A 72089-nucleotide genomic window follows, 5' to 3' on the forward strand; every position below is an offset into this window, starting at 1 on the left:
TCCATAATCTTATATACCTCATAAACAAAGTCTTGGTAATCCTCATCCCTTTCCGAACCATGGAACTCGGGAGGGTTCATCCTTGTAAAGTCTCTAACTCTTGAAGCCGATGTAATCATATTTGGAGGAGCCATTACTCCTTAGTTGGCCACTATGCGAGCTAGCATAGTGATATCAGTTCAAAACTCCTCATTAGTTACTTGATCGGGAAGAGGACCATTTGCTTGAGGGATTTTTCTTATTGGAGACATGTTCTGAAAATCATGAAGAAAATTTGATAGGAGGGAAAGTCTTAAAGTACCACTCTATCACACGATATAGATCATAAAAGAAGTAAGGATTTTCCTAAGATGCCTCATAGCCTCCTATTTATATGTGTGGCGCGCTTCTCGGGATAATCAAGTTCTTTTAAAGTACTTCTTTTACTCATAGCTTTGAAATACTCTTAATTTAACTAAAATAATGCATAATCTGAAGAATGTAAAACCTTCAGCAACTCAATTATGATTCATATGGAAAATGAGAATGAACAAAAATTCAAAAACTAGAATCATATATGGAATCATAAGTTCGACGATAAAGATTTGCATTGAAATAACAAGGAATAATTAGAACCCAAAATTCAAGAAAGGATTGGGTTAAAACCCTAGCTTAAATTCGTACTGATTGAATTTATATGTCGGGCATGAGGGTGAACTTAGTCCAACACTGTGAGTAGCCTTACATACCTAGAAGAATGAAGTTCTTGAAGAAGCTTTGAAGAAACACTCGAAACTCTAGATTTCTCCTCTTGAATATTGATCAAAGACTTGGGAAAGTTTTTAAGAGTAATGAGGTCGAACAGTAATGCTTAGGACCTTTGTTAGGGTTCAAAATCGATGGGGTTTAGGCGAAGAAAGGGTGGTAAAAGACCAAACTAATCCTTATTAACACATTGTCAAAGTCATATATAGAGACATCTACCATCCATATAAGCTTCTATGGTCTGTAGAGGCCAGCCATAGATTCTTGACTAGAATTTGGGGTTCTGGACTTTATGCTATGGGCCCAAACTATGGTTTGTAGGTGCTCCTAGGACTCTGTCACCACCCGACCTGGGGCCTAATCGTAACATGATGATCGAAACACCGAAGGAGCTCCAACCAAGCCTCTTATACATATTATAAGTATACATAAGGTAAAGTAAAAGAAACAATATCATAAGAGATTCTAAACCATGAAAAGTAAATGAAGAATGTCACATGACAACATAGACTCGAAAACATTTGTCCAACTAGATGCCTCTACTCATGAACATTGACGGGGGCTAAGACATGTCCCTAGCTCACCCTCAATATGAAACTTAACAATGGTCCTTCAAAACATTAACCAAATCAATGACTAGTCCCCGATAAATGAGGACTCACCACTAAAACCACCGGATAGGAAAGCTTAACTAGCCATGTGGACGAATATGATCTTCAACCTCAACCCCTACATTATGAGACAATGTAGGAGAAAAGTATGCATTAGTACATTAGAATTTACTAAGTATGAGGGAATTACATGCAACATAAATCATGGGATGCAATGGTCAAGTAAAACACATGATAAGATGAGATAAGTTAAGATATGAGAAGCTCATAATGAGCAAAGCATTTAAAAACATAATTGAGATCATAAAAATACATATGAGGTCGTACATATATGGGATTGGAACCATAACCGACAATAAAACCATGCGAGCTATAACATGGAATCCCAATATTTCCCCTACATTAGAAGAAAGGAAAATCTACTTGCCAAGGTAGACTCTACCCTGCTAGGCGGGTCATACATACACTATATGTGGATCCAATATCTAGGCCATGAAGGCAACCTATGGTGGCACATAGTTATGCTACATAAGACTTTATATAAGGACATATATTTCGAGCCCCCACCTCAAGTCCACATTTGATACTAAGTCAAATCCCATAGAATACATACATAATATAAAATCATAATTTCATATATCATAGTCACCATCATACGTTTGAAATCATAGAGTAGCTCATTTTCATAACATAAGTGCAATGCGGGAATTGTCCTTCCATATTACAAATCATACATTCATAGACATAATTCATACTTGGAAATTCATGATCATAACTTAAACTTGAAATTAGAGTAAGACATGAAAGCATGATTAATTGACTTGAAAATTATGAAATTGACTTGAAAACATTCATGATCATATACTTTCTATCAGCCCATACATAATTAATAAAGATAATATCATTTGGAAGTAGAATTAAAAATACTCATAATTAATATCATGAACCCTAGAGATCAATGTAGGAGAATTAATAGAAAAACTCTTCAATTTAATGCAATAACCTTCAATTTATATTAAAATAGACTCATAATCATAATTTGAATCATAATTCATGCAATTGGAATAGAGATCATAAAACCCATAAAACACCATACTTTAATTTGATAAACAACTTGAGAAATTGATTGGGCTTCATGGATGAAATAATCCATGAATCAATACCCACATACCTTAAGTGAGAAAATAAAATAATTTGGAAGAACTTGAGAGTTTTGGTGGAGAGTTTGAGTGAATTTACATGAAGTATTCAATAGAGTCCTTGAAAGTCTTTTGTAGAGAGAGAAATATTTGAGCAGGTGAATAGTAAAAGAATGAATAAAATTAGAGGTTTAGGTTAATTTATAGGAAAGAATTAGGTCCTAAAAATGTCTAGGTTTATTAGCTAACAATTAGAAAAAAGTCTAAAGTGCCCTTACTAAAAACTAAATTCGGCTAGATCACCATCGCCAGGTCCGCAACGCGGAGGCAAGCAAGTCCACGACTTGAGAGTTTATCTTACTCAAACTCTAAAAATAATATGCATAAAGATTAATAATGAAAAAACCTCATAATTAAGTAATGCACTCAGGATACTCACGTTTATTTAAATCTCTTTTTTACTCATAGCTTTGAAGTACTCTTACTTTAACTAAAATAATGCATAATTTGAAGTAATGTAAAACCTTCAGAAACTAAATTATGGTTCATATAGAAAATAAGCATGAACAAAAATTCAAAAACTTGATTCATATAAGGAATCATAAGTTTGAAAATAAAGATTTCTATTCAAAAATCTCATAATTAAGTAATGCACTTGGGACTCTCAAGTTCCTTTAAATCTATTTTTTAGTCATAACTTTGAAATACTCTTACTTTAACTAAAACAGTGCATAATATGAAACAATGTAAAACCTTTAACAACTCAATTATGGTTCATATGGAAAATAAGCATGAACAAAAGTTCAAAAACTAGAATCATATAAGGAATCATAAGTTCGATGAGGAAGATTTGCATTCAAATAATAAGGAATAATTAGAACTTAAAATTCAAGAAAGGATGGAGTTAAAATTCCATCTTAAACTCTTACCGACTGAATTTAGATATAGGATGTGAGGATGAACTTAGTCGAACACTGTGACTAACCTTACATACATGGAATAATGAAGTTCCTGAAGAATATTTGTAGAGACACTCGAAACTCTACCTTTTCTCCTGTTGAATATTTCTCTAAGACTTGGTAAAGTTTTTAAGAGTAATGAGGTCGAATAGTAATGCTAAGGACCTATGATATGTGCAAAACCGTCGGGATTTACACCTAGAAAGGGTGGAAAAAGACCAAACTTATCCTTATTAAAACACTGTCAAAGTTATCTATGGAGCCCTCTACAGTCCATAGAAGCTTCTATAGGCCGTAGAAGCCAACCGTAGAAACTTGGCTACAATTTGGGATTCTGAACTTTATTCTACGGGCCCAAACTACGGTCTATAGGTTCCATACAACCTATAGTTGAGTCTGTAGGAATTGGACACATAAAAATGAATTTTAGAACTTTTTCCATGACTGAACTCTATGGGTCGTACCTCGACCTAAAAACTGTGGGCTACGTCCGCAACTACTGATCCTGAAAACTTTAATTTAGCAGTCTCTAGTAAAATAGTCATAACTTTTTACTTTGAACTCCAAATGAAAAAAACTTTGTGGCTTGAAAAGAGGATGCATAACTCTTAATATAAATAGTATTGGTATTTAAAACATCAGAATAAATAAATTATAATGACTCACTCACTTTGACTATCTATGAAACCTTTACTAACTGAAGATAGGTGCCGAAAAAAGACCTATAACTACCTGATAATAAATCAAAATAAACTGACTAATAAAATAATTGAACTTAAACAATTAAACTGGAGCCCTCTGAAATTAAGGAGGTGTCGTCAATTGTTGATTGGAAGAGATCTTACTAAAGTATCTTAAATCGTGAGTACCTAAATTTGTATTATAAAATGATGCATTGTCAAATGACGCCAGCACATAGAATATACGGTATGTAATAAAGCTGAATGAAAATATTGAACTGAAGTAAAAATTCATGCTAAGCAAAATATTGAAAATACCCTGACCGAAAGTAAAAAATACAAATGTAATGAAAAACCCCCAAAGTTTTATAACTGAAACATATGCAACAATATTAAGTACTGAAAATAATATAACTTTACTATTCTTGGGGAGTTTCTCTTACCAACAATATTCACAATGAGACTCGTGATGATACAATATTGCTAGAGCCAACAATTACCTTTCTAGGATAAGGGGCGCAAACTCAACTCATAGATCCATATAAAAGTTTGTATTGGAGACTGAAGTGAGAGATCTCCCAAACCAACAATATAATCCTATCCTACGCTGGCAACGTAGTTTATAGGAATTTTGAGTTGTCTGAACTCTTCCCTAAATCATTGCTCAATTCTAATGCCAACACATGCAATAATGCTCATATAAACTCTATGAGTAAATACTTCTCTTAAGTCTCAATAAAATTTACTCAATTGTCTGAAAACTCTTCTAAGACTACTTATGTTTTCTTTTAAAATAGTCATGCTTTTCTGAAAAAATCTTACTATGCTTTCTGAACTCTGGGATATGCTTTATTTTAAATAAACATGATCTTCTAAATAAAAAATGCTGCAACTGGAACTATTAGAATTCCATCAAAACTCGTTCTCAAGATAGCAACTGGAACTATTAGAATTCCATCAAAACTCGTTCTCAAGATAATAATGCATACCACTTTGTCTTATTTAAACTCTAAAAAATATTATGCATAATGATTAGTGTTGAAAAAACTTCATAATGAAGTAATGCACTCGGGATACTCAAGTTCCTTTAAATATCTTCGTTTACTCATAGCTTTGAAATACTCTTACTTTAACTAAAACAATGCCTAATCTGAAGCAATGTAAAACCTTCAGCAACTCAATTATGATTCATGTGGACAACAAGCATGAATAAAAATTCAAAAAGTAGAATCATATAAGGAATCATAAGTTCGACGATAAAGATTTGTATTCAATAACAAGGAATAATTAGAACTCAAAATTTAAGAAAGGATTTGTTAAAACCCTAGCTGAAATTCTTGCTGAATGAATTTAGATAAAGGGTGTGTGGATGACTTAATCCAACACTGTGAATAGCCTTACATACCTACAAGAATGAATTTCTTGAAGAAGCTTTGAAGAGACACTCTAAACTCTAGCTTTTCTTCTCTTGAATATTACTCTAAGACTTGGGAAAGTTTTTAAGAGTAATGAGGTCAAATAGTAATACTTAGGACCTTAGTTAGGTGCAAAATTATCGGGGTTTAGCCTAGAAAGGGTGGAAAGAGACCAAACTAATCCTTATTAAAACACTATCAAAGTTGTTTATAGATCTTTCTACGATCCATAGAAGCTTCTGTGGGCCGTAGAAGCCAACTGTAGAAACTTGGCTAGAATTTGGGGTTTTGGACTTCATTCTACGGGCCTAAACTATGGTCCGTAAGTGCTCCTATGACCCGTAGTTGGGTCCATAGGAATTGAACACATAAAAGTGACTTTCAGGACATTTTCCAAGATTGAACTCTACAAGACGTACCACAACCTAAAAACTATAGGTCAGGTCCGTAGCTACTAATTCTAAAAACTCTGATCTAACAGTCCCTAGTAAAATGGTCATAACATTTTATACTGAACTCCAAATGAGGCAAACTTTATTACATTAAAAAAAGAACGCGTAGACCCTTTAATTGATAATCCCAATAATTCATTATGTGCAGAGATATATGATCATTTGAAGTTAATCTTTGCATGAACTAATTCAGAAAAGTTAGCCAATAGGAAGGTTTTGAACTCGACTAAGTACTAGTGGTATCTTATGACCCTAAACCATTTCCAATACACTTCCCTCACATAGGAATGAACCTCAACACATAAGGAAAAGTAGGATGTCACTAGATTCAAGCTTATGTACTTATGATGGAATATTTAGATTCTAAGAATAAAGTTGGAGGGTGTTACATATATGGCGATCTATGTGTCCTATTGCTTGTGTTGTCAGCATGTGAAGTCCAAGCACTTCAGTCCTGGTGGTGGGCTTCAGATGTTACCCATTTTAGGGTCAAAGTGGGAGCCTATCACCATAGATTTTATTTTAGGGTTGCATTATACTCCTAGAGGTGTTTAAAATATTTGGGTCATTGTAGATCTATTGAACAAGTCAGCACATTTCTTATCCGTTCAAACTTCCTTCAATATCGAGAGATTAGCTCATTTCTACATTTGAGGGGTGGTTCATCTTCATGGTATACTTATATCCATTATCCCACATCGACGTTCATAGTTCACTTCTAGCTTTTGGAGGATATTTCAGGAAGGGTTGGGCACCTGTGTTGACCTTAGCACAATATTTCACCCACAGACTGATGATTAGTCATAGCATACTATTCAGGTTCTTGAGGATATATTGTAGGCCTTTACGACTTTGGAGGTTAGTGAGATTAGTTCTTTCCTTTAATGGAGTTTGAATACAACAACTACCACTCAGTATTCATATAGCCCTATTTAAGGCCTTATATGGTAGGTGTTGTCACTCTCTAGTTGGTTAGTTTAAGTCTATAGAGCCTAGGTCACATGGTACCTATTTGATTAAAGATAGACTTAGGATGACTCAGTGTAGAAATCATAGTTATACAAATCGTAGGCACCAATGTTTGAGATTTGCAGCTAGTGATAGTGTATATTTTTTAGTACCACCCATAAAGGACATGATGAGATTTGAGAGGTAGGGCAAGCTTAGCCCTAGGTATATCGGGACTTTTGAGATCTTGAGGACAGTTGAAGATATCACTTATGAGTTTGCCCTACCTCAAGCATTTTTAGCTATCTATCTGGTGTTCCATGTCTCGATCCTGCATCGGTATATTCTATGATAAGTCTCATGTGTTTTGGTTTGATTTGGTTGCGTTGGCTGATCGGCTAACCTTTGTGGAGGAGCTAGTTTCTATTCTATCCAAAGATGTGATACAGTTGTACTCTAGAGACATTTCATATGTTAAGGTCCATTGGATGCAACATCCAGTCAAGTAGTCTATAAAGACACTACGCAGGAGATGCGGAAGTAGTTCCCCATCTTATTTGAACCTTCAGGTACTTCTTGATTCTCTCTTTTGCGGAAGAAAGTTATTTTTAGTTGTGAATGTTGTAATGACCCTCCAAGCCATTTTTGTGTAAGTGCCTCATTTTCATTATTTAGAGCATTTCTATAATGATAACAAGTCATTTATGAGTTGTTGGCACTAACTGTTCGATTGTATGGTCGTTTGTTCGAGATTTATGACCGTTTCTGTGTTTTAGAGCTTTTTGAACTTGAATAGTTGACTTTGTTCAAAATGTTAGGTAAACAGCCTTAGAATGGAATTCTAGTAGTTTCATCAACTCCAAAAGGGTCATTTTGTCTTGTGGCATGGTTAGCTTGAGTCCTGAGGCCTTTAGTTCGAGTTTGAACCATTAGTCATTTTAGCTTTGAAACCTTGGCCTAAGTTTGACCTCGATCAATATTTTAGGAAAACATTCTCGAATGAGAATTTCTCTAGCATGGTTAGCTCTGGAGTATCGTGTTTGTTCTAGAACGACCCTTCATGTGATTTTCAAGGCTTCTGATATAATTTTAAGGCCCTTGTTGAAATTGGCTAAAAATGGTCCTTTGGTGTAGGAACGACTTTTTTCCAAAATGACTTGGTAAGAAATTTTAATTGCATCATTGAGTCCAGAATATTGAATTTTATGGGGTAGTACAGTTTATTTTTGCACACGGGGTTCCAAATGAATCCCTAGCACCCTATCGGAGAATTGAACTTGGCCAAACTAGCTAATGCAATTCAATTGGTGTAGGCCATGTTTGTTCTCAGCATTCATTGAGATAACATATGTATTTACAGAGCCTTATAAGTGGCCCATCTGTGTTTGAGTTGCCCAAGCCGTGTTCACGGAGTTATGGCAGTCCTTTCTCAGCTATTGCAAGTCAAGCATTGCGTTCGTGGAAATATAGCTTCTGACACTCCACGTTCGCATTCTCCTAAGGTCACGTTCATGGAGGTCAATTGGGTTTGGTCATTTATTTATAACATACGCATTTTAGATTTTGAAATAAACTTTAAAATATTTTTCTCCCTCATCTTACCTCTATTTTTAGTGATTCAAAGGTTGGGGAGTTAAGAATTTTCTTGGCTACGTGTTGGATTGTTTCAAAATTGTTGGGTGGCCTTTATTTGAAGTACTTTTAGGCTTAAAGCTTCTACCAAGCCTCTTTTTTTCCTTAGTTTTTGATGATTTTATGCATGTTGGGTTTGCAGGCTATTTTGACCCCCGAATTGTGTCCTGTTTTGGGATACATGTTTAGGTATAGGACCTTTTACGAAGTCAATTCTAGAATTTCTGGTATGGGTCCCACATATCCATTTAAGGCTCCAGAACAGTTCCATCTTTATTTAAGTATTTTTTAGTGTCTAAACAACCGTATTAATATTGTGATTCTATTTATGATAGAATCACACTGTTTAGAGGCCATTCAGAAGGGAAAAGCTCATAAAAAGTGATTTGAAGTGCGCACGATCGACCTTAAGGTAGGCTATAACTTCTCAACTTTTAGATTGGGCTTGAATATGTAAATGTATGTTGGTTTGTGTGATGGTTGGGGTGGGTATCTAGTTGATCATGTCTCTCTATTATGAAAAAGAGACTTTCATTTCCAGTCTCCTATTTATTTATTTTATTTATTGAATTTTTGATTTTCTAAAAGAAAAAATATTGGGTAATTCAAGACTGCTGACATTTTGTCTTCTTTATTTTTGATCATCCATGGTATGAGTTGTTTATAGTTTGTTATTTATGTTAGAGTTTGCTTGGGCTTAGTCTAGCTTAGACTATTGTTTGCCATAAACTTTCGTGATTTGGAGCCGTTAGGCCACAGAATCTCTTTGATGTCGCTTCATACAACTTAGCTCCTTGTAGAAAGATATAACAGACTTGAGTCTAATAGTATGAGCTTTAGAAGGGCAGTAACCCAGCACTTGAGATGTTATATCCATAATTCCCTCTTTTCACTAGCTTCTATATTCGTGTGTTTATCTGAAGGCTACTCGTCGACTCAGGTTTGATTTGGTTCACGCTTGGAGTGATTTATTGATAGAACACATTTTGGGGTTCTCCCCTTGACGCTCGTCTAGACACTAATCCTAATTCTACCCAACTCATCTCTATTCTCGGTTAAAGTCCCTGATTCATTCCATCGGGATATAGTTAAAGTCCTGCCTCAACTCATCTTCAGCCTTGGTTAGAGTTCTTGGCTTATCCTTCCTCTCTGTTAGAGCCTCTGGTGTTTCCTTCGCATTGCTTCATTAGAGTCCTTGGCATATCTTTTTCCTTGGTTAGAATCCTTTGCATCTCTTTCACGTTGTTTTGAGTCTCTAGTGTATATGTCTACTTGCTTAGAGTCATCTGCTCATTCTTTACTTTATTTCAAGTCCTTAGCTCCTATACTGCCGTGGTTGAAGTCCCTGACACTCAGTTGACTTAGTGTATGTCTGTGGAAGATCGTGTTAGTATTGGAAATACCTTTAGATTCTCTTTGTGGTTCTTAAATCTTCTGTGCACCTATCATGCTTATCAGGATTTGTTTGGGCTTTACTTAAACTTGTGCATGAGTGTACCCTCTAGGCTTATGGGGGCTTAGTAGGGTTTAGTTAGATATACCTTCTTTCTTCCTGTTCTTAGTACACTCATGCACATTCTGTTAGTTTCTCGCCCTTGATTTCTGTTGTGCTTAAATTCTAGTATTTCACATTACTTTTACTTTTCCTTCTCAGTCGTCATATGATGCCTAATGAGTACTTGTGTTTTTGGTACTCATAATACACTCTACATCTATTTTTGTGATTCAGGTCTGAGCACCAACTACTAGTGCTAAGATCAAGCCTGCAGCAGTTTGATTTAAAGACGATGGTGAGCCTATAGCATTCTGGACTTTACCTGTCTCCTTTAGTATATAGTGATGAGTCTTTTGCTTTTTGAGATGAGTCTTTATTTCTGTAGTTGACTTTTGGGACTTTTATCCGTATTACAGTAGCTCTGTACATGTGACTTCCAAGTTCTGAGAGGAATTTATTTGTATATATATATATATATATATATATATATATATATATATTGGCTTGTTTCTGCTATTCTCCTGAAATTTCTTTAAAATGATTCTTCTAGTTTATTTTCAACCCTTCATCTCGTTACTTTCTTAGAATATAGGATGGCTTACCTACTGGTGGTTATAATAGGTGCCATCATGAATCGAGAAATTGGGTCGTGACATAATAAGAACTTTACTATTTCAAGTATCTCAAAGATGAGGCATAGTTAGAGGAGTTAGAGCAACACATGAATTTGTATGAGTTTCTTAGGGGATAGCTCTATTACACAATCTAAATACGAAAGAAGGAAAACTTTTCTTAAATGTTTATAGTCTCTCATTTATAGAAGTGGGGCCCTCACAACCATAAATAAAATCCCACTAACATGGCTTCATAGACCCTATGACACTACAACTCTGTTCTCTGATAACAAGTTTGTCATGCCCCAAGCCTACACCTTGGACGTGGCTGTCACTCCAAATTATTGCTGGTCCCAAGTGAGCCATTGGCCTGGCTTACTACTATACTGAAGGCTATAACACATATGCAGAAGCTTCTAAAAGATGAGCAGGCTAGAACATTAGAAATAAACTTAAATACTTTATTTGAATATCTGAAAATTTTAATTATATATATATATATATATATATATGTGTGTGTGTGTGTATGTGTGTGTGTGTGTGTGTGTTTGTAATATAATGCTGAAAGTTATAACTAGATTGACTCGTCTATGAATCCTCTAACATACTAAAGATAGGTTACCGGGACAAGACCTTCATCTACTTGAATACTCTACTAGCAATATATATCAACTACTAATACTCAACATGAATTGAAGCCCTCCAAAAGCAAGGAGTCCTTATTAAAGCTGGATGAAAGAAGTCTTCATGCATGTACTTTTACGTGTTCTTGAATTTGCATTATAAAATGAGGCATCACTGAATGGCGTCAGTACATGGAATGTACAATATGTAAAATAACTAAGGGGAACAACTTTCTAAAATAGAACATACTTAGTTGAATAAGTAAATCTGAAATGTAGACTGAAACAATGTCAACTGAATAGTAAAACATGCATGTTTGCGTTAACAATAAAACTTAAAAACTAAATATATGCGAAATAACAAATATTGGAAATAATATAACTATGCTTTTCTTGGGGAGTTTCTCTAACCGACAACCATCATTATGAGCCTCATGATGATATAATATCTTGCCCATGTTTCTAGATCCATCTAATACTTTGGTAGGGTAAAGGATGAACTTAACTAATGGATCCATATCTAAGTCCATATCAGGGGCTGGGTGAGGGATTCCCCAAACAAATGGCATGGTCCTATCTATGTTGGTGGTGTAGTTTATGGGTTTGATTTATCTAAATTCGTATCCAAATCAATGCTCAATACAACTCTCAAAATATGCACTCGTCTCAATAACTATAATATCCCATTTTAGGGGAAAATTGAAAATATGATAATTTGAGTCTATGCTCATTAATATTTCTTTAAAAACTAAACTGAATTGAACTTTAAAAACTAGACTATGGTTTTCTAAAAATCTTACTATGCTTTCTCAAATCTGAGATATGCTTTAAAGATGAACATTCTATCTTTTGTAAACTGTGTATACTTTACAACAACAACAATAACATACCCAGTGAAATCTCACTAGTGGGGTATGGAGAAGGTAAAGTATATGCATATCTTACCACTAACGCATAGAGGTAGAGAGGCTATTTTCAAAACACCCTCGACTCAAATGTATCAGCCCCAAGTGAGAGGAAAACAATAAATATAGCTTAACAGATAAGAGGAAGAGAAAAGTAAATTCTACACAACAAAAAAAAATTACAGTAGCAAAATATTGTGGTAATCGACAAGCAACAACAACGGCAACTAAAACATAACTATGAAGGCACAATTAGTCATCTGACCAATTATAAACATTCCTAACCCTACTAGGCTTCTACCCTAATACGCGACCTCCACACCTATCTATCTAAAGTCATGTGCTAGGTGATATAAAGCAGCGCCATATACTTTCTAATCACCTCCTCCAATACTTTTTAGGTCTACCCCTACCCCTCCGTGTAACCCCTACATCCAACCACTCACACCTTCTTATTGGGGCATCAACATAACTCCTCTACGCGTGTTCAAACTATCTCACTCTCGCTTTTGTTATCCTGTCTGCCATAGAGGCCACTCCCACCTTCTCCCAAATAACATTATTTCTAATCTTGTCACTTCTAGTATGGCCACACATCTATCTCAGCATCCTCATCTCCACAACATGCACCTTCTGAATATGTAAATTTTTGATTATCCAACACTCCACCCCCATGTAATAGAAATGGTATAACCACCATTCTGTATATTGTACCTTTAAGTTTAGGTGGCACCTTCTTATCACATGACACTTCAGAGACAAGCCTTCATTTCATCCATGGCGCTCTAATACGATGTGTGACATCATCGTCGATTTCTCTACTACTCTGGATGAAGGACCCAAGATATTTAAAACTTTCTCTCTTGGGAATAGGATGAGAGGCAAGATTTACTTCTGTGCCTTCTTCATCCATCGCAACACTGAATTTGTACTCTAAGTATTCTATTTTGGTTCTGGTCATTTTAAACCCTTTGGACTTCAGAGTTTGTCTCCAAATCTCCAACCTATCATTAATTCTATAACAACTCACATCAACCAGTACTATGTTATTCATACAAATAATACACCATGGAACCTCCTCATGAATAGACTGTGTCAGCTAATTTATCTCTAAGGCAAAAAGAAATAGGCTTAGCACAGATCCCTGATGAATTTCCCATCTCAACAGAAAAATACTATAAGTCTCCTCCCACCATTCTAACCAGAGTCGTGGCTCTACCGTACATTTCTTTAATCACCCTAATATACACCATCAAGACCCCTTTAGCCTCCAGGAACCTCTAGAGGATATCCCTCAAAACTTTTTCATAAGCCTTTTGAAGATCAATGAACACTATATGAAGATCCTCTTGCATTGTCTATATTTCTCCACCAGTCTCCGCATCAGATGGATTGCTTCAGTTGTCGATTACCCCGGCATAAATCCGAACTGGTTCTCTGATATGGACACTCTTCTACTCAACTTACCTCTACCACTCTCTCACCCAAAGCTTTATAGTGTAGCTCAACAATTTGATACCCTTGTAATTATTTCAATTTTGGATATCACCCTTGTTCTTGTACAATGGAACCATTGTACTCTACCTCCATTCATCGGGCATCTTAGCTTTCTTAAAAATAACATTAAATAACCTAGTCAACCATTCTATACCTGCCTTGTCAATGCTCTTCCAAAAATCTATTGGAATCTCATTAGGACCAGTCCCTCTCCCTTGCACTTCCTACTAATAGCAAGTCTAACCTTTTCAACCCTAAAGCACTTGCAGTATCCAAATTCCTGAAGACTATGAGAGAACACCAAATCACCCAGAACAATGTCTCTGTGACCTTTTTCATTTATGAGTTTGTGGAAGTAAGCTTCTCACCTTTTATTAATAGAGGTCTCATTTAGTAGCACCTCACCATCCTCATCCTTGATATACATAACTTGATCCAAGTCGCGATGTTTTCTCTCTCTCTCTCTTTTGCGAGCCTATACAATACCTTATCCCACCTTTATCCCCTAGATTGACATATAAGCGTTCAAATTGTTTATACTTTCTTTTTAGAAATATGTACCTTGATGCAAAATATATTTTCTTGAAACTCTTATAAAATAATGCAATTAAATTAAAATATACATTTTGAAACTCTTCTAAAATAATAGAATTAAAGCAAAACTATATTTTCTTAAAATGCTTCTAAAATAATGCATTTAATGCAAAATATACTTTCTTGAAACTCTTCTCAAATAATGCAATTAAAGAAAAATATACTTTCTTGAAGATCTTCCAAAATAATGCAATTAAAGTAAAATATACTTTCTTGAAATTCTTTTAAAATAGTCCATTTAATGAAAAATATACTTTGTTTAAACTCTTCTGAAATACGCAATTAAAGAAAGGTATACTTTCTTGAAGCTCTTCTAAAATAACACAATTAAAGTAAAATATACTATTTTGAAAATCTTCTAAATAATGCAATTAAAGCAAAATATATTTTCTTGAAACTCTTCTAAAATGATGCAATTAAAGCAAAATATACTTTCTTGAAATTCTTCTAAAAGAATGCATTTAAAGCGAAACATACTTTCTTGAAATAATTTTTAAAAACTTAAAACTTACTTCCCTCATGAAAACAATACATATGAAATACTATGACATGATTTTGAGATAACTCTAGAAAAAAGGTCCATAAAGTAGTCTAAGCATGAACCAACAATCAAGAATCATCCAGCAATATGAAATACCATAATGGTGATAATAAATAAAAATTCAAGAATCAAAGATAGCAGATAGGGAGAATCCAAAAATTATGATTTTTGGGTATAAACCCTAGCTTTGATCTTTCTAACTGAAATTATAGATGTAGGGTGTAAGGAAAAACTTAGTCCCTCACTATGACAACCTTACATACCTTAAATACTCCATAAATCTTGAAGAAGAACCCTAGCTTGAAGAATAACGATCAAAAAATCCTTTCTTGAGATTCTTGAATTAGTTTTTTGAAAATCCTTGAAGAAGAATCTTGAAAAAGATTTGAAAAACACTTTCTTAGAAGTTCTACGCTTGATTATCCTTAGAGTTTTGCCTTGAGGTTTGAGTGAGAGAAGAAGGGGGATTAAGAGATGGAAATCTAATTGCTTAGGGCATTTTAGTGTTTAAGTAATTGGTTTAGGATTCTTCTAGGGGTATAAAGAGAAAACAACCCTTTTTAGTGTTTTCCCCTTGGCTAAAACATTACTGCACTACATCAGGTTAGTAGAATGATCATAATTTTTTACTCCAAACTCTAATTGACTCAAATTGGGTGGCGTTGGAAAGACGACTCATAGACCTTTAATTTTATAGTTATGAGCCAGCTAACTTTTCCTATTCTAGGAGATATTATTATTTGAAGTTGACCCAAGTAAAATCTTATATCAAAACTCATTCAGTAAGAAAGCTTTGAATTCAACTTTGTGCTAGAGGATTCTTATGACCTTAATTAAACTCCAAATCTATACCCACACCAAATAATTTATCTTAACATGTACACAAATTAAGAATCACCTTGTATGACTATATACACATATAAAGAATGATTTGGGTCTTAGCATAGAAATGTTTGGGCGTGTTACAGTTTGTCACGATCGAAGCTACACCCTAGACATGACATGGAATAGGATCATAAAGGACCCTAAACAAGCCTCTTTGTAAAAGATGTCTTAAAACAACACATAATCAACATAAGAATGAAATTCGGAAGGTAAGTAAAAAACAATCTCAACATGAGGAGAATCTAGATATAAGATTCGATAACATCAACATGCTAAGTATGGCATAGCCTCTACTAACGTAGATGGGGAATAAGACAAGCCCTAGCTCACCAAAATAATCTGAAATGGAAATAGATTTGAAAAGAAAGACAAAGAAAATAGTAACACCATTGTGTCCTCAAAGCATAAGGTCTCACCAAAGTAGTGCGATGTTGATGAGAGCTGTTACAAATGGCTATCCAGATGGGAAGCATTGTGACCTATATTATAGATGTATGCAAAAGAAGTATGCGGTCAGTTCTATAGAATATACCGAGTATAAAGAATGTCCAATGCATAACATAAAATATGATAATGCAATGACCAAGCTAAAACATAATAAAATTCCGTAGAACATCATAAGAAACATGAGACATGGTCAATGCAAAACTTGAAAGAAAATCATAAGTCAAAGTGTAACATAGTGAGAGAAACTGTTAATCGACATAAACCATGTAACCTATAACATTGAGTCCGGTGTTACACCTCCTACACCAAAAAGCGATTTTCCTACATGCCAAGGTAAGGACCATAAACATGAGATATTGTGCATCCACTAGCTAGAGTCAATTAAGACTAAGTCCTATAGAGGCACGTAATTATGCGATAAGGGGATTTCTACTAGCCACCTGATTTCTAATAGCAGGAGAGCCTCTATCTCAATATCTGCTCGGTTTTGGATAAACTGTCAAAAAGAATAGTCATAATTATAGCATAGTCATCGAAAATGGTAATAAGCTTAAGACCAAATTCATCATATATACTTGAAAATCAAAAGAATAGATCCTTTAACAAATCATGATATCATAGCATGTTAATAGAGATACTTATCTAAGCATCACCAATCATGATAAGCTCATTCATAGAAAAATCATGGAAATCTATCATGATAAGAATTCTTTGCTTTGAAGCAACCTTTGTCTTCATAAAGATCGTATTGATACTTTATCTAAAAACATCCTTGAAGTCATAGCTTATAAATTCAAGATGTATGCAAAATTCTTAAACGTTGTTCATAATCATAAAATAGGCATAATGCATGGTTCATTAGAAATTTATTAAAAATACAAAATTAAGATCAAATCATGCATAATAAGCTCAATACCAGTGAAATAAACCATAATTAATTGAACTCAATGAAAGATCATCAAAATTCTATGTTTTTTGCAGAAATCAAAAGTAAAAGTGGAGATATTTGGAACTCCGTGGATGGAAAACGATTCATGGATTAAATTCCTTTATACCTCAATAAATTCTAGACTTGGAATTGAAGAGGAGACTTGTGTTCATGAAACCCTAGCTTTACTTGTAAAAGAAGACTTTCAAAGAAAATCCTTGAGTGCCTTAGATAATTTTAGGTGAATGAGAGGGAATGGGGGAAATTTGAAAGGTTTGGGTAGATATAGATTGTGGAAAATGGCCCAAAATGATGTAGCTTAGGTATTAAAATAATGGAAACTATCTAAAGTATGCTTGGAATAAATATGCCAAAGTGACCTTACGGAACCTTTCTACTGGTCGTAGGTCCTCCTATAGACCATCTTGTTGGTTCATAGGTTGATATACTGAAAGCCTAAGTTACAAGACAAAAGCTACGAACACTCTCTATGATCTATAGAATTCTCTACGAACCTTAGGACCCAACTATAGAACCATTGCTCCTAAATAATTTACTATGTCTCAGACTCCACCTATGAACCGGCTCCAACGGGTCGTACATGGGTCTATGTTCCGTAGACCTCACTCATCCTGCCAAACCTAATTTCCCAATATTCTAAACCTCATCTGCAACCTCACCTATGGGTCGTAGGTCCATCAACAGACTGTCCTGTGGGTCCGTATAAAATATTCTGAGACTTGACAATTTCCAACCTTCTAAACCCTTCCTACGATCCCTTTTGATAGACCATAGGACCTTTTACTATCCATACGTTGTTTCATGGGAGATAAAACCAGATGTTTCTCTATAACTTTTTCTTCCAATCACACCTTCCAACCTCCGAGGTGTTATAATATCTCTCCCTTGAGAGCATTTGTCCTTGAATGGGACTCAAGCTAGCATGAAAAAGTAGGGAAACAAATCTAACATCCCAACATGAATGCAAAACACATCAAAATGTATAAAACCAAGGAGTAATCACCTCAAGCTAAAACATGAATTTAAAATTTTTTATCAAAATGAATGCATATTGACATATGAGAGTAATTGAGATGCATGCATCCAAAAAAGTAAACGTGAGGAACTAATAACTCAAGTTGAAACTAGAGCAAAGGGAAAAATATGAGGATAATGAGACATCATATCATCTTTGGTCTCCCAAGTATCACCCTTAACTAATTGATTCCTTAAGAAGTTTAACGGAAGCTACTTCTTTATTTCTTGATGATCAAGAATCTCAACTAGAACTTCGTTATAGGAAAGACTTTCTTTCACACCAACACTTTCCAATGGCACAATTGATGTCGGATCACCAATACACTATTTCAAAAAAGAGACATAAAATGCCGTATGCACCGATCAATAACAAAGACAAATCCAACTTATAAGCAACCTTACCAACCTTAAACCACCCAATATGAGATCTACACCTCTTACCAGAAAGAGCCTCGAATGCAGCTATTTGAATACTCGAGTGATAGTTATTATTAGATGAAAACTCAATCAAAGGCAAATAGTCATACCAATTACCTTTGAAATCAATCACACAGGCTCTCAACATATCCTCAAATGTCTGAAATTATGGACAATGGAACACCATGCAACTTAACAAACTCTCGAATGTAAAACCTAGCATAATCCTTGGCTGAATAAGAAGAGTTAACTAGAAGAAAATGCACCAACTTTTTCATTCGATCTAAAAGAACCCAAATCGAATCATATCGGCGATGCGTACAAGGTAAACCCGTAATGAAGTCCATTTCAAGTCTTCCCACGTTTAAGAAGGAATCTCAATATCTTGAGCCAAACCTCTTAGATTTTGATGCTCAACCTTCACTTGTTGGCAATTTGGATACTTAGCCAGAAACTCTGCATTATCCCTCTTCATGTCATTCATCCAATAAAATTCCCTCAAATCTTGATACATCTTTGTGGATCACGGTTGAATATAATACCTATAATATCTCAAGTTTTTAAAGGTTGAAATATGATATTATAAGGTTAAGCATTCCAAATAGGTTTTGAAGGTTGAAATATATGATCATGCATGTTTTCAAGTCAGTTGATCATGATTTTCAAGTCAATTGATCATGCATTCATGTTGTCACCTTATTTTCAAAGTATAAGTCTTAATAATGAATTTCAAGGGATTTTCAATGAATGATTATGAACAACTCATGAAAGGTTTTTAAAGTTGTTTCAATGATGTTTTAAACATGTTCTATGAGATAGGATGGCTTAAGACCCTAATGATATTTCTGTGAAAAGGATTCGTAATGATGGAAGGCCTACAACCACATTACATGAATAACATGATAATGAGTCAATGGCTCATGAAAAGTAATGAATAATGATGAATGAGCTATTTCTATGATATGTTTACCATTATGATATGACATGCATGACATCCCGATATTCCATCAATGCTTAATTTTTTTAAAAGTGGGTCCCGATTAGTATGGTACTCGGAATACCATCAATGATCGTGGATTAATTTTCCTATAATCCAAACTTCATTATTAGTATGGAAACTGGTTATGGCATCCATGATGATATACGATATTAAAAGATTTCTATTTCTTATAAAACTACATCATGATTATGATATGTATTCCATGGGATGTTAAATTAGCACCGAGAGGACTTTGAGGTGGGTGCCTTACAAAAACCCTAGTAACAACCTCTAGTCCCTTAATTATGTTCCACTATAGGATTTTTGCCAATATGGCCTCTTACTAATGTTCATGTTATATGGTGTTTACCTTGACAAGTAGCCTCCCCTTTCTCGGTGTGGGTATCATCAAATTCCATGTTATGGCTACATTGTCTTAGTGTTAGTTATGGTTATATCCCACATATGTATGGTCCGTAAAGGGTTTTAAATGACTAATCCTCTATTTATTATATGATACTTTTATGTTTTATTATGCATTGGTCCTTTTTATAACTTCTTATGATTTTTACTACTATCATCCTATTTAAAATGGTCATTTGCACAAATATGGTTTTACTATGCATTGCATTGCCTACAAACTTAGTACATTCAAATATATTAACACATGCTTCATTTGCCTAGATTATATCACAATGTAGGGACTAACACTGTCATGACTCGATTTCTAAAGTCATGATGATACCTACTATCAAACTAGTAGTAGGTAAGCCTAACCCCACAGTCCGAAACCACAGGCAATAGACCATCACAAGGAGAAGAAAAGAAATGAATAATGATAATATTAATAATATGAAAAAAAGAATGAGAACAAAATAAAAAGATAACCCCCAAGACCCGGTATCAGTCGGTAGTTGGGCTATTAAACCAAATAAGGAAGTACAAGGTTTATACAAATACAATGATAATAATAGTAATACAGACTATCTCTAACTATAAAATAAAGACTAGTTCAAGCCAAAACAGAGGGAGACGTGCAAATCTGAACGCCAAGAGTTCATCCAAGTCTCCAAAATCAAAGAGCGTCTCGTCAAGAAATCCAAATCAGCAAAGAAAACCCATACTATGATCTGCAGGGTGAAGAAGTTTAGTATGAGTACCAACAAGTGGCACTCAGTAGGCATCGACCGACTGAGCTCCAAAGATAAAGCAAGTAGAAAGAATATGTAAGCAAGGAGTATATGTATATATATATATATATATATATATATATCACAAGTAACTAACAGGAATAATACGGAAGCCTAAAGTAAGAAATAATTGATACAAGCAAGGGAGAAGATAGGAAACAAGCAAGGGACCAAAGGACGTACAAAGTGGCACCCGACCAGAACCAAAACTCGATAATACACTATAAAGGAGGAAAACTAAGTTACAACCTACTAATAGAAATAAACACAGATATCACATAAAGTCCCAAAGGACCGTATCAACTAAATTCCTGCACAAAAAGGTTCGACAACTAAGAACAAGGGCAATAACTACATTCCAAAAAGAGACCGCCCTTTATACCGCCACAAGTTTGCAAATAGTCAGACAATACCTCCCGAGCCCCTATGTGCCAGGAGGTTCACTCACAAACAGGTAAACTCACACGACATCCCATGATATCGATAGGTACAAATAACTATGCTAGTGATTGGAGATGCATATATGAATGCAATTCATGCAATAAAACCAGTAGTACCATCAGTGCCAAGTGCCTCATACCAAGATATATACACCTACTTCAATTCCTGGCTAGAAAGTAGGGCCCATGCACCTCTTTGGGATCGCCATTGGGAGGCTCAGGAACTCCCCTATATACCATGCCTAGTCCCAATCCAGGTCTTATATCAATTTAAATATGCATTAATTTGTATGTCTGATCATCTCAAATATTCTCTGTCACGCTGATCAGAGATAAAAAGTTAAAACAATATATAAAGGATCAGGAACTCTCTCTGACTGAATTGAAATAATAAAATGAGCGCATCCTCGATGCCTTCAATCCACTAAAAATAATAGTAATAAAGGTAGTATGACCCTCATTCAAAAATCAGTATAAAATGGTGGGTTACAACCCAACTTTCTCAAATCAATGCCAAGAACCAATGAACTAATGCATGCACCAGGGTCGACTACATCTGTGAGAAAACAAGGATCCAATTCAATACATGCCATCACAGGAACCCAAACAACACACACAATCACATACAATAATGACACCACAAGCACCTTACCCTCTAGAGTATAGAAAAAGGACTAGCACATGCAACTGACCTCTAACAAGGTCCTAGGGCTCAAATCTACTCCTTTAATTCAACAACAAAGCCCAAAAGGGAACTCATCCCTAACTGGGTAACAAGGACGAGGAAATGAGGAAACAGGTGCTCAGCTAGTCAATCAATACCTCTAGATCCAACTGGGAATACAACCTTCAGATTACAAACACAGCTAGCCCCGCTAAACGACAAAAGAAAACATACAGGATTCTAGCTTTAAATCTAGAAATGGGATCTAACAGTAATTCACAAGCCTAACTGGGTGGTAACCACTACACCAAGGCTCCAAATTAGGTGCTATAGTAGAGAAGGACACTAAGTCTCAAAAATCACTGTCAACAACGGGTACACATATTAAGGATCAACCTAAACTCAATTCTAAGGCATAATTCCACCAACCACCATAAACATCGCACAAGTCACCTAAAATAAGCTAATCAAGGCCAAACTAAGGCATAATCAATAATCTTACCAACTAGACTAGAAGTCTTATAAAGGTAATCTAACCTAAGGCTCACACCGGGACAAACAACCAAGAAACTAGAAATTGAACCTAACCCATAACATACAACCCAAACCTCAGGTAATTTATACTATACAATACCTCATAAAGCTCAATCAAAAGAAAGAAGACTATAGCCTACCTCGATGCCAAACACGCACGCTCCAAGTCCACTTTCTGTTAGCTTTTTCCTCCAAAAACAACTCCAATTTCCTCCTAGTTATCCAAATGTTGTTCACCTCGTCAATACAAATGTTTTAAAATTAAAATTGTATTTTTTGGAGACGGACCAAAAATTGGGTCAAAAAGCAAATTATGGGACCCTTAATGGGAATCTCAAAATCGACTCCGTGAAAAGGTTCTATATGTATTATTGAGCTTGCACCCCAAAATAGGGCATAAATCGATGCTCAAAATGAAGGAAAATAGCCCAACATAATAAATCGCCATTAAAGCTTAAACCAAAGGTAGGGCATCCCTTTTGGGGGGGAACTTCCCTCAAACCATCGCCTTGCACACTTCCCCTAGCATACCAACACATACCCATGAATAATACGAACCTACCGAACTTGGAATTTCTCAAAATAGAGCTCTCTAGCTCCCAAAATTGAAGAAAAGGAAATGGGGGACAAGTTGTTCACGTCTGTCTTTTAACTTAACTTAAAGACCATATTATATTGGCCTTCGCTATTGCAGATCCCAAGTCTCGCGATCGCGACCCACAAGTTCTTGGACCATCATGATCTCAAATAGCAACTTACGAATGCAAAGGGCCAATAGGCCTGCCCATCGGGATTGAGGACAAAGCCTCACAATCATGTAGGTCTGGATGGCGGGGCTCCACGAACGCGACCCTCAAGGCTCGAAAACGCGAAGGGTAATGATGCTTGCAACAAATGTGCTGTAATAGCTCAAATTTGAGCTTTGGATAGCTCCGATAGGGTTCTCGGGATTCATTTAGAATCCCATGCGCGTAAATGGACAAAGCTACCCCATCAAATTTGACGTTCCAAACTCAATAGCATACTTGAAATTTCTATCTGACGTTATCTCGATAAAAATTGGGTCCCACTCCCAATCACCAAATTAAACTAAAATCTATAAAAGGTCTTAAATGAGATTGAAACCCTCAGGACACATAAGAAAGGTTTTTTCAGACAAAACTCAACATTCTGGAGCTAACCGCGCTAACACAATTTCAATCTGAGCGTGTTTCCCAGAAATATTGACCTAAGTCAACCTTAGACTAAATCATGAAGGTTAAAATGCCTAATGGCTCAAACATGCACCGAAAGTCTCAGAACTCAATCTAACCATACTACTAGCCTAAATTTTCCATTACAGAGCTAATGGAACAATCAGAATTTGATTATGAGGTCATCTTCCTTGAGTTTTGACCGAAGTTAATCATTCCAACTCCAAGAGCTTCAAAATAGGGAACCGAGCATAAAACCCAACCGAATGACCAGGTACCCGTAATATTAGTGCTAGCAAGTCATAAATGCCTTGGGGTTGTTATAGGAAAGCTCTAAACACTTAAAAGACCGAAGAACGAGAAAAATAACCTAGAGGGTCATAACAACATTCACTACTAAAAAGACTTTTGTCCTTCAAAGTCAAAGGATCAAAAAGAATCCAAGGACACAAAAGATTAGAAATCTAGGCCCATAAGCTCTGCCATACCTACAAATATCTTCCTGGGTAGGGCAATGCCAACCCATAACATAAGCCAAGGGAAAACTCTCAAATTCACTTTTCTCCTTCATAGCTTAACCCAGCTTCCAATTCCTCTCTTTTGATACTGACTTCCATCAAACAAGGACAAACTCAACTGAATGCAATAGACTAACCCGAGATAAACCAAAACCAGAAAGATTATTTCAAATTAGGTGACCAACAGATAAGAGGATATGCTAAATAACTCCCAAATCAAATTCTTTCCTTTATGCTCTAAACTCAAGACTCTTTAGTCATCATGGGTATACTACCCATACTAAACCACCGAATCAATTCCCAACACTATCTAAACACTATTGAAATAACCACGTGAGCAAAAATTATGAAGGGAAAGCAAGCACCACCCGGACCTAGACAAGCAATAAGAGCTAAAAATAATCAACTAAACCCAGGGCACCAACCCAAAGTTCTAACACATTGACTCCCAAAACCAATAATTTGAGTCTAAAATCTATCTTTTAATATTGAATAGACTGCTCCAAGGGACAACCAAACCCACAATTGGAGGAATCATACTAAGTCCAACTCTAATGTCATTCTGCTGCCAATGGAACTTCTAAAATGCTAAAACAATATAAAAATCTAATGCAATAGCAATAAAAATTGATGCCATGAGTCCATGTACCCGTCCATGAGTGCAAATCTGAGTAAACCACCATAATTTAACTAAAACTGAGCCTTTAGATAGCGAACAAGCTATAAACCCCTTTTTTCAAGAGTGACCACAAATCAAACTGAACCACCATAAGGAACACCGCCAGCTAACCACAATGACAAATATGAACATCGCACCTACAAGAAATCAGTAGATGATTCCACAAACTATGTTGATCCCATCCTTAGGTTGAGCCTTCTAAGAGAAATTCCATTCACCCAAGGAAGTCAAGGTCAGATTTAGCCAAAGCACACCACAACAGAAGACCCAAATCAACAATATGCTCTTTGAACCATCGACACCCACTGTAATTTACTAGTAGAACCAAGGTACAATATAGAATCACCAAGATTGAAGGTAGTCCTAGTTGTAAGGTAAAACAAGCTAGTGACTGAAATTTCATAGACGTAGTGAATAACCACCTAAAAGTACATAATCACAAGACCATACCAAGGCATTCTGATAAACCACAACTCATCAATATGAACTCTATCATTCCACAATCACCCCTTTTTAGCTAATCGCTACTCGGTCATAACTGTATTATTGTATATCTTCCATGAATCCCAATAGAACCCTTTTTATATGGAGCTTCAAGATAAAACATTACCATACTTAGAATAACTAGAGAAAATTCCATTTCTAGCCTTCCCAACTCAAACATAGCCATTTGACACCACATCACACAACTAGCTGAACTAATAACTTATCCACCAAACTTACGGAAGATAAACACATACACATAATTTCAAGTAAAGTTGTCATGGCAAATACTAGGCAAGTAATCAGGCTAAGTAATCACACCCACATAAGTCTAAGTAAAGTAATTACCAAAATCACAGGATGGATCTAATAATTCAAGTAATCACCCATGGGTACAAAGACCCCAACACCCAAGCACTACAAGTAAGGAAGGTCATAGAAACAAAATCACACAAATACGACTGATACTTAGAATCTCATCCTTTTTCTGGATAATAGAAGCATAGGATGGAATGTGTCTAACCCCTAACTAAACATCCATACCACTAACAACAACACTCGGGGCACCAAATCTAACTGACTATCCCTTAGCCCTACGAACCCAATCCTATCACATGCGATGTATGACTATAGGATAATCCTTAGAAAAATGTCCTGACTCACTGCGTGTGTAACACCTTCTACTAAATGCAATCCATTGAGATGGTTTAACTGTCATAGAATGAACACCAGAACATGGATGCTTAAAAGGCACACACTGAGAAGTCTTCCATGAACTCTGTCCACCATGGGTAACATAACTTATCACAAGACTACTTAGAACTTGAGGTGCTCCCTTCATGGTTACGATAGGACAAAGATAAGGGTAACCCTCCCAAGGATGTTGCCTACCTTAAACCGAGGTGATACCTCTTCTGTGCTGATAGTGTGATCTCCTATCTCCTCTTTTGTAAGTCTCCAAACATACATGTTTGTCACTACCCGACCCGACCTAGGGCCTCGTTGTAATACGAGGATCAAAACCCTGAAGGACTCTAACTAAGCCACTTAATATATCATAAATCATACATAAGTTAATGTAAGTGCGGAAAATAACATAAGAATGAGTCTAAATCATGAATCATAAAGAGTATAAGAATTTGACAATATAGACTATAAACATATGTCCAACAAATGCCTCTAATACTTGAAAATAGCGGGGGATAAGATATATCCCTAGCTCAGCCTCATCATAAAAGAAATAAGCATTTTTGAAAGAAGAAACAATTTATAACTAGTCCCGGTAGATGAGGAATCACCAAGTATTTTGCCAATAAGGAACTCTACTAACCATATGTGATAAGAACGTGATCCTAAACCTCTACATTATGAGACAATGTAGGCAAAAAATATGCGTTAGTACTTTAGAATGTACTAAGTATGAGTGCATGACATGCAATATAAATCTTAAGATGCAATCGCCAATCTTTAAAATATGATAAAGAGGATAAGTGAAATCATGAGAAAACCATAATGATCAAAGCATAAAAAGACAACTATGAAATCATGATTAACCATAAGAGAACATACATATGTGGGATATAACCATAATAAAAAATAAGACCATGTGAGTTATAACATGGTAACTCGATGTCTCCCCATACAACGGAAGAAAGGGGAGTCTACTTGCAAAGGTAGACTCTACCCCGCTAGATGGGTCATATACGTATGCTATATGTGGATCCACTAGTAGGACATGAAGACAACCTGTGGTGGAATATAGTTTAAGAGACTTGAGGTTGCTATTAAGGCTTTTGGTAGGCCTCCACATCAAAGTCCACTCGGTACTAAGCCAAATCCCACGAAATACATAACATAGTAAACATACTTAACATATATCATAACTTATTTATAAACTTCATAATTCATAGAATATATTATTTCATAATATAATTGTAATGTAAGTATTTTTTTTTTAGAGAAAAGACCTTACCAAGGGATCTCACCCCTCGTGGCGGTCAGGGGTTGAGCCGCACACCCCCAAGCCTTATTATAGATAAAAAATAGAAAAATACAGGAGGGGGACATAAAACTTACCTCCATTCTTAAGTTAATTCATAAGTCAGCTATCCTACTAAGGTCGACTAACTCATTCCCATTACAATAAAGTGCCTCCTAAATATAAGAAGAGAGTAAGACCCTTTGAGAGGACTCCTCTCAATTTAAATTATCTAGAAAAGCAATAAACGAGGGAGACTCACCCTTTTACAAAATAGTCCTAACTACAAGATCTTCAAATTAGCTATAACTAACTAGTAGAGAGAGCCAATGTGAAGAAACAACAGCACATTAAGTATGGGGAGCTTATTATTTAAGGAGCATCTACAAGATGACCATTGCGACTTTAAGGAAACAAGTCTAAAGTACAATGAGTCTTGTTTGATCTTTTTCAGATTTGTTCTTCTAATGCTTTTCATCTCTTGTTTTTCCAACTCAACGTAACTTAAGTTATGTGTGCTCAAGTATATAGTAGTACTTAGATGACTTGAAGTAGCCTCTATGGATTGATCAGCTGTTGTAGCTTGCTGCAGCTCTACATATTGCTTCATGTGGTTACATCTATAAATACTTATTTGGATTGGGAGAACTCTAAGTGTTGGATAAGGTTGTTTCTCTACAGTGTACCTACACAAAGGAAGAAAAGATAGGGACCTGTACTATGTTGCTGAATGCTAGTTTGGCAACCTGCAGCAGAAGTGCACAATTATGTAGGTGATTGGCATAGTTGGTTGATGTAGTTGAAGGTATGATCTTCTCCACATCTGTTGCAAGTGGTTGCTAAGTGCTTCTCCTAGGTGTCTTACTGTGCATCATGCAGGGCTATTAACAATATCACAATATAGCTTCTTATAGGTCTTTAAAGTACCAACACAAGAGAAGAAAATAGAGTAAAAAGGTCCCTAGGTAACTAAACACCCATGAGACAAAAAGAAAATCTCTCTATCTGTGTGATGAGATAGGAGAGGCTCTAAATAGATATGGTCTACTCCAAAGCAAGCTGGTGGAAGTTGTGGCTAAATGCTTCTCCTTCCCAACAAACTGCAGCTTCAATTTATGTAGCAAATTAGATGCTACAGCTTTGCATTGTACCTAAACAAGAGTAGAGAATAGAATACCATGGCCCTTAGGTAATTATGCACATATGAGAGGACTCCTCTCGATACAGAATATCTAGGAAAACAATAAATGAGGGAAACTCTAAAGTAATATCTATTCAAAAAAGCTATGACTAAACTATAAATAATTATCCAAATTGAATAGGAACAAACAACAAAAAGGAATAAAAGGTCTATCTATATCTAAGCTTAGACATGTCCCTCAAGGGGTTGTTTGATCCTTTTTATTTTCTTTCTCCTAAAGCTTGCCATGTAAACTTTGTCCATTTTAAAGTACCCATTAGTCTCTATTGGGAGTTGTGATAGTTGTAGTAGTGTTGTGTATGAGCAACAATATGGATTTGTTTTGAAAGTGTATCTGCAAGGGAGTTAGATTCCCTAAAGGTGTGTCTACAATAAAATAACTCCATTAGCTTGACCAATACCTGTAGCTCTGTGATATAGCTTTGAATTCTCCATGGAGGTTGTATCTCTAATTTGAGCTATTTGACTAATAGCTCTGAGTCTACTTCTAGGATCACCCTGCTGTAGCCATGTTGTAGACACCAAGTAATGCCAAAGGTTGCTGCCTGAATCTCATCTTGATTGTTGGATCCAATGCCTAAAGGAGCGGTAAATGCATAAATCAAAGAACCTATATGATCTCTAAGAGTTCCTCCTTCTCCTATTCTTCCAAGATTATCTATAGTACTTCCATCTGTATTCCGTTTAACAATGGAAGGAGGGGTCTGATGCATTGGACTTTGATTACCCTTATTTCATGCTTGCACTTTTCTATCATAGTAACTAATTCTTTCCAGTTCCTAGGCCAAGCCACATAAGGATATATAGTAGAAACTAGCGTATATAAGTCTTTTATAGTTGAGAAGAGCACTCTAGTAGTGTTTGACTTCTTTCCCCCATATTTGCTAGCATATCTATTCTTCCAAACATTCCAATATATAAGTATGGGAGCAACTTATAGGATAAGTTGGTGAGCAGAGTTGTTAGGCTTAATGGTCCACCATTTCATTAGAATGCTTCTAAGAGGGCTTTCAACATGTAGGATCCTAAACCAGCTAGAAAATAACTACCAAAGGTGTTTAACAAAGGTTCCAAATGCAAAAATATGATCAATATTATCTAGGCTAGGTTTGTAGCAACAAGAGCATGTTGCATGTTCTCTCCCAAAATTAGTAGTTTTATCATTTGTGGGAAGTTTGTGCTTGATAGTTCTTCATAAAAGAAAGGAGACCTTAAAGGGTATGTTGGTATGCCATGTAAGAGAATCAGTCAGAGTTTTATTCTTCTTTCTCCTGACCCATTCCCAAACTGATGTGCAAGTAAAGTAGCCATGAGAGTTTAATTTCCAACAAGCCTGATCAAGGGCACTCTACTGAAAATTAATCTTAATGTTTAAGATTTTGTGCACCAAGTGATAAGGTGCATGATGCATCACCTTTTCTTCATTCCAAACTCCATTTACTAGGAACTCAGAGACACTACTGTTGTTCAATTATTTAGCTAGGGGTCCAACCCACAGCTAATCATCCCACCAAAAGCTGCAGTCTCCAAAATTAAGAAACCACTATATGTGAGGATCTATCTCTGTTTTATTCTTCATCATATGCTTCCAAATGAGAGATTGTCCAGTGCCCCACTTTTTAATGAAAAGAAAGGCCCTTTGACAATATTTGTCTTTGAGAAACTCACCCCATAATGTCCTCTTAGTCCTGAAATTCCACCATTATTTATATTGGAGAGCAAGACATACATATTCCAAAATTTTTACACCAATACCATATTTTTCATAGGGTAACTAAGTGTTTCCCAGGAGGCCCAATGGTACTTCTTTTTCTCTTTCTCCCATCCCAGAAAAAATCAGCAATTAGGCATTTGATCTGTTTAAGAGTAGTGTTGGTAGGGGTAATTGCATACAGTAAATAAATTGGGAGGGATTGTAGGACTGAATTGATCAAAGTAGCTCTTCCTTCATAGCTTAGCATCCTTTTCTTCCCACCTCTGATCTTAGCAATGACTTTAACAACCATACCTGTGAAGTATATAATCCTTCTATCTCTAATAAACAAAGGGCATCCCAAGTATGTAATGGGTTTATTAGTAGACCTGTAACTAGTAATTGACTTGATCCTATCAATGGTTGTAGTAGAAGTGTTGACAAGGATAAGGAATTGGCTCTTCTCCTTATTAATGAGCTGACCAAAGGTGTCTTCATAGATTTTCAGAGTATTCATAATGAGCTTCAGGGAGAAGTTAGAAGTAGAAGTAAAGATAATTATGTCATCTGTAAAGCTCAGGTGATTGATCTGAGGCCCATTCTTTTCCATTTGAAATCATGTATACAAGTAATAATGATGAAGTTTATTAAATATTTTAGACAACACTTCAGCACCCAAAGTAAAAAGAGTTGGGGAGAACGGATCTCCCTTCTTGAGTCCTCTTGTTAAATGAAAGAAACCATGTCTAGTACCATTTATGAATACAGAATACCAGTTGTTTAACATGGTTCTCCATACCATATCAATAAAGATCTTACAAAAACCCATCCTTCTTATGACTAGATAGATGAAGGACTATGAGACTCTATCATACACTTTCCATATCAAAATTTATAACCGCATTATCACCAAGATTGGGTTTTTTGATATTGTGAATAATTTCTTGAGCAAGCATTATGTTTTCAGATATGCTTCTCCCTTTTACAAACCCAACTTGATTTTCAAAAATGAGATGAGAAAGAATAGGGGCAAGTCTTGGACACAGGAGCTTGGAAATGACTTTGCTTGTGAAGTTACTAAGGGATATAGGTCTGAACTTAGAGAATTTATTAGGATAGTTCACTTTTGAGAGTAAGACCAAACATGCATAAGTAATGTATTTGGGAAGGCTATGTCCATTAAAAAAATAATGGATGAGGTTGAGCTGATCATCACTAATAATGTCCCAGCAGGAGTGAAAATTGTTTCCACTCATTCCATCAGGGCCTACAGCTGAAGTAGTATTCATAGAAAACACAGCCATCTTCAGTTCCTCTTTTGTTGGTAAGGCACTCAAAAGATGGTTTTGTTTCTCAATGACACTCCTAGGAATGCAACTGATAACATCCTCATTGATAATTTTGTTTTCTCCAGTGAAAATCTTTGCAAAATAGGCACATGCAGCCTTGGCTATATCTTTATCCCCTTGAATAAAATTCTCTTGCTCATCACTGATTCTATGAATATATAACCTCTTTCTTCTTCCCCTTATAATAGCATGAAAGTACTTAGAGTTGTCATCCCCATCCTTAAATCATTGTAATTATGTTTTTTGTTTAAGGATGGATTGTTCAACCTTTAGGTACCTAATATATTGTGAATTAATGAGACTGAGATTAGTTCTATTTGATTCAGAGTTGTTATTGATGTGGCATCCTCAGCAATCCTGACTTTCTCTTCAAAGTCTTTCATAATGATAAAAATGTCCCCATACTGTTGTCCAGACCAATTGCTAAGAGTGTTTGAGACTCTTTTTAGTTTCTGATGAAATCTTATCATAGGTATCCCTTCGATAGGTCTCTCCCAATATGTATTCATAGTGTCTAAGAAGGTATCATTGTCCATCCAGTATTGCAGGAACTTGAAGTACTTCATGGTTTTGACTTGTCTGTTAACACACTCCAAAAGAAGAGGACAATGGTCAGAGCTTATGGAAGCTAGATGAGTAATAGTGGTTACAGGCATAACATCCAACCACTTATCATTCACCATGTCTCTATCTAATCTCTTCCAAATCCTTGCCTCATTATCTCGATTGTTACACTAAGTGAATTTCTGACCAGAAAAACCCAAGTCAGTGAGACCACAGGCCTCAATAACACTTATGAATTCAAAACTTTTATTCAAATTATAAGGTTTCCCCCTAACTTTTCCTCAGTATTAGTAATCACATTGAAGTCTCCTATTATGTACCAAGGTTTATCAATGTCTGACAGCTGAAGCATATTAACCCATAAACTCCTCCTCATATAGTCTTTGGATTTAGCATAGATAAAGGTGGTAATGTAGGTATTAGAAAGGGAAGAATATTTGATCTCACAAGTAAGTTCCTGCTCATCTTGATCTAGAATACTGCAGATTAAATCTTGATTCCAGAAGAGCCATATCTTACTATTGGGATTATAAGTAGCATGGTCCATTCTGAGATGGGTTTTGTAGAAATTGATTTGGGATTTGTTGGAGAATGGTTCAAGGATTTCTATCATAGAAAGGTTATGGTAATCTTTGAGTTTTTGTAGTCTGTCCAAAGCACCTTGAGTATCAATACTCCTTACATTCCAATAAAGTGTACTAATCATCAAAGTTTTTGGGATTTAGACCTTCTGCTGATACTACTTTTGACTTCAACATTATCAGTGTTGCTGGTGGTATTTTGCTTATTTCTCCTTTTTTTTCTTGCTGACCTTTAGGGGATAGACCATTTTTCTCAGTAACTTGCTGGATTTTATTCTGTATTACAGTTGCCATAGTGGATCTAAAGACTTCCAACTGATGGGAATTGTTGTCCTCTTCTTCCTTTTGTGTTTCATCACATTGGCTAGGATCTTCCTCATCCTCAAAATGAGTAACCCTATATTTATAACCTTGGTCCTCTGAGGTACTACTTTTTTATTCATATATCTCTCAGTAGATATATCTTGAACTTGCAAAGGGATCACATGAATGCCTGTTTTCTCTACCAACAGAACCTAATTCCCCCTTGGTTGTCCTGATTCTATTTCCTTGATAAGTTTCTTCTTCCAGGCATCCCTTTTCTTCTTACTAAGAGACAAGGTATACATGTTATTTAATATTTAGGGACTTTCATTTTTGCTTTTTTTGATTACAACCAATGCTATCAGGAGGTTCATGCCAGACTCCCTTATCCTTATAAACTGTATAGCAACCCTTTTTATGTTGAGTTCTCATGGTGTCTTTTCTGTATGTTTTACTAAGTAGTCATCACCTCAGTGGTAGTAGGAGCTCTAATGTCTGTCCTAAGGTCAACCAAAGAGCATTCCCTTCCCTTGGAGACCCCTTCCAGTAAATTATTAGGCTTCTCCTGTAATCCCCCAGCCATACCTCCAAAAACTACATAAATTTTAATTTTAATATTATTGGGGGAGCCATGAGGATGTGGGAGAATTGATTCAATACCCGATACTCTCTTATTAAGAGTATTATATTCATTATTAGCAGCTGATGAGCCCTCCTAAATGATTGTATCAACCTTTTGTTGAAATTCTTTTGAGTAAATATAATTTTCCTTATTCTGTTTGTTACTAGTAGCTTGTGTCACCTGTATAAAGGGGCTACTGGGGAAAGGGTTCCTATTTTCATAGGGATAGGGGGTTGACCCTGGAATCCAGTGCCAACATTATATTCTTGGAGTTCAGTTCTTCCAGAGTTAAGATTCATACCTGCTTCTTAATGTTGTTACAGTCCTTGTTGTTATTTGTTTTGTACTACAGTTTTGTGGTTGTTTTTCTTTCCTTTCTTCCTTTGGATCTTCCACTCTTCTTGGTCTTGATTATTGTTCTCCTTATCTTCATTATGTGAAACCTTTGGTTGAACATCATTACCTGCATTTTCCTGAATCTGCACCTCTGTTTGCTGAAGATGTTTGCTTGACTGGTGCCTTATTGCAGGTGGCTGACTGGAGCTTGGGTCTATATTACCTTCAACTTCTTGAATCTGTAACTCTTTATTCCTACCATTATTTGCTTTTTTTGGTCTTATCAGTCTCCTCTTTCTTTTTTCTTATTTTATTCTCCTCCTCTCTTTTCTTAATAGTATAGACTCTATAGATATATCCCTGATGTTTGCAGTATTCACAATAATCTAGCAATCCTTCATATTAAATAGGATGCCACATACCTTCACCATTCTCGTCTTCATCAAATCCCATCCAAACATGCTGAGGTCTTTGTTTGGTGATGTCAATTTGAAGTGACTTTAGCTACACTGCCCTTTGTTTTCTTGTAAGTAGCCAAGTCTAAGAATAAAACCTTACCAATAGGGGATAGTAAAGGTGTTACCACTTCCAAGCAATAGCAATGCCAATGATGTTCAAGTAAAATAGCCCATATAGGGACCAAAGAAGTTTCCTCTTCTGGCTTAAATGTGGGAGTCCAAAGCTGAAGTCTCATAAGTTGGCCTTGTATGAACATTTTCCCTTTTGACCATACTATTGAATGATCAAACTCATTGTCCAGATCAATATATAAGTGCCTAGAGTTGAAATGAGTGAGTTTCACCCCTCCTCTAAGTTCAGTTTGAAGAATAAATTCATTTCGAATAGTCTCTATTTTTGGCATAGTATGGGTAAACTTCCCAATAATGGTGTATTTACACCTACCAGCTAGTTCAACCATGAAGTCCTCTTTTTTGAATACAACTACAGGAAAGCTTGTTTAGTAGTGATCTTGGGTGGACTTATGTCAGTGGAAGCATTTTGCATAGCCTCTTGAGCTCTTAGTCTAGTCACAAGAGCATGGGGCACTACAGGATTTGGTGAATTAAAGATATTTGGATTAGTAGTTTTGATTTGGTTAGGAATTTTAGGTCCAAGATTGTTTTTAATTTGTGGGTGTTTAGGTTTGTCTCTTTTTGTATTATTGGGATGGAATGCATCAAAGTTGTTAGATACTTTCAAGGGATTGGAATTAGGGATATAAGGTTTATGGACAACTTGTTGGTTCACAACAATCTCTTTGGACTGAGCTATAGGTTTCCTAGTGTTAGGTTCCTTATCAGTTTCAGTATGTTGAATTCCTTGCGACTGATTCTTCCCTAATCACTTTGTTTGACCATTAAAATATTTTGATCACTATCATGTTGCTCAGTTCTAATTTTTTCTAGGTTAGTTAGTGCTAAACATATATCATCAAGCCTATCCATATAACCATATTCCATTTGCTGTAAGAAAGAAGTTACATTACCTCGAATTTCCATTGGCTACTTACTGTTACATTGCTTATCCGTACCTTAAATTCTTTGAATTAGAAGAGAATCATGATCATGTTGATAAAACACTTGTATTTCATGCATTTGGTGTTGTACCCGACCTTGCAAATTTAATTTTTCCAGAAATAGAACTTCAGAACCATCTTGTTCTTGAACATTACTGTTCGTAGAGGTCCATGGGTTATTCGAGACCATTGGTAGTGGTTCAAAGTGGCGCTCAGGTCTTGGAAAATACACATTCATGTGAGGAAAATTTTGTAATACATTTTGTTCGATTAAGGTTGCCAGAGCTTCGGTGCCATCACTGACTTCTTCTCCACCGATGATTTCTTTGGTGGAATTGGATAAAAATCCACCCATCAATTGTACTTGAATCACTTTAGGTTTACTTGAAATTGCTACTGCATTGTCAGTAATTTTTTTAAAATTCGAAGTATTATTAGCTGGCTTAGAGGTTGGTGTTTCTTGATCGATGTTCATATTATCGTCAGTGGTATGGGGAGCTTTATCGGTAATGGTGAATCCATTCTGGCAGACTTCAAATAAAGTTACCATTAGGAAGATAATCTGATTTAGCCAATTTATGATCGAACCGGGTGTCTTACAATATGCCATTCTATAATGTGAATATTGGCCTTTTATCATTACAAATCATACTTGGATAATTCATGTCATGTAGTCCTAGGTCGCTACATAGGACCCTAAGTTACCTTTCTTCATATATGCATGAAATTCATATATTGAACATACTTGTAATACATGATCATAATTCATACTTGAATTCAGACTAAAACTCATAAACATAATCTATTTGAGTGAAAACTAGGACAATAACTTGAAATCATTGAACTTCATAATCATACTTCTTAATATCATTATTGAAATTAGCTTTATGCATGGGCATTCATAACTCTGGAGACACACCCTGGAGTCTAAAGGGTTTAAGCTGAGTAGGACCAAGACAGAGTACTTAGAGTGCAAGTTCAGTGAGACACCCCATGAGGTTGGCGCGGAAGTTATGCTTGGTGACTAAGCCATCCAAAAGAAAGGTAGTTTCAAGTACCTGGGGTCTATCATGCAAGGCAGCAGGGAGATTGACGACGATGTCACACATCGCATTGGGGTAGGGTGGATGAAATGGAGGCTCACTTCCGAGGTGCTCTGTGACAAGAAGGTGCCACCACAACTTAAGGGCAAGTTCTACAAAGTGGTTGTTAGACAGGCTATATTATATGGGGTGGAGTGTTGGCCAATTAAGGTCTCTCACGTCCAAAAGATGAAAGTAGCCGAGATAAGAATGTTGAGATGGATGTGTGGGCATACCAAGAGCGACAGGATTAGAAATAAGGCTATTCGGGATACGGTAGGAGTGGCCTCAGTGGAAGACAAGATGCGGGAAATGCGACTTAGGTGGTTTAGGCATGTGAAGAGGAGAGACACAGATGCCCCAGTGAGGAGGTGTGAGAGGTTGGTCATGGATGGTTTCAGAAGAGGTAAGGGTAGGCCGAAGAAATATTGGGGAGAAATGATTAGACAAGACATGGCGCAGCTACAGCTTACCCAGGACATGACCTTAGATAGGAGTGTGTGGAGGACCCGCATTCGGGTAGAAGGCTAGTACATAGTCGCGTTATCCTACTCTATTAGTAGGCGCATTAGCGCACTATAATTTCCTTTGTGGAGGACTCAGATTAGGATAAAAGTCTAAGTGATTCATCCTTTGCACCATAGTAGTTGTAGTTCTGCTCATTGTTTATTGCCTTTTGACTAATGCATTGTATTGCTGTTTATATTTGTAGCGCCGATGTACTTTGACTGTCTTACCTATCTCATCTTATCTTATTTATTTATTTATTGTAGTTATGCCTCTTTCTTCCCGTACCACTATACCATGACTTTCCCTTTTGCTATTCCTGTTTCATCTTGTTTTTTATATGTTTGCCCCTATCTGACCTTTTATCTTGTCCTCTCTTAAAGCCGAGGGTCTTTCGGAAACAGCCACCCTACCTTTCAAGGTGGGGGTTAGGTCGGCGTACACTCTACCTTCCCCAGACCCCACATTATGGGATTATACTAGGTTTGTTGTTTTTGTTATGGGCATTCATAACTCAACTTAAAATAATATAATTAATGTAGAAACATAAAATGATCACCTATCATGATTAAAAACATAATTGAAACTGCCTAATGTAATTCATCAAATTAGGGTTATAAACCCTATTGAAATTCATGAGATTTTGAGTAGAAACCTTGAGACTCCATGGGTGAAAGGGTCCCATAGATCAATCCCTACATACCTTGATTTATTTGATCTTAGAATTGAAAAATGAGACTTGTTGTTGAAGAAACCATAGCCAAAAATTGATGAAGAAGATGAACCTTTGATTGATCCTTGAGAGAGAAGCTTAAAGTTGATTGGGAATTAATGACGTAAAATAATAGGTTTAGGAGTATTTAGGATATTTTTGTAATGAATCTAGTCCCAAAAGCATCCATATACATTAATGAGAGATTAGGGAAATAATTAAAATACTCTTCATTTAATTAGAACTGGAACTCACCATGGAGGACCCATCACGGTCCGTGATGCTCATCAACGCCTATGGTGGTGTTTGTGATGATATACTTGGAATTGGAATTCTGAAGTTGCAGGAGAAAGGTTTCAGAACTTCCTCCATGGAACCCTTCACAGTCCGTGGAGTGCATTGCGCCTCATGAAACATGGGTATGGTGCAGGCACTACAGGTTGGTCTATAGGAGTGACCACCATAGAAAACACCACGGTTCATGAATGGTTACACGATCCATGGTTGGGAGGCATGGTCCTAGCTTTGGTATAACTTTCTAAGGTCATCATAGAAGGGGTCACCATGGAGTACTTCATGGCCCGTGGTACTCACCACAGTCCGTACTGCCTTATCGTGGATCTTACCTTGCAGGACTAGGCCTCGGGGTTACCACCACGGTGGCTCACCACAGCCTATGTACCTACCACGACCCGTGATGGCCTTTCCTGGTCATCACCTGGTGCCAAAATTTGCAGGTTTCAATAATTTTGTCTTTTTATTCTCGTTTTCCAACTTTCCAAATTTTAGGGTCTTACGATATCTCCCCTTGGGAATATTCATCCTTGAATGGGTATCATGAAAGGAATAGGAAAGTGTCATGACCCAAACCCGTAGGCCACGACTCGTTCCCAAATTGGACACCCATACATACCCTTAGACCAAACTAGCATATTATCAGAATAAACAAATATGGAAGTCACACAAAGTCGCTAAACAGATATAGCACACGGAAGCCAATAAGGCCGTCACGGAACAGAAAAGCCCAATGCATATACAGAACCCACAATATATATATATTTGTATGCCTACATACCTCTTCAAAATTATAGCATAATCATGTGATGGGACAGGGCTCCGTCGTACCCCTGAATAACATATACATGTATACAACAGAAAAGTTAGTACCAAGATATGGGCTCCAGACAAAGGAGCACGGTGAAGAAGCAAGGTGGATGTCCTAAGCATGTGGATCAACAAACCGAATGGCAGCCCCCGAAGACAGGGGGTCAGTACAAAGAATGTACTGAATATGTAAAGCATGAAATGTAATAAATAAAGCCATAACCTGAACAACATGTGCAGAAAATAAGCGAAGTGTCCAGAATATCAAAATGTTTATCATAAACATAGATAATGCATGCAGAAGAACATATGCCATATCCATCCCCATTATGGGACTCGGTGAACAAAACATGATCGCCATCCCGTCATTGGTGCCACCGCACAACATACTCCAGAGTAGGAAATATCTCCATAACAGATCATATCATATCAGACAGCCATATCATATCATATCACCAGATATCAGCGTGTGTGTAATAGCACAACATATACCACAACCCATGTATCATTTATACCTTCTCTCTCACATCGGGGCACAGCGAACAATGCAGGGAAGTACGCTTGATAATATATCTTTGCCCGGGCTTAGTGGAGGAAGCATTGAGGCATCCACAAGTGGAGTAGTGAGAAACTAAATGCAATATAAAATACAAAACATTTACAGAGACTCGATAGCATAACTCCGGTGACAAATCATATAAGAGAAATTGAGCGATAATCATAGTATATGTCTTTCAGATGTCATGATAGTCTATGTCAAAATAGTCTGTCTGAACTCGTTTTCATATTTCAAAATATATTCTGGGACTCAAGAAAATAATTGAAACAACTGTCGTTTTGGTAGTTGGAAAAGTAACAAAGAATTCCCTTTAAATTCTACTCAAGAAATAAGTCAAATGGAACAATAAAGGGAAATTCAGGGATAGTGGGCCCACCTCGGCCAAATGAGGTAACGTACAAAAATTACGTGCATTAAACTTCATGATGTTACTTATAAGAGTTCTAAGGTAGTCGGGTTCTATTCGTGCAAGTCCTAGATGTTTAGACAATTTTTTCAACTATTCATAAATATTCATTTCATTTTTTTTGAATGAAAAAGGGGCAAGTTTAGGTGCAGAATCCGAAGAGTAGAGTCGTCCTCGAGGCTCGTATCAAAACCTATTACACCTAGGACATGCCAAGGAAAGGTAAAGTTTTACATACCTTATTGTCCTTTTACGCTTGTCCAAATTCAAATCTTATTTCCTCCAAAATCTACAATTTGTCACATTTACCAAATATTAACTATAAGGCTTTACGAATTCAATCCTAACCAATACTTGTCTACAGAAATTTGGGCAGCAGTTCCCCTATACATACAACATCCCCGAGATTTCAACTAGGCCAAAATATGAAAATATCAACAACCATACCAACAACAATACTAATAACATCAATAATCGATTTAAAACGCACCCTAACATACATTGTCTTCTTTTCTAAATAGTGCAACAACTTCCAAACAAACTTTGCACTTTCAAATCAATATCAACATTTTCATGTTCATATATTAATTTAAGCTCATTAAAACATAGGCCAATAATATTCCAAGCAATCTATACAATATTCACCAATTCCATATTTCACCCGAAATCTCTATATATGAAACAAAACTATCACAACGTATTTTCTACTTTCAAATTCATAATCAACAACAACAATCCACACTTTAGCAACTTCATTTCCATAATATCATAAAATCATATTAAAATGACATAATTCCCTACAATCCATTTCAATACCGACTTAAACCATTTAACCTTCATTTACCTTATAAGAAACTCAACAACACAACTAACATACTAAACTAAATTAATTCATTTCCATCTCATCACCCTACACCACATTTCCAACTTCAACCAAATTCATTCAACTTCCATTTCCAATATAAAATCCATAATAACTACTACTAGAATACTACATAAAATTTAATTCATCTTGCCTATACGATAACATATATACGGCCATATACCCATATGCACCCCCACTATGCAAACTTCCATGGTTCCATAAATTCTACCCATTTCTACATACCACAACGTAAACAGGCCTTCATAACATAATAAAAAGGGATTAATTCTTACCTTTTCCTCCTCACTTATTCACTTGACCAAGGAGCTAAATTGATGAAACAAGCGCCCTATCTTCTAAAATAACTACACCACATTATAGAGGACCCTTGAATTAATGGAAGTACTAGAAGAAAATAATTTTAGGAACAAAATTTCAAGGAGTAAAATTCTCCTATGCTTGGGCCGATTTCCTTCTCTCTTTTTTTTTTTGCTCTACTTTCTTTTGTGTTTTCTCCTTTCTTAAATTGTCTAGAGAGTTCTAGGTAATTTTTATGACTTAAGTGACCCTTTTTATTTATTCATCACACGGATGAATTACATGGGCTTGGATCTTCTTCTCTTTTTTTTACCATGGCTTATGGTTGGGCCTCTCCTCTTATTGTTTTCCAAGCACAATCACTTAATCCATTTTTTTAACTCATGAAACTAAGTTTTTGCAATTCCAATTTTTTCCTTAACCTTTTCTAATATTTCCGCATCCAAAATTTTCATAAGCAACCTATGTATCAAACAAGACCAACATATAGCATTATCCTTAACTTCTTACAATTATCCCAAATGCCCAAATGTACAAAACACGGGTTATAACAGAAAGGAACATAACAACAACATGAATGTAAAACATATTGAAAATATATAACACATGAAATCATTAATCTCAACTCAAAACATAACTTTAATACTTATTTCATGTACATGAATGCATATGAAAGTATGAGAACAACTAAAACACATGATTTGGGCTGGTTGGATCCTGAAGGAACTAAATACCTCAATTAGCATGGAAGAAAAGAGATGAGGATATTGGGACATCATATTGTCTTTAGCCTCCAATGTAGCACCCTCAGCCACTTGATTCCGCCATAACACTTTAAATGAAGCAATTTTCTTATTTCTCAACTTTCTAACTTGCCGGTCCAAAATATCAATTAGAACATCTTCATAAAAAAGAATCTCTTTAATCTCAATGCTGTCCAATGGCATAATGGAGCTACGATCACCTATAGACTTCCTCAACAATGACACATGAAACACCAGATACACTGATGCCAAATCTGAAGGCAAGTCTAACTCATAAGCCACCTTACCAAATCGCCTTAAACTCTGATAGGGGACAATATAACAGGGTCTTAACTTCCCTTTTTTTCCAAAATGCATGACACCTTTCATGGGTCAAATTTTTAAGTAAACTCAATCATTAACTTCAAATTCAAGTTCCCTTCTTCTCAAATCTGATTAGGACTTTAGCTTTGGGCCATTTTCAATCTTTCTCTAATGAGTTTAACCTTCTCCATGGCCTGAAATACCAACTTGAATCCTATCAAAGCAACTTCACCTATCTTAAACCAACAAATAGTGGATCTACACCACCTACCATACAAAGATTCAACTGGAGCCATCTCAATGCTCGAGTTATAACTGTTGTTATAAGAAAACTCTATTTATGGCAAGTAGTCATCCCAATTTTCCTTAAAATTGATGACACATGCTCTCAACATATCCTCTAATGTTTGAATGGTACGCTCAACCTGACCATCAGTTATTAGGTAAAAAGTGGTACTAAGCTTCAGTTGGGTACCAAAACTCTTTTGGAACGATCTCCAAAACTAAGATGTAAATAGAGTACCTCGATCCAAAATAATAGACAATAGGACACCATGAAGATTCACCAACTCTCGAACATACACTTTAGCATAGTCCTCAGCTGAATATCAGGTCTTAATTAGGAGAAAATGAGCCGACTTAGTCTTTCGGTCAACAATCACCCATATTGAATCATGTTACCTATGAGTGTGAGGCAAACCAAAGAGGGATCACCATGTTGCTTTTCATTTATAGCTTAAACAAGAGAAAATTTAGAACCATTTTGCACAATAACACCACCATCCTTGGAATCGACCAATCGAACACCCAAATGGGATAATATATGCACATCTTGAACTAGATCTTTATTTTCATCCTCTATATGCACAACACTCTTCATGGATAATCTACTAAGAGCATCAGCGACCATATTTCCCTTACCCGAATGGTATAGCACACTCATATCATAATCCTTCAATAGTTCAAGTAATCTCCTTTGTCGAAGGTTCAAGTCTTTTTGAGTGAATACATATTGCAAACTCTTGTGATCAGTGAAAACATCTACATGTACACCGTAAATATAGTGTCTCCACAATTTCAAAGTAAATACCACCACTGCCAACTTCAAGTCATGAGTTGGGTAATTCTTCTCATGCACTTTGAGTTGCCTTGAAGCATAAGCTATCACTTTACCATTTTACATTAACACATAACCAAGACCAACTCATGAGGCATCACAATACACAATAAACCCATCAAACCCTTTCGGTAAAGTCAAGACCGGAGAAGAGGTAAGCCTATCATTTAACTCTTGAAAGCTTTTCTCACATGCCTCGGACCATTGGAACTTCACCTTATTTTTAGTTAAAGAAGTCAAGGGAGATGCAATGTAAGAGAAACCTACTACTAACTGTCTATAATAATCGGCTAAACCCAAGAAACTCCAAATATCATAAGGACTCAACGATCTAGGACAATTCTTAACTGCCTCGATCTTCTTTAAATCAATCATAATTCCTTCTTCAGAAAACTGACCTTAGCCAAAAACTACATTTGCTAAACTTTGCATACAAATGACCGTCATTGAGAATGTGCAGCACAATCCTCAGATGATTGGCATACTCTTCCTCACTCTATGAGTAAATTAAAATATTATCATTAAAGACGATCACAAACATATCCAAATATTGCTTGAACACCCTATTCATCAAATCCATAAACATTACAGAGGCATTCATTAGTCTAAATGACATAACCAAAAATTCAAAGTGACCATACTGAGTTCTAAAAAGTTGTCTTTGGAATGTCACATTCCCTTACTAGGAGTTGATGATAAACCGATTAGAGATCAATCTTTGAAAAGTAACTCGCCCCTTGCAATTGGTCAAATAAACCATCAATTTTTGAAATTGGATATTTATTCTTTATAGTGACCTCATTCAATTGTCGGTAATCTATACATATTTTGAGTGACTTATCTTTCTTCCTAACAAAGAACGTGGGAGCACCCCAAGGTGAAATGCTTGGTCTTATGAAAACTTTATCTAACAAATCCTTTAATTTCTCTTTCAACTCCTTAAATTTCTGTCGGGGCCATAAAGTAAGGAGAAATAGAAATAGGTTGAGTATCAGAAAGGAGATCTATGCCAAAGTCAATTTCCCTTTCTTGAGGAACACCGGGCAAATCATCTAAAAACACTTTGGGAAACTCATTAAATATAGGGGCCGACTCAGGAGTAGGAGTTTCCAAAACAACATCCCTAACTCGCACAAAATGATAAATGCACCCTTTCGAAATCATTTTTTAGGTCTTAAGACATGATATGAATCGACCCTTAACCACCAAATCATTATACTTCCATTCAAGAATAGGATAATTTGGGAATTCATGCATAAGAGGCATGTAACCAATCCATACCGAGAATGATGTCAAAATAGGTCATGTCTACTTCAATGAGATCACAAGGGATAAATTTATCCAAGAGCGAAATGGGAAAATTTCTATAGACAGTTTTAGCCACATCCAACTCACCTACGAGAGTATAAATGGAGAAAGGCTTCATCAATATTTTGGGGCTAACATCAAACCTCATATCCACATAAGGAGTAACACAAGATAAATTTAAACCTGAATAAAGAAAATCATAAACATCATAGTCAAAGACCTGTAACATATCGGTAACCACATTGGGAGTCTCCTCCACCTCTTGCCTACCATGAAGAGCATAAAACCGGTTGTTGCGTTGACCACCCTTAGGTTGAGCTTGGGCACCTTGTGGAACTGGCCTGCTTGAGCAACTTGTCCTGGAGGACAACTTTCTTTACCTTTGTTGACAACATGAAGGCAATCGAATTTCCTATGGCCCACCTTGCCACATCAAAAGCAAGCACCCATCCCCATCAAACATCTCCCTCCATGATTATTCCCACATTTTGCACACTTGGGAAATGAAGGGAGACTAGCATTCACACCTCCTCCTTGAGCCTTAGGGTGTGACACCCTATTATTAACAAGCTTCTTTCCCAAACCTTGGTCTTGTTGAGAATAGCCACTACTACTATCGGTCCTAGTATTTGAGAACCCACATTCATACCAGGCTCTCTTAGAATCCCTCATTCTTATCTCTTTGAGATTATCTCCCTCAATTTTCTCGACAAAGGTCATAAGCCGAGATATGTCCATCTCCTTAATAGGAATGGTTGTAAGATATTCCTTAGAAATTAAGGTAGATACACCTGATATGAATAGACTCATTTAGGTACATGGATCGGCAACCAATGAAGGAGCATACTTAGAGAGATTGGTGAACTTGATCCCACATTCCTATGTTGCCTTGTCGAAGATTTATGAACTCCAACACCTTGGCTTTCCTTAGCTCAGGAGGAAAAAAGTGATCAAGAAAAGCAATTTTGAAGGCTTCACATTCATTAGGTCCTTCATCCACCATTTTTATCTACCATTAAGTATACCATACTTGAGAAACACTCTAGAGTTGGTAAACTGCCAACTCCGCTTTCTTTGTTGACTTCACCCCCATAATGCTCACTATCTTATAGACCTCGTTAATGAAATCTTGAGGATCCTCATTGTCTTTCGAACCATGGAACTCCAGAAGGTTCACTCTTGCAAAGTCCCTCACCCTAGAAGCCAGAGTAGAAGCATTGGTAGGAGTCACAATCCCTTGATTGGCCACAATCTGGGCTAGCATAGTAATAGCTATCCGAAATTCTACATTAGTCACTTGGTCGGGTAGGGGAACATTGTCTTGACGGACCGGAGGAGCTCGATCCTCATTCTCATTGATCCCTCTTTACATTGTTGCTCTTCTTGGAGGCATTCTCTGTAAATCACAAAGGATAATCGTTAGGTAAAGGAACTCTTAGGGTAAATTTTATAGTACGACATAGATCATGAAAGAAGTGAGAATTTCCTAAAATGCCTTATAGCCTCCTATTCATAGATCTGGCATGCTTCACAACCATGAATAAGACTTTACTTGATGTGGCATGTTGGACTCCCTAGGACATCTTAAACCTTGTGCTTTGATACCAAGTTTTTCATGACCCGACCTAGGTCCTAGTCATAACACGGTAATCAAAACTATGTAGGGCTCCAACCAATCCTCTTAACATATTATAAAGCATACATATGATGAAGTAAGTGAAGAAAATAATATAAGGAGTATAAATGATGTATCACAAAGAGTGTAAGAATTTGAAAACATATACTCTAAATATATGTCCAACAAATACCTCTACTACTTGTGAATACGGGGGTTAAGACTTTTCCCTATGTCACCCTCTTCGTGAAACAAATAAGCATTTTTGAAATAAAAAAAAACTCATAACTAGTCCCCAGTAGATGAGGACTCAAGAAGCACTTCACCTATAGGGAACTCTACTAGCCACGTATTATAGGAACGTAATCCTCAACCCCTATATTATGAGATAATGTAGGCAAAAAATATGCAATAGTACTTTTCAATGTACTAAGTATGAGGGCATGACATGCAATATAAATCATAAGATGACATGATCAATCTTTGAAACATGATAAAGAGAATAAGTGAAGTCATGAGAAAACCGTAATGATTAAAGCATAAAAAGATATATTTTAAATCGTGATTGACAATAAGAGAAAATACATATGTGGGATAGAACCATAGAACACAATAGGACCATGTGAGCTATAACATGGAATCCTGATGTCTCCCCATACAATGGAAGAAAGGGCAATCTACTTGCCAGGATAGACTCTACCTCACTATGTGGGTCATGTACATAGGCTATATGTGGATATACTAGCTAGGCCATGAAGGCAGCCTATGGTGGCACGTAGTTTAAGAGACTTGAGGTTGCTATTAAGGATTATGGTAGGGGCCCACCTAAAAGTCCAATTGGTGCTAAGTCAAATTCTATGGAATACATAGCATAGTAAATAGCTTAACATATATCATAACTTGTTCATAAACTTAATAATTCATAGAATAGCTCATTTCATAACATAATTGCATTGTGAGTATTGTCCTTTCATTATTACAAATCATACTTGCATAATTCATATCATTAGGTCCTAGGTGGTTCATAGGGCCCTAAGTTACTTTTCTTCATATTTGCATGAAATTCATATGTTCAACATACGTGTAATCCATGATCATAATTCATACGTGAATTTAGAGTGAACTCATAAACATAATCAATTTGAGCAAAATCCATGATAATAACTTAAAATTAGTGAACTCTATAATCATACTTCATAATATCATCATTGAAATTAGCTTTATGCATGGGCATTCATAATTCAACTTAAAATAATGTCATTCATGTCAAAACATACTTATAATGATCACATATAATGATTAAAAATGTAATTGAAGCATCCCAATGCAATTAATCAAATTAGGGTTACAAATCCAATTAAAATTCATGAGATTTTTAGTAGAAACCTTGGGACTCCACGGGTGAAAGAGACGCATGGATCAATCCCTACATACCTTGATTAAATTTGACCATAGACTTGAAAAGGTAGACTTATTCTTGAAGAAAACCTAGCCAAACTTGATGAAGAAGATGAACACTTGAATGATCCTTGAGAGAGAATTTTTAAAGTTGATTGGGAATTAATGAGGGAAAAAATAGGTTTAGGAGTATTTAGGATATTTATGTAATGAATCTAGTCCTGAAAACGTCCATATACATTAATGAGAGAATAGGGAAATTACTAAAATACCCTTCATTTAACTAGAATTAGAACTCACCACGTAGGACCCATCACGGTCTGTGATGCTCATCACGGCCTGTGGTGGTGCCCATGATGATTGACTTGGAATTGGAATTTTGAAATTGTAGGGGAAAGGATTCAATACTTCTTCCACGGAATCCTTCATGATCCATGGAGTGCATTACGGCTCATAAAACATAGGTGTGGTGCAGTCCTTGCAAGAGTGAAAACCACAAAAAACACCATGGTCCGTGAAGGGCTACACAGCCTATGGTGGGGAGGCGTGATCCTAGACTTGGGATCATTTTTTGAGGTCATCAGGGGAGGGGTCACCACGGTGGACTTCATGGACCGTGGTGCTCACCATGGTCCATAGTTCCCTATCATGGACCTTACCCTGCAGGACTAAGCCTCAGGGTTACCACTACAGTGGCTCACCATGGCCCATGATGGCCTTCTATAGTCATCACTTGGTGCCAAAATTTGCATGTTTTGGTAATTTCATCTTTTGATCCTTATTTTCTAACTTCCCAAATTCCGAGGTCTTACAATGCTCCATTGACATTACATAACCGACCACCTAGGGAAAAGTAAACATAACTGCTATCAAGTACTATGATGCTAGGCGGAGGGCAAAATCAATCCCTCAATAAATCTCTTAGTCATGTCTTGCTCCATAGAAATCAATGTGAGATCATGCTCTATCTACTCTAGAAACTCCATCACAAACTCAGAGACTGATGAGGAAACCTGCTGAGGACTTATGAGTCCAACCCTAGGCTGGGAACCACTTGGTGCACCCAAAAATACTCTTGTCTGTGGTGTATGCTCCACGAGGTGCAAAATCTCCAATGCTGGACCTAAAGGAGCTGAGGTGTTCATAGATACTATTGAAGGCTGGGTAGTATTTGCTGATGCTCGGGCCATGCCTATCGAAAAGCTTGTACGATCCAGCTAAAGAGGAATGAAATCCAAGAAAGTAATTAGAGGTTGCTCAAATAAATTTCACACTATAAGAAATCACGAATGGAGCTTCCTAAAATGCCCTATAGCCTCCTTAAGATAGGATACGAACGTCTCCACACCAATCAGTAGTCTCTACTAGGAACTTGCTCTTATACTGACGATACCGGTGATCCTAAGCTCTGATACAACCCTGTCATGATCTGATTTCTCAAATTATGATGGCACCTACTATCAACCCACCAATAGGTAAGTCTAACCCCACATTTTAGAACCTTAGGCAACAGACCATCACAAGCGGAAGGAAAGAAATGAATAATAATAATATTAATAATATGAAAAGAAGAATGAGAACAAAACAAAAAGATAACCCCCAAGACCTGGTATCAATCGGTAGTCGAGCTACTAAACCAAATAAGAAAGTACTAGGTTTATACAAATACTATGATAATAATAGTAAAACAGAATGTCTCTGACTACTAAATAAAGACTAGTACAAGCCAAAACAGAGGGAGTCAGGCAACTCTGAAAGCCAAGAGCTCACCCAAGTTTCCAAAATCAAAGAGTTGTTCCACACAGTATCAAAATCAGCAAAGGAAACCCATACTATGATTTGCAGGGTGCAGAAGTGTAGTATGAGTACCAAACAATGTCAGTAGGAATCGACCGACTGATATCCAAAGATAAAGCAAGTATAAAGAACATGTAAGCAAGGAGTATATATATCACAAGTAACTAACAGGAATAATACGAAAGTCTGTAATAAGAAATATCTGATATAAGGAAGGGAGAGGACAGGATGTACTTGGTGGCGCCATCCCGGAACCTAAACACGACAACACACTATGAAGGATGACAACTAAGTGACAAACTACTAACAGAAGTAAACACAAATATCACATAAAGGCCCAAAGGACCGTATCAACTAAATTCCTATATAAAAAAGTTAGATAAATAAGAACAAGGGCAGTAACTACCTTCAAAAAAGAGACCACCCTTTATACCACCATAAGTTCGCAAATAGTCAGACAATACCTCTCGACCCCCTATGCGCCCAGGAGGTTCACTCAAAAATAGGTAAACCCTCATGGCATCCAATAATATCGATAGGTACAAATAACTATGTTGGTGATAGGCGATGCATATATGATTGAGAGTCATGCAATAAAACTAGTAGTACCATCAGTTCCAAGTGACTCATACCAAGATATATACACCTACTACAAGTGCCGCCCATAAAGTACGACCCAAGCACTTCTCTAGGATCTAAAATTCCCTTATATACTTGCTTGGTTCTAATCCAGGTCTTTTATCAATATAGATATGCATCAATCTATATGTCCAATCATCTCAAATCCGCTCTGTCACGGTGATTAGAGATAAATAGTCAAATCAGTATAAAAAGGGTCATGAACTCACTCCAACCGAATTGAAAACATAAAATTAGTGCATCCTCGATGCCTCAATCCAATTTCATAAAATGAGCGCATCCTCGATGCCGCTAGTCCACTGAAAATATTAATAACAAAGGAAGTACGACCCCTATTCAAAAATTAGTATAAAATGGTTTGGGTTACCCAAAATTCTCAAATCAAAGCCAAGAACCAATGCATGTACCAGGGTCGACTACATCCATAAGAAAACTAGGATCTAATGTAATGCATGTCATCACCAGCTACTAAGCAACACGCACAATCACATATAATAATGATGTCGCAATCACCTTACCCTCTAAAGCATAAAAACAGGACTAGCATATGCAACCGACCTCTAACCAAGGTCTAGGGCTCAAATATACTCCTCTAACTCAACAAGAAATCCCAAAAGATAACTCAGCCCTAGTTGGGTAACAAGGAGGAGGAAATGGGGAAACAGGTGCTCAACTAGTCAATCAATACCTCCAAATCCAACTGGGAATACAACCTCGAGATTACAAACACAGCTAGCCCCGCCAAACAACAAAAGAAAGCATAAGGAATTGCATCTCTAAATCCAGAAATGGGATCCAAAAGTATTTCACAAGCCTAAATAGATTAAAACTACTACACCAAGGCTCCAAAATAGGTGCTAAAGTAGAGAAGGACACTAAGTGTCAGAAACACCTATCAATAACAGCTACATCATTTAAGGATCTACCCAAACTCAATTCTAAGGAATAATTCCACCAACCACCATAAACATCACACAAACCACCTAAAATAGGCTAATCAAGGCCAAACTAAGACATAATCAATAATATTACCAACTAGACTGGAAGTCTCATAAAGATAATCTAGCCTAAGGCTCACATCGGGACAAAGAACCAAGAAACTAGGAATCGAACCAAATCCATCACATACAATCTGAACCACAAGTAATTTATACTATACAATACCTCATAAAGCTCAATCAAAAGAAAAAAGACCATAGCCTACCTCGAAGCCGAATACGTGCACTCCAAGTCTACTCTCGGTAGCTTTTCACTCCAAAAACAACTCCAATTGCCTCCACGCTATCAAAATATTGATCATCTCCTCAATACAAATATTTTGACACTATAATCGCATTTTCGGAGATAGACCCAAAATTGGGTCAAAATGGGATTATCATATCTGCAATGGAAATCCCTAAATTAACTCCGTAAAAAGGTTCTAACCATATTATTGATCTTGTAACCCATAATGGAGTACAAATCGATGCTCAAAATGAGATAAAATAACCTAACATAATAAATCACCATTAATGCTTAAAACTAAGCTAGGGCAGCCCATTTGGGGTGGAAATTACACCAAAATATCGCCTTGCACACTTCTCTAAATATACAAGAAATTACGCCACGATCAATACGAACCCACCACACTTAAAATCGCTTAAAATAAAGCTCCCTAGATCCTAAAATCGAAGAAAAGGAAAAGGGGTCGGGGTTGTTCGTATCTGTCTTTTAACTTAAAGACCAGATGATATTAGCTTTCTCTATTATGGAGCCCAAGGCTCATGATCGCGTCATATAAGGTCTTAGACCACCGCGATTGTGGAAGGAACCTCGCGAACACAAAGGGACAGCAACTCTGACCTCATGATCATGTAGGCCTAGATGGTTGGGCTTTAGGAATGCTACCCTTAGGGATCGCAAATGTGTAGGGAAATGGTGCTTGCACCAGCTCAAATTTGATCTTTGAAAACCTCTTATAGGGGGCTCGGGATTAATTCTGAATCCCATGCACGCAAATGGACCATACTACCCCATCAAATTTGATATTTTGGATGTTATAGCATAGTCAAAATTTCCATTTGAGGTCATCTCGATAAATAATGGGTCCCACACCTGAGCACCAAATTAAACCAAAATCCACAAAAGGGCTAGGAATAATACTGACAACATCAGGAAGTGCACGAAAGGTCATTCTATACCAAACTCAACATTTAGGAGCTAATTGCACTGATGAAATTTCAATCCGAGTATATTTATCAAGAATGCTGACCAAAGTCAACCTTATGCTAAAGCTTGAAGGCTAAAATATCTAATGTCTCAAATCGCATCGAAAGGTTCAGAACTCAATTCGACCATGCTACTAGCCTAATTTTAACATTTCGGAGCTAATAGAACTATCAGAATTTTATTTTGAGGTCATTTTCCTCAATGTTTGATCAAAGTTAACCATTCAAACTCCACGAGACTCAAAATAGAGAAATGGGCATAAAACCCAACCGAACAATCAAGCGACTGTAATGTCAGTGCCAAAAATTCATAAATGGCTTGGGGTCGCTACATGAAATCTCTAAACATTGGAAAGATCGGAGAAAGACTAAAATGACCTTGAGGGGCATTACAACATCCACTACTAAAAGGACTTTCATTCTTGAAAGTCAAAGGTTAGAAAAGAATTCAAGGGCATGAAAATATTAGAAAGCTAGACCTACAAGCTTTGTTAGACCTACAGATACCTTCTCGAGTTGGGCAATGCCAACCCAGAACTTAATCCATGGGAAAACTCTCAAATTTACTTTTCTCCTTCATAGCTCAACCCAACTTCCAATTTCTTTCTTTTGATACTAACTTCCATCCAATAAGGACAAACTCAATTGAATGCAAGAGTCTAACCTGAGATAAACCAAAATCACACAGATTCTTCAGAATTAGTTGACCAACAGACAAGAGGAGATACTAAATAAATTGCAAGTTGAATTATTTGCTTTATACACTGAACTCAAGACCCTTTAGTCATCATGGGTATACTAACCCTCATAAACCACCGTATCAATTCCCAACACCATATGAAGACTGTCTAAATACCACATGAATAAAAACCACGAAGGGTAAGCAAGCACCACCAAGACATCAACGACCTGCAAAAACTCAAAATAAGTAAATTAGCCCTGGGCACTAACCCAAATATCTCACCCAATGATTCCCAAAACCAATAATTAGATTATGAAATCTACCTTTCAAAACTGAACAGGCTATTCCAAAGGACAACCAAATTTATGGGTGGAGGAACAACACTAAGACCAACTCCAATATCACTATGCTACCAACGAAACTTCTAGAAAGCTGAACCAATATTAGAATCTAATCCAAAATCAATAAAAATTGATGTCATGAGTCTATGTACCCGTCCACGAGTGCAAATCTGAGTAAACCACCATAATCCAACCAAAACTGAGTTGGTAGGTTCCAAACAAGCATATAAACCCCTTTTCAAGAGTAACCACAAATAAAACTGAACCACCAAAAGAAATATTACAAGGAATATTGCCACCTAGCCACAATGATACACATGAACCTTGCACCTTGAACATGAAATCACTAGATAATACAAACTATTTTGATCCCATCCTGAGGTTGAGGCTTCTAAGAGAAATTTCATTCGCCCGTGATGTCAAGGTCGGAATTAGCCAAAGCACATCACAACACAAGACCCAAATCAATAATCTGACTTTTTAAATCATCAATGAACCTGATGTAGTTTATCGATAGAGACAAGGCACAACACATAATTACAAAGATTAAAGGTAGTCTTGGTTGTAAGGTACAACAAGCCTATGGCTGAAATTTCCAAGACATAGTGACTAACCACCTAAAAGTCCATAATATCAAGAGCACACCAAGGTAATTTTGACAAACCAAGACTTATCAATATGAATGCTCTCATTTCATAATTACCCATTTTTAGCTAACCGTTGGTCGATCATAATTGTATTACTCTATATCTTCCATGAATCCCAATAGAACCCTTTTTACATGGTGCTTTGAGATAAAACATCACCATATATAGCTCAGACACCTAGAGTTAGTGATGGTATTTAGGTCATCATCAATGGATTGACCAATTCAGCATACTTCTGGCTGGTGTGGTCTACTTTCAGTACAGAGTATCTAGCTCGGGTCTATATTCAGGAAGTGGTATGTCTTCAAGGGGTCGTAGTGTCTATCATATCAAATAGGAGCTCTTAATTTACTTTCTATTTCTGGCGAGCTTTTCAAAGAGAGTTTGTCACCTAGATTGATCTTAGCATGACATTTCACCCATAGACCGATATGTGGTCTGAGCAGACTATTCAGGTTTTGAAGGATATATTGTGAATTGTGTGTTGGAATTTTAGGGGTTATTGGGAGTAGTACTTACCTCTAGCGAAGTTTGTGTACAAAAACAGCTACCACTCTAATATTCAAATGGCCCCGTTCGAGGCCTTATATGGTAGGAGTTCTCTCTCTCTGATTAGTTGGTTCAAGTCTTTAGAGCCTAGTCCACATGGTACTTATTTACTACAGGATGCCTTATCAAGGGTATAGACTATTCAAGAAAGACTGAGGAAAGCTCAGAGTAGACACTAGAGTTATGCTGATTGTAGGCGCCTACCTTTGTACGTTGAGGTTGGAGATCGGGTATTCTTGCTAGTATCTCCCTTGAAAGGTGTGATGTGGTTCGGCAGGCAGGGTAAGCTTAGCCCTAGGTATATTATGCTTTTTTAGATTCATAGGAGAGTTGGAGAGGTCTCTTATGAGTTGTCTCTACCTGCAGCATTTTCGGCTATACATCAAGTTTTCTATATTTCTATGCTATATCGGTACATCCCAGATGAGTCCCACATGCTTTAGTATGATACTATTGAGATAGGATGATTGTCTGACCTTTGTTGAGGAGCAAGCTACTATTATAGCTAGAGATATTTGCCAGCTTCATTGTAGGTACATCCCTGTGGTTAAGGTCTAGTAGCGACATCGTCCGATCTAGGAGTCTACCTGGGAGACCGAGCAGGAGATGTGGGAGCAGTTCGCTGACTTATTTGAGCCTTCGGATAGATCTTTGTCCTCACTTTCACCGATGAAAGTTCTTCTAATAGTAGATGTTATAATGACCCTCATGGTCATTTTCGTATTTATGCTTCCATTTTGTTGTTTAGAGCATTCCTATAGCAACCCCAAGTTATTTATGACCTATTGGCATCGGTAGTTCGGTCGTCTGGTCGTTTGTTTGGGTTTTAGGACCGTTTCCCTATTTTAAAGACTTTATAACTAAAAAAGTTGACTTTGATCATAACTCTAGGTAAATGACCTCAGCTTCGGAATAGACAAATTAGTCTAGTAGCATGGTCAGCATGAGTATCGAGGCAATTAGTATGAGTTCGGGCAGTTAGCGCTTTTGCCTTTGAAATTTGGCCTATGGTTGATTTTTGTCAACATTCTTGGAAAACGTGCTTGGATGAAAATTTTGATAGAGCGGTTAGTTTTGGAATATCAAGTTTGGTCTAGAATGACCCTTTGTTTTCTTCTCAAGGCTTTTGGTCCAATCGCGAGGCCTGTTATTGAATAAAACTAAAAATGGCATTTTGGTGTGGGACCTACTTTTCATTAAAATAACCTCATATGGAAATTTTGAAGGTGCCATTGAGTGCGGAACATTGAATTTAATGGGGTAACATATCTAGTTTGAGTGCATGGGATTTTTAACGAATCTCGAGTACCCTATTGGAGAATTAGACATGCCTAGCCCATTTTGTACCAGCTGAGTTTAGTGTCATCGCTAAAGCGACCAGGACCTCTTGGGCGGGTATCACTAAAGTGACAAGAGCTCGCTAAAGCAAACCTAGCTAATGTGATAAGGTCCTTGCTTAAGCGACGCCCGCCTCTTTGAGGTGGTCGCTTAAGTGACCATCGGGTGTCCTCTTAAGCGACACCTGGAGTTATTTCATTATCCAAAATTTAGTTGAGAGGTATATCATTGAGACAGGATTTATATCTCTTTTGGAGCTCAAATTTGGAGATTTAAAGGTTCAACTTCAAGGAAATTTTGTGGGGAATCCATTAGAGAGCTCGGAATCTTGATTTGAAGTTTCTGTGAGGTAAATTCATAGATTTAGCTTCTCTCTTTAACATTTTCGAGTTGAGATTCATATGAATTTAGGAGTTCTATTTTTTAACCATTGTAGCTCCATTTTCAGCGATTCTTGAGGCTAAGTTGAGTGGTTTTCCACAAGGAGCAATGTGGTTGATTTGTTTTGATCATGAGAGCTTTGTTTTTGGTAATTTACTATTCCTAAGAGATGTCATTCCTTGCCTTTAGCCTAAACTTGGGATTGTTGATGCATGTTTAGTTTGTTGCTATTTTGTTGTTTAAATTGTGCTCCTTTTCGAAACACAAGCTTGGGGAAGCATGTTGGACCTATTTTTCAGAGTCAATTCCATGAGTTACTGAGTGGGTCCCATAATTCCCAATTTTTGATTTTGAAATTGGCCTATCTCCAAATTTGATAATTTTAATGTCATAACGACCGTATTGATATTAGAAGTATATTTTTGACAATGTGGCAGCATTCTGATGCAATATGGAAAGGAAAGCTCCAACAAAATGATTTTGTAGTGCGTATGTTTAGCTTATAGGTAGGCTACAACTTTCCTAATTTAGATTGCGCTGGAATATGTGAAATCATGATGAGATTGATGGAATTTGTGTTGGGTAGCCTGTCTATATAGCATAGGTGTTAGAAATCAAGTTTTAGGTATTTTTTGGGTAATTAAAAGCATGTGATCTATTCTGTTAAATATTAGTATTGTAAGTGGCGGTGATTTCATATTTTGGTATTGTGGAGCATGTTGGCCTTACTTTAGTTGTGAAACTTGGTTTAGATGCTCCGGTGTCGCTCTGGTGTTCGTAGATCCTTATAGAATGGGGTAGCAGACTAGTGTTTGGTAGTTGGGACTTAGCTAGGCGATAACCTTGCTCTTATGAATAGCCTTATCCATAATTTCCAATGATTGCTTCTTTTCAGATGTGTCGGTGATATTAGACTTCGTGTTCAATTTGTTTCAGTTCCAGTTAAAGCCCAAGCGATTTATCAGTTGACTCATTATGGAAGAGATCATCGGTAATTATTAGCATCCAATTGGAAAGGAGAATAATTGACACCATCGATTAAATCAGTTGTGAGCATTTGGGTCCCAGTCCCGACCTCCATTCTAGAATCCTATTGGGGAGTATCCGAGTCCCAGTCTTGGCCTCTACTGACTTGTTACTATGGTGAACATCTAGGTCCCAGTCCTGGCCTCAACCATATCAATGGCTTATAGTGAGAATCTGGGTCCAATTCCCTGCCTCGACCGTACTGATGAATTATGGCGAGTATCCTAGTCCCATACCCGACCTTAGCTATATTGAGAATTTGGGCGAGCATCTGGGTACCAGTTCCGGCCTTGGCCTTCAAAGCATTCATGGTTAACTAATTCTTAGATATCCTTGGTTTGAGGGTGACATGTTTCTTCAGCTCTTGGTCTCGCAGATTCTCAGTTCCTAGACCCGGCGAGCTTATGGGGGTTCGTTTGGGTTTTATTTAAAGTTGTACACGAATGTCTCGGCTAGGATTATGGGGGACAGATGGGTGTATTTAGTTGTAGTCTTCCTAGTTTGTATCTTTCTGTTTGTTTGGATATTTACCTTCCTTACCATAGAAGCTTATTATGACTCTTGTTTAGGCTTATTCCTCTTGTTCATATTGGTTTACCTTTCCTAGTCGGTCGGCCTATGATGCCTACATAGTACCTTATAGCCGGTACTCATACTACACTCTGCATCTACTTTCATGATGCAGGACCGAGCACCAGCTACCGTCGCAGATAAATCGAGCCTGTTGCAGCCAATTTCGGAGACCAAGGTGAGCACATGCCATTTTGAGATCATCTTTGCCTCCTTCAACTTGGATGGCCCGCCTTTTTTACTTTTGAGACTAGCCATTATTGTATATATTTTGGTCCACTTTTGGGACTTTTATTTTTTTTATTTTGGTAGCAGCTCTGTACTAGTGACTTCCATGTTTTGGGAGGGATTGAGTTTTGTGTATTTGTATATATTTGTCTAGCTTCTCCTTATTTTAGTTTCTCTTATTTTTGTTTACTATTTCTCCCCTATACCCATTATTTGCAGTTTCGGGTTGTGGATTTTGCTTACCTACCGGGGGGTTATGATGGGTGCCATCATGACCTGAGAAATTAGGACGTGACAAAAACCTTGATAGGAGCTGAGTTGAACTATACAGCCATTGAGAATATGTGCTTAGCATTGTTTTATGCAATAAAAAAATTAAGGAATAATTTTGAGGCATACACCATCAAGCTAATTTCCCGAGCTGATCCTATGAAGTTTTTAATGACGCGACCAGTTCTCTCGGGACGTCTAGTAAGATGGTTTATATTTTTTTAATCAATATGATATCATATACACACCTCAAAAGGTTGTGAAGGGGCAAGCACTTGCCAGTTTTGTTACGATCACCCTCTTCTAGGAGAATGGGAAAGTTAAGATGAATTTCCTGATGAAGATGCATTATTTACTAAAGAATTATCACCATGGATGATGTTATTTGATGGATCTATACGCCGAGATGGTGCAGGAGTTGTGTTGATATCCTAGAAAGACTAATCTTGCCATTTTCATTTGTTCCAGGTTAAATATGTTCCAACAACGCCGCAAAGTACCAAGATTTGATTGTGGGCCTTGAAATGGCATCAGAAATGAAGATTCCACAATTGGACATCTACATGACTCAAAGTTGATCGTCAATCAACTCTTGGGAAGTTACAAGGTAAAGAAGGAAGATCTTTTGACATATCACCAATATGCAACATTCTTGCTTGCAAGATTTGATAAAGTATTCTTAAACCATGTTCCAACAGAAGAAAATCACATGGCGAATGCTTTGTCTAAATTTGCCACAACAATGGCACTCAGAGAGAATGAGACAAAAAAGGTGCATGTATGTCATGGATGGGTTATTCCTGGTTGTCTTGATCTTCAAATCAATGAAAGCCACCATACATCCGTTCGAGTGGTAGAAGAAGAATATTGGAGGAAACCACTACTTTTGTATCTTGAACATGAAGGCTGCATGAGGATCTATGAAAAAGAGAAGACATTAAGATACGGGCACCATGATTCATATTTCACCAGGGAACATTGTTTCGTCGTTCTTTTGAGGGACTATTCTTGTGGTGTCTTGAAAAAGAAGAAGCTCAAAAAACAAGGGAGGAAGTGCATTCTGGCATATACAAAGCACACCAATCAGGGCCTAAACTTCATTTTCACATCAAGAGGATGGGCTACTATTGGCCAACAATGGTGATGGACTGTCGAGAGCATGCCAAAAGGTGTCAAGCGTGTCAATTCCATGTTAATTACATCCATCAATCTCCAAAGGCCCTTCATCCAACTATAGCCTCATGATCTTTCAACGCATGTGGACTTGATGTTGTTGGAACTTTTCCAAAGTCATCAAAAGGGAAAATGTATATCTTGGCTGCTAATGATTACTTCTCAAGATGGGCTGAAGCTGTTACATTGGAAGAACTGAAGATGGAAAATATCGTCGGTTTTATCAAGTCAAGCATAATTTATAGATATGGCATACCAAAATGCATAGTTACTGATAATGGAACACCCTTCAACAATAAGCTCATGAGGATTTTGTGCGAGAATTTCAATTTTAAGCAGCATAAGTCTTCAATGTATAATTCATTTGCCAATGGTCTTGATGAAACTTTTTACTAGACACTTGGTAACCTGTTAAAGAAAGTATTTGCAAAGAATATAAGTGACTGGCATAAGAGGATTGGTGAAGCTTTGTGGGCATATCATACAATCTTTAGAACTGCTACGCAAGCGACTCCCTATTCATTGGTGTATGGCGTTGAAGCAGTCGTTCCATTGGAGAAGAAAATTCCATCATTGTGAATAGAAATACAAGAGGGACTTACAACTGAAAATAATGCACAACTAGTAGAGTTGGAGGCATTAGAAGAGAAGATATTGGAGTGTTATCAAGCTCTACTCGCTAGAGCTTTCAACAAGAAGATGCGACTGCGGTCATTTTGAGTGGAAGATTTGGTCTTAGCAGTTTGAAGACCCATAATCCTCAACAGACGCATTGGTGACAAGTTTACATCAAAATGAGATGGACCATATGTTGTGAAAGAAGCATATTCAAGTGGCGCTTATAAAATTGTCGACCAAGGTGTCATAAGAGTTGGTCAGATCAACGACACGTTTCTAAAGCAATACTTTCCACGAAGGTCGCCTATGCTCCTTAAGGTACGAGCATAAACTGCATGTCACTCTTGGCCTGCAAGAGTATAAACTGTGTACGACCCACAAAAAAATAAAGTGTATTCCACTAGGTTGAAAACCTCGAAAGAGGCGGCCTAGGGAAAAGTTAGTACGAAAAACATAAATATATAAATAAATAAAAACTCATCTTCTTGAACTATGATATGACTTGATCCTCTTCACCAAGGTATGTAGGCTCTTGGAGTAGTTACTCTAAGCTCAGTCACATAAGTAAAAAAAATAGGTTTATAGTATTGCTTGATCATCACAATTACTCTTTAAAGTGGAATAGATAGCACGTGAACTGGATATTCCTTCGCCAAATGTGCTGTAGATGCCAAAAGAGAAGAGTCAAGCAAGGGGCAAAGTCTGAGCTGTCTTCAAATGCATATTTGTGAAAATCCATAAAGGTTTTGACCAAGGCTTATGATGTGTTGTAGTTATTGAAGTCCTCTACGCAACAGACGAAGCATCTCGTGATTCAAAAACTCCTACATAAGGTAATGAATTTTCCACTACGGAAGCTCAAAATTACGAAGAAGACATGTCATAATTGGAAATGAACTTCAAAAGTCAATTTGAAAGAAATTTAGATTTGAAATCTTGGCATACAAAGGCTGTCGAATTCCCTTGTCGTTGCATAAGTGACTTGCAATTCATTTTGAGTTTTGGCTTGTGTTAAAGTGACAATTTTGTGTAATTCATTGAAGCTTCAAGGAGTTACTCAAAATTAGGGGCATCTTTTCCCACAACGTCACACTGGGATACCCATCAGATCGAAGCCTTACTTGTGTGTGTTGAAATGGTGTTCTTGCATAGTCGTAACCTAAACACTACAAGCTCAAGAGACACTTTTGTTTTGAAAAAGGTGCATAAAGTTGTGAAATCGACATTCCAGGCATGTACTCAACTTTAAAAAAAAATATTCCTGTCCATTCGAAATGAATTTTGCTGCAATTTCTACACATATTGTTGTTCTTGGTGCTATATTCACAAGGAAGGAAGAATCTTATAGTTTCATAACTCCTACCGCGAGTTGTGGACTTCACACCATAGACACGCAAACCTGGGGAAAAAAAAGAATAAATAAGAAAAGTAGAGTTGGGCGAGGCAGAACCTGAGCCGATGTTGAAGACATATCTTCACAAATACGGAGACCCTCTGGCCATAATTTTTATGTGGATTTTACTTCTTGTCTTCCACTTTCCAACGGAATAGGAAGGTCATACTTTCGGGGATCCTACTCCGAATTATTGATTTTCTATCACAGATGCTCAAAGGTGAAAAGTTGTGTGAAACAGAATTCGAGCTAATTTGAAAATATATCTATACTAATCTAGAGATATTTTTACTTTATTTTTACATATGTTGTATTTCTGTGAGTTATACTTCCAATAGAACAATAAAAGCGTCATTTTGATGCTCCTACATCGAGTTAGTGATTTTCTACCACATATATTCAAAGCTAAAAGGTTGCGCGAGACAGAATTTGAGCTAACTTCAAAAATATATCTGTACTAGTCCGCAAATCGTTTGGCCATGATTTTTACATATGTTGTATTTATGTGAGTTATTATTCTAACGGAACAATAAACGCTATTTTTGGATTCTCCTACATCGAGTTATTGATTTTCTACTAAAGATGCTCAAAGCTGAAAAGTTGCAAGAGACAGAATTTCGACTTCGAAAATATATTTGTACTAATCCAGAGATCTTTCGGCCATGATTTTTACATATGTTGTATTTATGTATGTTTCCAATAGAACAAGAATCACGTCATTTCAATTCTCCTACGTCTAGTTATTGATTTTCTACCACAGATGCTCAAACCTGAAAAGTTGAGCGAGACAGAATTCGATCTAACTTCGAAAATATATTTGTACTAATCCGGAGATATTTTTTCCATGATTACATGTGTTGTATTTCTGTGAGCTGTACTTCCGATGGTACAGGAATGACGTCATTTTGACACTCCTACATTGAGTTATTTATTCTCTACCACGGCCGCTCAAAGCTGAAACATTGCGCGAGTTAGAATTCGAGCCAAGTCTTTTTTTGAAAAAAAGAACAGTACAAATTCAAAGATCTTTTGGCCATGATTTTTATGTCTATTCTAGTTTTTTGAGTAATCATTTGAACAGCATAAGTGACTCATAATTTTGAGTTATGAACCTCCTGCCACGCCTGTCAAAGCACGAGGGTCCAAATGATTCAAAATAAGTTATATAGCACAAAAGAAAAAAATGCATTTAAGGGAAAGATGTCACTTTTATTTCATAAAAAAAAAGAATATTGTCACTACATCATAATAATGTTTCAAAATAAACAAAAACATAACAAGGAAAAGAAAGAGAACGTTCTTATGCAGGACAAAAGACTAAGGTAAAAACATATGACTAAGGATTTGGTGGCGACTTGTCTCAGCATCTTCCTTTAGCCTAGCTAGTTCTTTTACTTCTGCTTCAGACAAGGGACTGATTTTCTCGATGGCATGAATCTTATCTTCCCTGTTAGTGATACTCTTCTAGGTGAGATGGTTTTTTTCTTCTTAGAAGTCCAGACTTCAAGCTCTTTTTCAGCTCTTGTAAGAACTTTTTGAAGCTCTTCCAAGTGTTTGTGCATCTTGACTTTCTCCTCGTTCGCAGTATCAAGGCATTGTTGTGCAGCAGAAAGTAAATCTTCATGAGAATATTTGGTTATCTTTTGTGAAGTAGACAACCTCACAGCATCGTAATCTCCATGTTTCTTAAAAAAAGTCTTCAAGCAGAACCTCCAAGGAGAAAACTCGATGATGTTAACTTCTCGAATTCCTTTAAGAATCAAGGCAACACCAGTCTCCAACTATTTGAGGCCTTAAGAGGATTCAACAGAGAATTGTGTAATACACTCGCATAAGGTATGCCACATTCCGCAAACATAAGATGATTTGAAGCTTGAAATAGTCTCTTGTGGTTCAAAATTTGAGGCAATCCATTGCAAAGTGTGGACCAAGCCCTTTGAATGTTTTAACGCCCAATCCAATGTGCTCCAACCTCCCCATTATTAGTTGAGACTCGTTGGAAGTTCCAACCTTTTCAGAAAAAGGAACCATTAACTTTCTCGATGGACTCCCATTTCTAACTTGACCCTTGACTTCAGCAAGTGGGAGGTGAGGACTCTTAGCCACATTAGCGGGGTTTGAGCTTTTGATACAATCTTCAAATACATCTACATCACTGGAAATATCCCCAAGACCCAACTTAAAAAAAAAAATTAAAAATGGGGTTAATATCGAATAAAGAAGCAAGTTTAGTGAAATATTAAAGAAATATTTTTTACGTGATCTGCCAATTCAGTCAAGGGCATTGTAGAACCAGAAGCGCCATCTTCAAAGATCACAGTATCAATACTAATGGAATCTAAATCCGTGAACTCACAGTGTTGATCGTTCAAGTCCTTAGGCTTTTTCTTCAAACGCTTCAAATGTTGCTCTTTGCTAACATTGCTCTCGTTGGAGCTAGAGGCTGCACTAGTACAAATGCCAACCCCATGGATTAAAGCAGGTGATTTGGATGCATTGCTGCAAAATGGCACAATGCCTAGTGCATTTTTTAATGCTTTTGTCTGATGAGCTGGAAGGCTTCTTCCTCTTGTGAGTTACGCCGATCGCCGCTGAATCAGTAACGATGGCTGCTTGGGGGTCAGTGATGGACTCCTAACTTCTTTATTCACCTTTGTATCCTTGGCCTTTGAATTTTTAGTCTTGGAAATGACTTTGCCAGATTGCGAAGGAATAACCGTTGGCGCCTTGGACTTTGAAGAGTCAGAGGGCTTTCCTTGACTATCCAGCTGAAGTTGATCTCCTTTAGTTGATAAGGAAGCATTATAGCATTATCCTTCCTCGTACCTCTCAAAATTAGGTAGGTACTTCGTCTCAACACATTCTCTCGATGGGATGGACACCAATCTGAATACTCACGAGTCATTAGAGACCCCTTATTGGATGGACTCATTGGTATGATGACCTTCGAAGAGCTTCCAAGATGAACACATCAATCCCATAGTTGCACCAAAGCTAGAAGTGAACCATCATAATAGTGCTCTATGAGAACACCAGGAATATTTTGACATACCCAAATTGTCGACTAAATCGGTGAGGGCTATAAGGATCCACATTCAGATCATCATCCTGCCTCAAAGTGATAAAACTTAAATGATGGCCTATAATGAAATCGCTCCAGGAATTGGACAATTTTCCACTATCATCAATGTGTAGCTTCTTTCCTTGTAGTAGGGACAAATTATGGAGGTTATGCATATTCACTTGTTGAAATAACTTGCGAGCGTCAACAACGTTAAAATGTTTTGCCATCCTTTCTCCAGAAATTTCCCACATTTGCACACCTAGTTAGGGGAAGGTAACACTGTAATAGGTTTCAAAATACTCACCTATCTATCCATATACATAATGAATGGGAAGTAGTATGTTGCAAGCACCCAAGTTTGAAGAAGTGGATATTTCCCTAAGGCCACAATTGATGCTTGCAAGGACCTGAACCGCCAAAGAAAATTTCTCTCCATGAGCCATCAAGCTTGCAACTTTGAAGACACTAGCACGAACACAATCAGCCTTCCTGTTAGGAAGCACAATTTGCAAAGCCAACATGCAAGAAAAGCCGCCAGATATGTCTCATCTCTGAGTAATTCTTCCACACCTAGCTCGACGAAAGGGGCATTCTCCTCTTTAGTTCGTGGTAAAAAGCTCATTTCAATGTTCCCAGAAGGATCATGATCCATCCTTGGCTTCGTATGATTCTTAGACGTCTTTGATGAAGCATCAACATATTTTGTCGGTCCTTGAAACCAGAACTTTGTCCATTCTTGAAAGAAAACTTCATCGATGATACCTTTGCTAAGTCGGTAGAACGCCAAATATGAGCAGCTTCCAGGGAGAAAAGACTTCCCTTGGTCATCTACATGAGTCAACTCCTTAGCCAAGGGTGTAACTTCATTATCCATGAACAGGAAGACCTCCAATAGTTCTCAAATCCCATAAAGATATAGATAAATCTACAATGAAGGTAGAGGCCGTGTTGATGGACGAGCGCCAATTTTCGTGCAAAAGGCCTGGAGAACATTTTCGTTATGGTCATATGTGAACATTGAAGTAAAAATAGTGTCATAAGTTTTGATGGAGTCTAAAGTTTCCATGCAACGGGCAAGAACATCTTCTACCCACTCCCAATAGCAAGGCGTATAGAGAACCTCACCAAACCCGGAAGGAGGAACATGCCAATTGCAAAGACTCTCATCACGGTGAGGAGAGATGGCAACAACTGCATTCGGTTGAGCGGAAGACTTCAAGACGAGAAATTTTTCGGTTGTGATTTTCCTGAGAAGCTGTCCATGACATCCTTAGTTTCTTTTGGCGACCATTCTGGGAGACGAAGAGAAGTATCCATCATCTTTATAACAAGTGGGAAGGTGCCAATCACCGGAAGATGAACTTTTAACGAAAGAACTTTAACACACGAATTTCGCTTGTTGTCCACGGTCTCAAGACAAGGATATGGCATCTCTCATTCACTAAAATACATGTCATTGCTGGAAATTAAGATCACACAACTTTGTCTGGAAAAAAAAAGAGTTACTTTGGTGAAAACACAATTGGAGAAATCAAAAGACGAAAAAAATCTGAAACTGAGTTCAATATTAAAAAGCAAAACTGTAGCAATCCAGGAGGAATTTAGCTACGAATCTTGGGTACTTTATAGTTCCATGTTTCTATTTTTGGAAAAACTAACGGTTTGCAATTTCGATTTTTCTACAATGAGATATGAACATTACACTATAGACGCGCAGATCAGGGCCATAAAAAAGGGGTTACTGCCAAGAAAGCTTAAATGTTACCTGAGAAAGTACAAAGGGTACTGTCGCTTTAAGTTTATGAGATATGATGGACTCTACATCTCTCGATTTGATAAAATCAAGAAGTGTCACAGCTTAATAGTTATACACACTCAGGCAACTTGTCTTTGCAGCTTCTGAATTATTATTTTTTGATGAAAAATCCTTTGTGCAAAGAAGAAGATGGAGATTCTTGTGAATGATTTTCAATCCTTGCACAAGGAATGTTAAGGTAAAATTGGGAGAAGAAAATCTGATTTAGATTGATTGATTCACCGCCCATTTTTTAAACCACTCCAATATGGAAGGATGAACCAACGGCATAAGGAAAGAAGAATGCCTTAATTTAGAACATGTAAAGTGTTTATGTGAACTCTAAATTTGGTTATGATTGAAGGTTAATCTTTGATGCGGTTTCTTTCATGATAAATGAATAAAATCTCTGGCAAGGCATTATTTCCAATCATCTGGTTCATTAATTGAGAAAAAAAAACTACTATATTAAAGGAGATTTCTTTGTAGAGATTCTGATCGTTGGACAACAAAGGGAAGTTAATCTTCTTTGGTTCAAAACTTCAGATCAATTATTTGATTTTATTTTTCAAATTTTTTGACGTGCATCAATGATGTTCCAGCGTGAAGTGGACTCAAGCAAAGATGAAGTTGGTATTTTTATGTTTACCTAAGAAAAAGGAATCAAGGTTACATCCGAATTGAAAATAATCAAAATCGAGAACATTATTAGAAGTTATCTGTCGGTTTGATGAAATACTTTCTCTGGTGAACATGTATGGGAATTGTTTTACTTATAGACAACTCTCTAGTGGCCTAACGAGAATGCGACGACAAGAAACAAGTACTTTTGAAGTCTCAAAAATGAAAGCACATTCGCAAATACTTCAGGTCTCATCATCAAGTTCGGCAAGCATATACATTGGCAAGTCTAAAAAAATACATTCATGAATACTTCAAGTCTTGTCGTCAAGTTTCAACAAGTCTCGAAGCAAGGGGCACTTGTAGACTTATAAATTTCATTGGGTTAAATTCATATAAAACATTGAATTTAATTCATGTTCATTTGGGTTGAATAATTAATTTGGACTTTACAAACTAATTAGCCCATTTTAATAAATTCAAGTCCAAGGCCCATTACACCTTGGAGCCCAAATTCATGCCATATGTCACGATGACTAGGCATCTGTCACGATCCAATTTCTTAGGCCGTGATGGCACCTGCTATCACCCACCCACAGGTAAGCCTAACACTTAAACCTTAGCTCGGACCCAAAGGCAATGGGCTATCAAGCGGAAGATGAATAAATAGGAAGAAAGCAAGTAATAATGAGAACAAAGGGGACGACTGAAACAATTACAAGAAACCACCCCAAGACCTGACATCAGTCAGTAATCGAGCATCTAAACCAAAACAGAAGTACAAGGCTTTTACATATACAATATGAGTACAGACAATCTTCAAAAGCAAGTAAAGTCTAGTCCTAATATGGCATGGATGGAAATCGGCAACTTTGAACGCTAGGAGCTCACCAAATCTCTATAGAAGCTGCTCCGCACCAGTCCAAATCAATAGTGATGACCCATACTATGATATGGAGGGGGCAGAAGTGTAGTATGAGTACTAAACGTATGATACTTAGTAGCCATAGGCTGACTGAGGTCCATAGATAAAGAAAGTATGATTATCATATAATCAGGTAAATATTGCACAAGTAACTAATCAGGAATTATCGTAAGAATGACAAAAAGATAAGGCAAGAAGACTGGAAACATAGATAAAGAAATAGAGTCAAAGAACACACCTGAAACGCAATTCAACAACCTATTAACGGAAAGAAGGTATCATAGGAGTCTATTAATGAAAATACAATGTTAACTGACAACTCTAACCACATAATCACCTAGGAACTATTTTGACTGAGCGTAACAGGAATTACCAACCATAATCTAACTCAAATTCCATGTAAACCATCTATCAATACAACCAAAGGTACTGGCTACAAGTACAATTAGACAATAACCGACCGGACGCTGATACCCCCGAAAGGTACAAAAATGAAAAACATACCCCCGCCCCCCATAAAATCAAGGGACCACACCATACAAGTATGTTGGTGATAGGCGATGCTAATGAATGCAAGTCTATTGTAAAAACTAGTGACATCATCGGTGGTTCTCACATAACAACAACAACAAGTGTACTGACCCACACCGTCCCCGAGCCTACCATGTGGGACCCATGTGACTCCTTCATCCAGTTCATTGGTGCACTAGCCATAGGGGCCTATATGGGATGCATAAAGTCCGTATACACTGCATGGTCCCGAACCAGGTCTTACATAGACAAATAGTATCCTATAGTGGTACCGGAGAGTGAGTAGCCAAGTCGATGTAGAAAGGGCATCACTACGCCGAATATCAGTAAACCAGTAACCTCAACCATGAGCACCCTGAAAAAGGGCCACCCACCCAGCTAGTAAACTCCCAGGGGCATGGCTCAACTAGCAAGAGTAAACTCGGGGGCAGCGGTGGGCTATGAAATGGCATGGACGCACCGAATATCCAAGTAAAACTGATCGCATACCAAATGCCTCTAATGCCTCAAGTAGAAAAAGGAGCACGTCCCCGATGCATCATAAGTTTCCAAAACTAGTGACCAAGTATCCAGATGGTACGACTCCTATTGAAACCAGTTTAAAAGTAGAAAAAGTGTGAGAAATCCTTCTCAAAATAGTAGTTAAAAACTAGTGAAATACCAGGATTTTACCACAAAACGAGTGAATATGCTCAAACAATGCAAGCATGCTATCACCAGCGTCTAAACAATAATAAGGAAATATTATGTCGTAGCACACAACAAGTCAAGGGACTAAACTGGGATCCAATTGCTCCTCAGAGACGGCCTCAGGACCAACAATAGATAATAAAAAAGATGGCATCATAACCTACCGCTAAACAAAAGAGAAACAATCGAGAATGTCTTTAAATCATAAAGGGGGAGAAATATCTCTAGGTACGACGCCTTACCCCAAAATAATCTACCTCAGATCCCAGCAATCACTGCTAAGCCAAACCTACGATGATGAAGAGCCCCAAAGGTCTCATGCACTAGCATAAAATGGGTATCCTATCCATAATAAGCCCTATTGAAAGCTACGACTAGCTAAGAGGGCAACAACCACATGATAAGGCGCCTGAGGCTCAAACCTAGCCTAAGGCCATCAATATCGATCCTAAACAAGATAATAAATGCTAAGTCACCACCACAACCAAAAATTACAACCTAATCTAAGGATTTAATGGGACTATTCTATCCTAAGCCTCACCCGGGAACAAGAAAACGGGATCGGGTGAGGAGAAAGCTAATCTCAAAAAATACTCACCTAAGTCACATGTAAATTATACTACAAGATATCTAATAGAGTTCAGTCAAACAAGGGAGACCATAGCCTACCTCCAAGCCGATCACGCGTGCTCCAAATCCACCATAATGAAGCTCTCGTCCCTCAAATCGCCTCCAATCGCCACCATGCTAACAAAATGTTAATCACATCGTTAATACAATCGTTATGACACTAAAAATATGGAATTCAGAGACGGGCCAATTTCAATGTCTAAAATGGGAAAACTGGGATTCGCATCTGGAATTCCGAAATTAACTCCAAAAATAGGTTCTAAACGTCACCTCGAGCTCATAAATCAACATTATAACACAATTCGGGGTTGAGAAACTACGCAAAATAAGCATGCAACAAAAATTCTTAAAAATCTGAACTAAAAAAGAAAATGGCAGCTTCTTGATCATCTAATTCTAAAAACACGAGACCCTTCCAACCCAAATAAATTACACTACGATGATCCATGCAAAAACTCCACAATCTGGTCTCAAAAATAACTCAAATCGGATTTAAATTGATCAAGTTACAACTTCCACAATTTCAACAAAGTACAACTCCAAAAATCACTATAGCAGTGGATAAAAATGGATTTTTATATCAGAGAAGCTTCTTCTCGCGTTTCCAATATCACCACCATATTGCTCACGAAATTTCCTTGAAAGAAAACCTTTGAATCGCCCAATTTGACCTCAAGATGATGGAGAAAACAGTGTTTAAAGTTTGGAAGACAAGCTAAAACTCATCTTAGTCTTCATTCAAAAGACCAAGTCAATGGCCTCCACGAACGCGCCTGCAGTTCTCGGTGAACGCAGAGGCTAAGAAACTTGACCTTTGTGAATGCGGCTAGAGGCTCGCAATCGTGGAGGCAAAGCTCTTACACCTCCATGAATGCAGAGAGAAACTATCAGGACCTCTGCGAACGTGGCCAAGGGCCCGCGATCGTGGAGAACAAAACTCCTTGCACCAGATATCAGCTAATAAGTTGATCTTTCTCAAGTTCAAATATTCCTACGGGGTGTTCAGAATTCGTTTGGAATCTCATGCGTGCAAATGAGATATGCTACCTTACCAAATTCGATGTTACGGACTCAATAAAATAGTCTAAATTTCCATATGAAGTAATTACGACTAAAAATGGGTCCCATACCCAATGGTCATTTTGAGTCATATTCTACAATGGGCCTCAAGATTAGACTAGAAGCCTCGGGAAGTGAACCGAGGGTCGTCCCAAACTAAAGTCAACATTCGAAAACTAATTATGTTATTAGAATTTTCATCTGAGCGTGTCTTCCAAGAATGTTGACCAAAGTCAACTACAGGCTAAATTTCGAAGGCAAAAGCGCGAAATGGTCCTAAACTCGTATCGATCGTCTTGGTAATTATGTCGACCATGCTAATAGCCTAATTTGGTCATTTTCGAGCTTATTGAACCGTCAGAAGTTTTTTCTAAGGTCATTTTCCTAAAGTTATGACCGAAGTTAACTTTTCATGTTATAAAAGCTCCAAAATAGGGAAACGGGTGTAAAACCCAAACAAACGACAAGGCAACCAAACTATTAGTGCCAGCAAATCATTTATGACTTGCGGTCACTGCAGGAAAGCTCTAAATGCTGAAAAGATTGGAGAATGAAGAAAATGACCTGAAGGGTCATTATAACATACACTACTAAAAGAACTTTTGTCTGCGAAAGTAAAAGTACAGACACGACCTAGAGGTAGAAAGGTAAAGAAAACCAGGCCCGCAAGCTCCACCAGACCCTCGGACACCCTCTCAGATCAAACAACACCATCACAAAACTCGGGATGAGAGGATAATCCTCAAATTCCCTTCAAACTCCAAAAACTCCTCGAAATCCCTTTATGGGCTTCAGCTCTTACTTGCTTAACCCAAAATTGATCAAAAAATAGAGTTCCAACTGAGGTCAACCAAACTAAATAGAAACCATCGATATGAGCAATACAGGATCATAGCAGATGCAACTTATTCCAAAATTCCAAATACTTGCCTTATGCTCCTAAATCCCTTCCTCTAAGCCAATAAGGGCGTTCTAATAGTCCTTAGCTATCGTGAGTGATACCAATACCATTTGAAACTAGCTTACCAAACCGCACTGTACAACCTCAGGGAAGTCACTTAACTTAACTGGATCTCAAGAGATGACAGCAGCCAAAACAAGGAAACTGAGCTTGGGCAAAGCCTAAAATTCCAATATGAACTTTCAAATCCAAAAACCCAACTAAAACTCACCTTCTGAAACTGAAAAAACTCCACTCCAAAAGTGCAATTTACCTCGCGAAGGACAAGGCCACATTGAGTCCAGCTCCTCTGACTTACTCCTATCATAGGCACCTCCAAAACATCGGCACTAGGTGCCCACAAACCACTCTGCCTTCTCAAATTTGAGCCAAACATCCTAGTCTAAGGGTACCAAGATGGTAGCCAACTTGCAAACATGGACAATCAATTGGTAATGGTCCAAGGGCATCTACCCTCACTCACAACCACTGCAATCTACTGAATATGCTGAAATCAAGCCTTCTATCCT

This window comes from Solanum dulcamara, chromosome 3 (genome assembly GCF_947179165.1).
Source record: "Solanum dulcamara chromosome 3, daSolDulc1.2, whole genome shotgun sequence".
Classification (NCBI taxonomy): domain Eukaryota; kingdom Viridiplantae; phylum Streptophyta; class Magnoliopsida; order Solanales; family Solanaceae; genus Solanum; species Solanum dulcamara.